The sequence below is a fragment of the Anguilla anguilla genome, chromosome 17 (genome assembly GCF_013347855.1).
Source record: "Anguilla anguilla isolate fAngAng1 chromosome 17, fAngAng1.pri, whole genome shotgun sequence".
Taxonomy (NCBI): domain Eukaryota; kingdom Metazoa; phylum Chordata; class Actinopteri; order Anguilliformes; family Anguillidae; genus Anguilla; species Anguilla anguilla.
Genome location: NC_049217.1, coordinates 14,628,473 through 14,700,561, shown reverse-complemented (window position 1 = coordinate 14,700,561; position 72,089 = coordinate 14,628,473). Strand labels below are relative to the sequence as shown.

The window sequence follows — 72,089 nt, the reverse complement described above, 5'->3', positions numbered from 1 at the left end:
GTGCATTATGACTCAAATTGAGTAGTGCTAAAATACTATGTTAGCTATGTTAGACCCACTCAATGATCAACATTCATAGCTTTCCACGTAGAAGATCAGTATACTTACTTTGGTGTCAAAAGGACACAGAACATTAAGTATGCATACGTACAAACTTAAAACCAGTCTTATACTTGCAGTACTGGTGAAGAATAATGATTTGAAAACATCAGTTACTTTATTCTGAATTTATTCTGCATTCTAAAATATGAAAGAGTAAGATTAAACCCTGTAGAAAAATGCATGCACATTTTTCTCTTGCGTACTGGAATACTTGCTGAAACAATGTAAAATTTTTCACATATTTTTTCAATGAACTGTAAACTGCGCAACTTTATTAACACACAACAATCCATGTGCAGCATGTAACAACAAAGGATTTTACATTTTGTACACAGCTGCTTAAAGTTACAACATTTTCTATTTTCCAATAATTTGACACCAGTACTGATGTCAGCCGACATTCAATAAACAAGAAACACAGCATGTCATTTTTTCCCTACATATCAGTGCTTACAATATTTTGCTATTTTTTGGAACACAAAACACAGATAAGAAAATAAATTACATCTCAGTTAAAAGGAAGCTGAAGAACATCAAACATCAAGGAGGAAAATCACAATGAAATTCATATATGACCATCAAGAACACTACATAATAAACAGTGAACAAGTATAGCAATAAAGAAACAAGTGAATAGCACTTTTAAGGTCTTTTAGGTCACGAGTGGACAATTCAATTCCCATCCATTAATGTGCTTAAAATGGCTAATCAGCTAAAATAATGCTGATTCACTCACAGATTAGGCCACAGTAAAATGTTCCCTTCAGGGACACAAAGACAGTTATTTTTAATAAAATCAATAAATTTAATATCAGCTCTTGCATATGATTGTGGTGAAGGAATAATTAAGATCAGAAGTTGGTGTTTTATCCAGAAACAGACAAGGTCCTCCTTGCCCACCCTTGGTTTAGGCAATGGCACAAATCAGAGAGTCTGTACAGTTCTATTGCAGATGGAAAGAGGAGTGTAAGAATTCTGTCTCAGGAGTAGGACTGCAGGTAGAAGATGAACAAGTATAGGGATAATTAAACTAAGGAGAAGAACCTTGACAGCTTTCACATTTTTATGTTTAAGAAGACCTATAGTGCAAGGCTTAGTGCAGAAACAGCTACTGTAATCAAGGCTTTGGGCATGAAAAGGTTAAATAACCCGAGATTAATCAAGTGCATTTAGTGAATGATCTTTTTGGATACATTTCAGTCTTCAAGAATTCACTTTGTAAGTAATGTTTATGATTTCGAAAAATAAACATGCTGAGCAATTCAACCAGACTTACGCATAGCATACAGTAAATCCGATCAATAATGGACAGCATGTGTCCAAAACGTTTCATTCATTTGAACATCATCCTACTGTGGCTTCTGCCAGAAGAGCATTTTCTCTCTCTTTAAAAGCAGAGTCAATTATGCAGTCACAGCAGAAAACGAGCAAGCCATACTGCCCGTTTGTTGGCAGACGGATACCGGCAAAAGAAAAGAGAGTCCCCGCAGCGATCCTCTTACGGGCGCTTCTGGAAAGGCGAGGCTTCCGTCGCCAGGGCGTCCTGCGGGGCCGCGAGGGGCCGGTTCCCCATCTCGCAGTCGTTCTGGGGCCCGTTGTTCTCCTCGTTCACGTGGGACACCTCCGTGGACCCGGCCTCGAACCCGGGCACGGTGTTGGCCACGTGCACCACGTGGACCTTGTTCCGGCCCTTCTTGCTGAGGATGCAGCTGAAGACCTTCTTGAAACCCTTGCGGAAGTGCTTGGACACCAGGGCGTAGACGATGGGGTTGAGGCAGGAGTTGGCGTAGGCCATGCAGTGGGAGAGCAGCCGGAAGGCGTAGGTGGTCTGGTTGAAGGGGAAGTCCCCGTACAGGTAGCAGAGGATCACCACGTGGTAGGGCAGCCAGCAGATGCAGAAGAGCACGGTGACGATGATGATCATCTTGGTCACCTTCCGCTTGGCCCGTTTGGACTCGGACATGCCGTCCAGGGGGTCCACGGCGGTCCACAGGTACTTTATGGTCCTGGTGTAGGACAGGCTGACGATGAGCACCGGTATCACGTACCCGAACACGAAGGTGCAGGTGTCCAGAACCTTCCGGTTGTACTCCTCCCACCCCGGCACGCACACGTTGCCATTGTCGAAGTCGATGAGGTCATAATAGCTCAGGTAGGGCCCCGCAAAGATCAACGACAGGCCCCAGATGATCACCATGGCGACCACCGCATTGCACGGAGTTCTCAGCTCTCTGGAGCGCAGGGGGTAACGGATGGCCAGGTACCTGCGCCAGAGGAGCGGACATTCATTTCAAAATATTAACACCACCCATTTGCTGCAACACTTGCATTTACTGTCTACACAGTAAAATGGTCAGTGTTAATTTAACTCTGGCAGAATTAATGTGAGTTCAAGAGTCCATTGTAAATCAGTGTAAAATTGATGGAAGAGTGCAGGTGAAATGATGGAAGAGTGCAGGTGAAATGATGGAAGAGGTGAGGTGTCCTGCTGGACGGCACTAAAACAAGCTGTTAATTACTGATTCGCCGAGAAATTAAAATTATTCTCTTTCTACAAAATGATTGGTTCAGTATATGATGAGTGCTAGGCTTTTAGGGTTCACAAAACCACAGTCTCCCATCACTGGTAAAATTTTCTACGGTTGACCTAACGCTGAACGTGCTGGAATTTTACTCAGTAAAAATATAGCACATTACACTTCAAATCATCGCTTCAGGAATTAGACCTGTCCAAGTTAAGAGGACGATGAAAATATTGGAAGCATAAAGCAAGACTTCACGTGTTAAAAAAAGAAGAAGTTTTAATCCACTGGAGGGGTTAATCCACAACTCCTGTCACTGCTGCATGCATTTTTAATCAAGAGGAAATGAATGTCTGCGTTCCTTCCTGCCTGGCTACAAATTAAGGGTGGCTGGGGACTGTCAAGCTAAACTGCATTTTTCCAAGGTGGAAGAATTTTCCAGAGTAAGCAAGTTACCCTGACACATTAATATAAAGAGCTTCATATCACAAGGGTCAGGGGAGGTTTAATGTCACCGTAATTCAGGGTTGTCGGTTGTTATCTGAGAAGGGCCAGCACGGGTGCAGGCTTTGGTTCTAGCGCGGCACTAAAAACACCCAGTTCAACAATTGAGGTCTTGATTGAAGAACATGATTCGCTGATTAGTTTAATCAAGTTTTTCTCTCGCCAGGCTAGAACAAAATTCTGCACCCACAACTGCCACTCTCGTGTAACATGGTCACCCCCTGCTCCAAAAGCTGTCATGCTCTGATTCGCTAAAAGCCCCCCAGACGTGCGGGAGCTATGTTTCTGCGTCCCATGGATCCCCTTGTCTTAGATTCATGGCCCTTTTCTCCTCAGTTGACCACACAGGCAGCTAATTGGAAATAACCTGGGTCCTAATGTAACCTTTTTCTGCTGAAATGTCATTCATTAATGGATGCATTAGCCATGATTGGTAATAATTGTAGGGAAATCCTTGTATCGGGTCTAAACTGGCGACTAATGGATTCAGCATTTGTGCTTGAGGTGCCCCCAAAATGAACGGGGTTATTGGCAATTTACTTATGCAGGAAGTGCAATACTGTGCATCACTCTCCTGTTCAGGCAATATATTCACCAATTCCGTTCAAATGGGGCTTTCATTCGTTAAGTGTTGTGAACAGAAACCGAAAATGTGACTACCTTTTCTGTCACCGCTTTGAAATTTCTGAAACATTATAAGTGCTGTGTGTTTGACTGTCAGACCCCCTGAGTTCATTTGAGTTCCAAGAAGTTTGCATGGAGTGACTGACTCACCACTGACAGCAGTATTTAAAAGCAAAAACTGCCTAAAATAGACAGAAATGTTGGCACTATTTTTCTTACCAGTAATCCTCACTTAATGCTTTCAACTGACTCAATTCAGTTGCAAGATTGAAGTTAAGTATAGATGACGTACAACTTATCGACGAGTGCAATTTTGAAACCATGCATTTGACAGTCAGCATACTCAGGTCAAAAAGAGAAATGCTTCTTTTGCCACTTTGGTTGATAAAAGCAGTGTTTTTCAAGTGAATCGATGTTCCAGTGAATGGAAGTTTTATTGCTGTGCCAATTATTCATTTTTAAATGTTTTTTATTACAATTTTGTTTATAATCAGTGGGTCTCTGCCTTTTCTCCCGACCCTTCTACCCCTACATATGAATCACATCTTGCCACATGTTACTTTACATCCACATCCATTTATCCAGAATGACTCACAATGTCTGAAAAATAGAAATACATTCACCTGGTTAAGATAGTAGCACCTGGTTAAGATAGTGCCTGTCTCTTATCAAATTTCCCAGAACACTGAATATTGATAGAACGCCACAAAAGCACTAATGCAAGGGAACTGTACTATCCAAAAACCAAAGTACTAATTCTGGACACAAACAGATTACATACTGACCATTATCCCACTAACACCAATCACTGTTGAAATATATTTCTGTACGTTATTCAATACATTTCTCAGTACAAATGAATTTATGGTGTATTTCAAATGAGCTTCTTATTTCACAACTAAGTGTCTTTGTCACTGATTAGTGTAGATACAAGCAGAAAATATTTTTGGAATAGCCTCTATTGCAGAAAAAAGAAAAACCAAGAATGCTAATATTTGCAACCTCCTAACTAAAACAATGAATTGCCTTTGTTACCTGTATATGTTGTAGGTAACACAAATACAATAGTATATGTATTCACTGTTGCATATTTCTAGAATAAAGATAAGATGCAAATGTTAGATATGTTGTTAGAGAACCAATGATTATTTCTCTGAGCTAACGTTAGCTCCCAACTCTGCAGTGGCTGCAGTTATGCATACCAATCTATGCCTTTTTTCAGTTTAGTGAAGAACCACAGTCGTGCTTCATGAGTCACCACTGTGCCTCATGAAATAAAAAAATCAAAAAATCAAATACGCAATCCCTTAAAGCACTTATCTTTGCACAGCAGCAGTAGTACTGATCAAAGGAGAGACTTATCTGTCACTGACGACAACTGGGGGCCCGGGGGTCACCGCCCCAGTACACACTATGGAATAACTAATTCAGTGGTGCTCCAAGTAACTTAGTAGAAAAAAAGAATTACCTTTGATCATAAAATACCAGCAAGTGTTACCTTTCATCATAAAATACCAACTGAGACATCAGTACTATCCTTTTGGGATAGGCCCATCAATATTGGAGTGTCAGATGTCACTTCAAGCCAAAGCAGTCTTTCTCAGTGCTGTGATGTTCCTCGCAGTCTCAAAATAAATCGAGCTTATCCAGACACATTTACACAGCTTACATTTTTATTAGTTTTAAATGTACAATCCATTTATGCAGCTATATATTTACTGAAGCAATTTGGATTAAATACCTTGCTCAGGGATTAAACGGCAGGGACAGACCCAAACCTGCTGCCTCTTACTGTAGGTACAAGCTTGGTTTCCCTGGCATTATACTACACTGCCTTTACCCTCCATCTGGCAAGAGCAACTGCTCTGGTAGATCTGGCAACTGCAGCTTGCCTGCAGCACCTGCCTACATAACCGACGCCATGACTATGCAGCTGAGCTCACGGACGGCCAAGTGAAAATAACGGTTTTTAAGACCATGCGGAAGCGTATTTCTATGAAGAGCAGTCACATATGAATTGCATCGCATGCTCAGGAAATGTGCTTTAGCAATCTTAAAGTATCCAAAAGAGAGAAAAAAAAAACTCCTTCGGCTTTCATCTGCTGTAGAAGAGATCTAAAGGAAGCTCTGCTTGATGCAGGAGAGTGCCCGGAGTTTAATAAATATATAAGTTGGTGAGAGCCTATTGTGAAACAAAAAAATTGAGAACAAGGAAAAATGCAGACCGAAGTCATCCTGCATTTATATATATATATATATATATATATATATATATGGCACCTCATGAGTAATCATAAACAAGGCATTGTCAATATGTTTTGATCAAACTGCATTATGACTACACACGATGACGTGGTAGGAATAATTTAGAGGCATTATAATAAAATGCACACCATAATCAGCAGTGAAGACTGAGGATTGCAATAGGCTATCATCATTTTCTTGTCATCCTGCAGTGATAAAAGGAAATGACTAATAAATTATGGTTGTGATAATGGGCGTGCGAATCCATCTCTTCCACAACAGAGACCCCAAGCCTACCCCGTGTAACCTCCAATTATAACAGCGGTAAGAGGTCTGATTTGACCTTTACTCCCTGTTCTCTTGCACCGGCATAATTGGTGTGTCTTGACAGAATAACAGAGCAATAACACATCAAGGTGCATCAACTCTCCAAATAATCTGAATCATTACGGGAAAAAAACAAAGCTCTTTTTGAAACCCCTCCTCCCCCCCCCGCCCCCTTTTTCAGAGCATTTTTGGTTCTGTGATGTACGCCCTCTGTTTTTGAAAATTGTCCTCAAAAAAGAAAAAAGAAAAAAGACTCCGGCACTCAGTTCCTCTGAGTGAATGCAGATGTGCGACATGCAGCGATTCGGGTTAGCCCGGAGGCAGCACTGATATCACAGCAGGTCAGAAACCCTGGGCTTGGGGCCTGATTGATTTTGGGGCCTGAGCCGATTTTTGTTTTCATCTGAAATCAGCACCCCATTCAGTCCCAAGAAATCAGGCGAGGTTAAAACCTGCAACTCCCCCCCGGATGAAGGTTGCGCTCCTGCAGAAATGAACCCGCGCTACAGCGTCTTAGGGTCTTAGTGCGCTCTAACACCGCGCGACGTTACCGTGAAACCTGCCTAACGGTCGAGCGCCCTCTGGATCGCCATCGGCGCGCCAGCGTTTGGCGTCAATGCGACAGCGAACCACGAGCAGCCGATCGTCCACCGACTAATCTGCCTTCTCTGAACGGGTGAGGGGTGGCACAGCGGTGCAGTGGGTGGCACTCTCGCCGCACAGCAAGAAGGTTGTGGGTTGGAATCTCAGCTTGGGGCCTTTCTGTGTGGAGTTTGCATGTTCTCTTCGTGTCTGCGTGGGTTTCCTCCCACATGCAGGTAGGCTAATTGGAAATGCTAAATTGCCCATAGGTATGAGTGTGTGAGTGAATGGTGTGTGTGCCCTGCGATAGATTGGCAGCCTGTCCAGGGTGTAATCCTGCCTCTCACCCAATGCATGCTGTGATAGGCTCCGGCACCGCCCATGACCCTGACCAGGAAAAGCGGGTATAGATAATGGATGGCTGGATGAATGGGTGATCCTCATCAGGATTTCCTGCCTTGTGCTCTGAGGTAGGGGAAATCGGGAATGGTGGGGCGGTGGAAGAGACTGACCTGTCGACGGACACGGCGGCCAGCGTGAAGCTGCTGGCGTACATGGTGAGGTTGATGAAGAAGTGCACCACCTTGCACATGAAGGAGCCGAACACCCAGCCCTCCAGGGAGTAGATGGTGGCCTGGAAGGGCACGCAGAAGATGATGAAGAAGAAGTCGGCCACACTCAGGTTGAGGATGAACAGGTTGGTGGTGTTGTAGCCCATCTGCCCGTTCCGGAGGAGCACTGCCAGGACCAGGCTGTTCCCCACCGTGCCCAGCAGGAAGATGAGCGAGAAGACCACCGACACGATCACGCTGGCCGGGTTCAGCTGGTAGTCCGACGACGCGTTCCAGTGGCCCGCCATTTTGTTGAGGTCTTCCTGGTCCGACATGGCTGCCTGAGGGGATCCTAAGCACAGTTTGGGGAGGGGGGGGTGGGGTTGGGGAGGGGCGAAGCTGTTAGCCTGCATCTCACCTATCATGCAGTGTACTTGACTGGAACTTAACAGCTATCAATACTCAAAAAAGCATTTCGACCACCACCGCCCACATTTAAATTGCTCTGAATACTCAGGGAAAAGGAATACTGAAAATATATCTAACTTTTATACATTATGTATAAAATACGTAAGAAAGATTTTGTGAGACTTGTGAAAAATATGGGCAAAGATGCAAGTTATTTCTGCTTATTGCAATATATGCATATTTTTTAAATGTATATTTCAAATAATATTTTAAGAAACTCTACATATTTATGATAAGTTAAAATGGGGGAACTGTTTAGATAAAAATCCTGCACCCAAAGACTAAACAAAATATAAACAAATAAATAATCACAGCAACCACAGACTTAACATCCCCAAAACATTCACACTTTTTACAATGCTGATAACAATGTAGGCATTGTATAAATTCTAATATAATACATTATATGACCAAAAGTATCTGGACACCCCTTGGTTTGGGGCTGTTTTTAGTTCCAGTGAATCCAAATCTTAATGCTACAGCATACAATCACATTATAGATGATTCTGTGCTTCCCCAATGGGTTGGGGAAGATCCTTTCCTGATTCAGCATGACAATGCACCCAGGCACACAGCAAGGTCTATATAGAAATGGCTTTGTCGAGAACGGTGTGGATGAACTTGACTGGCCTATACAGAGCCTTGACCTCAACCCCATCCAAGACCTTTGGGATCAATTAGAAAACCAACTGCAAGCCAGGCCTAATCTCCAAACCTCACTAATACACTTCTGGCTGAATGGAAGCAAATCCCTGCAGCGATGCACCAACACATCTAGTATAAAGCCTTCCCAGAAGAGTGGAGGTTGTTATAGTAGCAAAGGGTGGACCAACTCCATAATTTATATGCCCATGATTTTGGATGAGATGTTGAATGTCAGGTGTCCACATACTTTTGGCCATGTAATGTATACTATACTTACACACACATACTGAATATGTATACAGGTATATACATACTGTACATATAATACTGATGATCGTATGAAAATGTGAAACAGTAATGGGATTAATTGACTCAGTCTGTACATTCTGCTCTTATCAGCCTGAAGTTGGCACTATATTTTTATCTTGAAATAAGAGTTTCAAGGAGTTGAGATGTACCATTTGGCCATGTTGAATTGAGTGAGTCATACAAATTCTATTACATTTCCATCAAAAAAAGAAGATCCTGTGCTTTGGTCTTTTCACTCTTGCAATTGGGACATAAGCCACTTGTGGGTTATCTTGAAAGGACAATAGAATCAATCAATAGGATCAAAGCCAAATACAGTGCATCCCCTTCTGTTAGTGGGAGTGGAATACTGGAAGACATTGGTTTTTAATTTTTACAGGTTTGAAGACGACTTGTCAAACGTACCCCTGACACTAAGTCAGTAGATGATTGCATACAAAATTGATTAGGCTGCAAAAAAAAAAAAAGAAAAAAGAAAAATTCCAAATTAAAAAAGAAAATAGTCAAATTTCAATCACCACTCCACCCCACCCCTCCTCAGGCTCGATTCCATCAGCAGATGTACTGTAAGACTTCTGCCAGCTTTTATCTAATTGCAAAGCAGTTTGCCAAGTAAAGATTCAGATACCAGCTCATATTTGCATTTCAACAAATTCCATTGGAGATATCAAACCAGCATATATAGTAAGAACGTTTTATTGAAACAAGGTTTTTGTGCTGTTTGTCCCTGTGTTAAATGCTTATGGTAAAATATTCTGAAAGGTGTTTCAGAACATTGGAGGGGAACCACAAGGAGTTAACAATTAATTCCAATTCACTTTATGCTTGTGCTAATTGACAATGCACAGCAGAATGAGTAAACACTTCTGTCCCCCTGTAATCCTACATCCTAAAATATACCTAGTCTAGCATGTGTTCATATGATCGTGTGACAGAATATGTATAACAGTAGCCTTGAATCCATGACTGGATATAATTTGGACATCTATGTGGGTCAACAGGCTTTGTTTCTTAATGTTATCCTCATACACTGGTTAACAAATTGCTTGAAGGTACAGATAAATTTATGCAGCCTATGCAGCTTTATGCATCAGTGCGATCCAACAGTGAAGTGGGCCTGGAGGGAACAGAAAGAAATGCTCTATACTTGGTCACACCACAATACTGAGTGGGAAGATGTGGTGACTAATGTTAAACGCAATGGAAGCAAGCCAGTAACCAAGCACTCCCTGAGAAAGTGATAAGTCTAAGGACCAGTTCTGGGCAGTTTGAGCTGTCTGTCCAATTCTGAGCAATTTTTGGAACAAAGCTGGAGGGAATAAAAAAACAATTAACATGAAAGGAAAGGGTTGTAGAACACAAACGTGTAGAAATCATTTACATTACATGTTCAAAGGGAATAAAAGATGCGTTCTGAGGCTAGGCGATTACCATAAACTGACAAAAATAAATAAATGCTGCATAGACTAATGCTGAGTGGCAAAAATAACACAAAACATAATGATGCCTAAAATTACATTATGAACTCTTGAAATTTGAGTGCTCTCTTCTTCTTGGCTGAAGTGGAATCATGCAATATTAAAAGGGCAACAGTGTGGATACTCGAACGTGTATTAGATTCAGACGCGTTCCAGGAGTGGATCCGTTTGGGCCGTAGTTACAGTAGTAGCACATATCCGTGCAAATGACTTTAAACTTGATCTCTGGCACGATGGGTGTGAATTACCGAGCTGTGTGTGCAGGCGTTGTTGGGCAGAAGTGCTACACGAAAGAAACCTACACAGCTCTATCTGACAAGAAAAAAAAAAACACCAGGATTTAATTCCTTTGATGATTATATGTATTGCAGAATACAACTTTGCGAGATTTTCTTGTTGTGCTGAATTATTGGACTCAAAGCAGAACGGTGCTTACAGAAAATAACTAAGCGCTGATAAAAATCAATTATTTTCGCACCAGTGCATATCGAATGTTTTTTTTTCTTTTAATGGAATTTTTATGGTTGTTTCTATCTGACATATTTGGCACAGTATTCTGCAATGTCAAGCAGGGAGGCCAAATTAAATTATGACAGAAAGGTCAAATTAAATGTAGTCGTGATTCACGTCCATCTCCCCCAGTAACAGCCCTCTGTCTAAAAAAAAACCTCATATTTCCCATGATCCATAGCTGTGATGGCACTCAATAGCTGAGCTCCTTTTCACAGTAACCGTCATGATGGTCACGTATTCCCCCTTGACTCAGTTTGTGTGCTCAAAATTAACAGAAATAAGCCATTTGTGAGCTTTTTCGGGAAATTAACCTGCTACATTCATTACCACTGAGAAGCCAGCATCGCTGTAAGAAGAATTTGTCGGGAAGGGTTCAAATTGACAGGAGAAGAACTCAGAGACTGATGCCACCATTACGCAGAGGTTTTGAAGAATCACATTCATTAGAGAGCTGCTACATCATAGCAATCAGAGGGAGCTCTCAGTCATTATGGTCCCAGGCTCATTTTCCATGGCGAGTTTAATCAATTATTGGAATGAAAAAAATGCAGTCTGTATTTGACTTTGTCATATATATATATATATATATATATATATATATTTTTTTTTTTTTTACTGTATACCATTGACAGTTTTCACTGTGGTATGACCTGGGATATGTGATCATTTATCTTTTGGTATGACTTTGGGCATACCAAAAGGGGCTTTTTCCCCTTTATGATTACCTTCTGGCCAGACATAAGGGTTTATTGTGCTGCTGAGATATGAAAACGAAAGAAAACGCTCTGATGCTCCTTTTGATGTGAAAGATGGCGCGCTAACCCTCGTTTGGGCTGAATGAAAACAAAGATGAACTTCACATTTCAGTCCCCGGATGAGAGTAAATTTCTGTAAATGGACTTTGAGGCTATGATCATTTGTTAGCCGTATGTTACTTACGCTTATTGTAGTAGTAACTTAACCAAATGTAGTCTTGTTTTCTTACAAATCGTGCAGGGCTGTTATTGAACCAGAAAACACTCAGACCGGGGAAAAAAAGCAATAAAAATGAAAAACCAAGAATGCAGAAATATCTCCTGGGGTCTGGGTATGACAAACAGAGTGAGAAAAAAAACCCTCTCACAAAAGCAGCAAGAAAACCACTATTTTGAGCGCTAAGAGGCTTGCTGTGCACAACTGCTACAGTTTCTGTGTTACACATGGTCTCCTCCTAAGGGGACACAGGAGACCGTGCCTTTTATAACTGGCCTAATAAAGACAATGGGCAACACCTCAGCTGATTGCTGATTGATCAGCCACAGGTGAGCATATCGTTGCTGTTAAAGTTCCTATAGGCCCTCCCCAGCCGTGAGAGGGAACAGGTGTGGTTGTCTGCAGCTAGCGAAGAGGAGTACCCTGCCCTTCCATCCCAATGACACAGTAACTTATTACAACCGTTGTGCTCGGCAAAACTGTTCTTCTCATTCGATACTGCAGTACAAGCATTCCACCAGCATCTGCTGGATACCATGAGTCATGATTTCTGTTGCCTTAAAACTCGAGGCAAAGACTCGAAACATGGCTGCTCCCACTCTCTGTCAAATTTAGGTTTATCAGGAAAATGTTATTGATACGCACCAAACCGTGCAATTGACAGAAGGTACTTACTGCACCTGTATTATATAGATAATGGTTTGACATGCACTTCCATTCATTTTGCCAAAAATGATCAATGTCCATCTCTTGTATTCCACCACCGATGTTTATTTTTTCTTTTTTTCTTTCAAGGGAACAACAGTTCTTTCACAAATCCTTGCAATTTCATGAAAATCCATCACAGCAGTTTCCATTGAAAAGGAAATGTGTTTTTTGTACATTGAATTTATTTTGCATTCCTGTATGCCTCCTTTTCATGTTAAACAGTTTCTTAATGAATAACAACAAACCCTACTTTCAAACACACTAGTGCACTGATGATAAAATGATTTTTTCAGTTAGTGAAATGTAATTTTCTGGATCAACACTCCTCTCAAAGGCCATGTTCAGACTGCAGAAGTGGCCCAAATCCAAATTTTTTTGCCTATGTGTGATTCAGATTTTTTCTGAGCTGTGTGAACACAAAAATGTGATCTTTTCATATCAGATTTGGGTCACTTCCATATGTATCAAGCACATCCAATCTGTGGCTATGTGATCGCTGTGAGAATGGTCATATATTGGAATATATATGAATATAATATAATATAATATTGGAATTTGAGTGGTTTTAACGTCACACTTCACTGTACAGGTGCAGATCACTATCGTCATAACTTTGCATTGGCAGTGGCTCAATAAAAAAAAAAACAAAATGGAGAAGAGTGACGGCAGTCAGTGGCAAGACATTGAAGTCACCCACTCATCTCTCAGCACAGAAGTGCCAGCAATAGCTGCTAATACAGCTAAAGCTATTCCTTAGGCCTTCCTCCTCCTTCTTGGCCTACTCCTCAACAGCACAGATTGACACTTGCAACGCTATTTTGCCAGTAGCTATGATGAACTGTCTAAAAAATATAACCTTTTTTGTTGTTAATGTGCGTATGTGGTGTCTTTCCACTGGGGGACCAAATCCATATTAATGCCCATGATTTTGGATGAGATGTTGATGTCAGGTGTCTACATTCTTTTGGCCATGTAGTGTATTTCCTTCACTTCTTCCCTCCACTTAGCAAACCCTCCAGTGACATTACACTTTCTGAGCGAGGGGGACTGATCAAGAGTGAGAGGCCAGGACTGTTTTAATTGGAACAACCTGACACTGCTTCCGCTCTTCGACATTTGGAAACAATGGCTCACTGCGAAAGCAGGTTGTTAGTGACCATGGCGACAGCTGAAATCACGGCGTGCGCGTTGTAAGCACATATTTCAGGGCTCCCTTCCTCATATTTACAGGAAACAGATGAAGGTTATGACAATTATGACTTTACATTATGATCCAGAATTTATTTTGTGCGGAAAATATTTTACGGCCTTATAGGCTACCTTCATTACAGGCATTTAGCAGACGCTCTTATCCAGCATAGCAACATAGCATTTTTTTTTTACATTGTATCCATTTATATATATATACTGAAGCAATGCAGGTTAAATACTTTGCTCAAGAGTACAACAACAGTGCCCTACCCAGGAATTGAACCTACAACCTTTCGGTTACAAGCCCAGTTCCTTACCCACTGTGCTACACTACCGCCTCACATAATAGTTACCTTCATAATAGTTTCATGAAATCAACAGCCACATAGGCCCACACCATCTCTCTGCTTCCAGCATGCGTAACAGATGAAGCAGTATGCCAAGGGTCCAGAGCAGTCTCTCGTTTTCCACACTTTCACTTTTCAATCACTCTGATAACGGTTTATCTTAGTCTTATCCACCCAAAAGACTTATTTTCAAAACTCATCAGGCTCATGTTTGTATTTTTGTCATATTTAATGTCACCTTTCTGTTCATGGTGCTGATAAGAGGTTTACATTTAGGAGTGCAGCCTCCGTAATTCACCTCTCTTCAGTCTTCTGTTTCCTGTGATACTTTCACCTCTCAATGTATGGAGTAATTGCTAAATGATGCTGACTTGGACTTTACTCACTGAATGGCATTGTTCAATGTCTGTTAAAAAAAAAAAACATGAAATAAATAGAGATATCATGAATTTTGGTTCATAATCATTTGATTCAAAAGTAAATTTGGAGCTAGGGTGGAGAAGCTCTGTGGTAGGAACGAGTGAGAACCATTCACTCAGATGGCAGGGAGTGCAAGCCTCCCTGCTGCAGCAAAGCAGAGTAGTCGAGCCGGCATATAGGGTTGAATTATGTCCTGTAGGCAGGCAGACAGAACCTGATCCTGGCAGTGATTGGTGGTCAGTGGAGTGACCTCAGCAGAGGAGTGACCTGTTATATCATGAAAGGAAGTAGCGAGAACCTTGGAACTGAGAACTGAGGGTGCATCGCCATGACTTGTGAACAATCTCGCTATTTGAAAGGATGATATTTGCTGACTCTGTTGGATGTGGGAAAACCAAAGGCTTGAAGACAGTGGATACCTGTGCTTGCTTAAATTACAATGGAAAGACCCTTCCGCTGGCAGACATCTTACTTCTGGGGCATTTTGGGGATTCCCCTCTTCAATCAAGGGTGACTGAGCACGAAGAAGCAGGCATTATTTTAGGATTAGGATGGGCCCATTTTTTTTCCTCTCACAACACTGTTAATTCTTTTTGTTTTAAAATGGGAACTCAACTTGTGGTTGAGCATCTCCAATTCCCATCCCAATTTGAATGGCCAATCATCTGCAGCTGCAGCTGCATTCATGCTGCAAACTTCACCGCCTATTCTGGCATGTACAGACATCCACAGATCTCTGAAACATATTGCATTGCCAGCTATCAAAATTCGTTCAACTGTGTAGGGTGCTTGTTGCTCATTTGTGCAAATTTCTCTCAAGTGCACCTGTTTTATCATCAAATAATGCCATCTGCCATCAACCATCATCAATGTGTAGTTCCAACAAAGCGTGTACTGTAACCATGGGAAAAAACAATTTGTTCCAGATCCAAAGCAACAGTTTATTTATCAGCAATAATATTCAATGCTGTGGATAAAAGTAGGGGAACACAACATAGATTCAAAAATATTATATTCTTTTACATGTCAGCTGCATCTGTGCTTGCTGAGGTTAATTGCCTTTTTTTTTTTTTTTTTTACCTATTTCCCTCATTCTATTTATGAATTTATTCATTTTTTAAATTAATGAATATTTATTCACAAGTATCCACGGTTAATCACCCAAAAGTACCTCAAACTCTACATCACACTTCGAAGTGCTGCTTGTGTAAATAAATAACGTGTTTGTCTATTGTCACACATTGTCCGTGTCATGGAATAAACCCTTTTCGAGGGAGGGACGAAACGGTTGATGACGAGGTTGCAGCGCATGTCCTGCAAATTATCTTTCGTTCAGCAGTTTCCAAACAAAACCGAGCAAAGTACAAACCAAAGGCCTTTGGTTTGTATTCCCAGCTATCACTGTCACATACGACCTCCCCAGAATCTACAAAGCATGCACACGTTTAGCTGGTTAGTAACAGCTAAGACAATTGAATGCTTTAGTTTGTGTCTTTTTAAACTGACTGAGATTGGTATTACTTTTTGGTTTGCTCTAGTAGTGCCTGTGATAATGGTCATTATGGTGTTACAGCTTGGACAGCTTCCCTGGGATTAACCACGATTGGTTATGCTTTGCACGTCCCTCAGCGCACACACGGAGACAGTCACTAGCGCCGAATCCTGTATGCGCATTACGGTGTGTGCGCGCACTGTAGCTCTAGCCCACATTTAGTGCAACATGTAGTGCTTACATCAACCGCCATTATTAATTCCCTTCCCTTCCCCTGGTTAATAATTTATTCATTCAATAAAACAATGACACTTTTACAATCAGGACCGTAATATGAACCTCTGCCCAACAGTGTTGTCCTGATGGGTTTCCATGTTTACGAACGCTGACCTGCATAGAAAGTAACAGCAAGCCATCTTACAGTTTTGCTGTAATTTGCGCAGTCACAGGAAGTTAACAAGCTTACAATTAGCTGCTGGGAAATCGTTTAACGGCTTTTAAAAAGGTGATCATCTTTACACAGAGGTGTTTTATGAAATACCATAGCCTATTGAATATAGAAATTCCAATTAATCCAGCGGTCAAGGACATTTTTATCTTAAGCCCAATTTTATTATTTAAATAAAGAATGAAACTATTTGCAAGACCATCATACCTGTAGGATAAATAATACAGCTAAATGTCATTGCACACTGCAGTTGTGTGTGTGGTGGTGGTGGTGGTGGTGGGGGGGGGGGGGGGGGGGGGAGGGGGGAATGTTCCTGTAAAATTTCATACAAGTTGGCCTTATGGAGCTTATGCAAATGATTATAACTATAGCACCACAAGCCTGGGCATCCTTGTCCACACTGGGTATATTTCATCCACTGAAGTATTGCTGTTATCCTTGTAAATTTGTGGCCATGTGCATATTTTGGGCGTGGTCAGCCATTTTTGCTGAATTGAAAGTGTAATCCTGCAGCCATCTTTGTACATAAAGATTTCCCTTCGCCATTTAACACAGGAAAATGCTGTAGATCATGTATAATCGGGCAAACGTTGTAGGAGAAGTGCAAAAATAAGTTTTCCAAAAAAATTCAAAATGGCAGAACATCCAGTATGGCAGACACTGCGGGTTCTATTTAATTATTTGTTCAGCTTCAGGAGGTAGAGGTATGGAAGAAATTAGGTGCATGTACGAGAAAAGGGATGGCCATAATAATATGTTGCAATTTTGCAGGTGGCTCTGCAGTGCCACCTAGAGTGTCAGCAACATGGGCGTCATGCTTAAATAAAAATTGGCAGCCACACTGGACATGCCTGCCAAGTTTCATGAGTTTTTGAGCAGGGGAAAGGAGTGAAATTTTAGCAAGAGGCAGAAGAAAAATAAGAAGTAGAAGAAGAAGAATCTAGCAAAAACAATAGCGGTCTTACACACCCTTGGTGCCCCCTCATAATAATAATAATAATAATAATAATAATAATAATAATAATAATAATAATAATACATTTGCATCACACTTTCCACACTTTCTCACCAGTTAATTTCGGATCTTAAATATCTGATGTACAGTATTATTCTTGCGAAGTTAATTGAACCTACCCACCGTTACATTTCTTCTGAGGTAATTATGAAACTTTGATGCCATCAGCTTTTTGAAGACTATCCTTGATTTCGCTACGCTATTTAGGTATTTCTGAACCATTCAGAGGAGCTGCAGTGTGATTTGCCCTCAATTTTCAGCAGTCGATTCACCCAGGTTTACAATTACACTGCGATTATCTTGAATAGGGACCCAAAATCCATATTCCTTTTAGCTGTGTCCTTTTATGTGTCCACCATGTCCATGGTATTTCTCAATTAGGGTTGACATTTCGCAAGGTAGCGCTTTTAAGATTTCACAAGTTTTAATGCCTCAAATTCTTTAAAACTCAAATGACTAACCAGCTGAGAAAACCCATGCAAGGCCCATTTGTGACAGCTCTGAATCTAAAGCAGATCATTCAAACAGTGAGCACATTTGAAAGAATCGCAGACTCTGTGTTCTGAACATGTCCACAAAAAATGAATGTTTTTTGCGGTCATGCGGAAACAATTCCAATATCACCTTTCAGACAGAAACCCCACGCTGAAATCATCTTGTTCCTTATTCAGCCACCAATACAAAAGAGTGTTCCATGTGACTCATGCTTGGTTTTCATATAATGGCTGTATCTCAATCGCAAGGGGTCTGCCTATGAAGATAGCATTAGCCCTGCTGTGCTTTTAAGGCGCATCCCAAACCCAAAGTCATCACCAAACGCGTCCTTTTGAGGTGCCTTATTTTTGGCCTGAGTGAGCAGGAGGGATAGCGGTGCTCCGAGTTGACCTATTTTACATAAATTGTAGCGTAGACCCTTGATTATAGCACCCAAAGTCTTTGTGTTGTCACTATCAACTGAGACAGAGCACAAACTTGAATACAGCATGGCAGGGCTTCCAGAATGACTCGTTATTCACCAGGAAGGACATCCCGCAAATCTTTGTGACAACCTCGGAAATGTTCAATTGCATTAAAAGTGTTGGCAGCTGGTGTCACTGGCAGTAAACGGGCACTGAACGTGTAGTGAATCAACCATCTGATGTAGTTACATCTACATGTCTATGGAAAATAACCAATCTTTATGTCCATAGAAAATAACATATTTTAATTGCGTTACACAATTCATGTGAGTAGTATGTTGAATGTTTACAGAATTACAGGCTTGCTGCTAGCAATGAGCATACTGGCTCATAGAGTTAGCCAACACAGGCAAGCGAGTGAACTGTGAAATTTTGTGGGTTAAAATAAACAGGAAAACAATCAGTTTTACCAAAGGAATTACATAATTTAGTTTAACATTTTTAATATATGTATATGCATAAAAAGATGAAAGTGCGTATGAAAAATAAAAACTACTTTGGCGTATTTCAATTTGGGAGACACTGCATATCTTATATATATTGAAAGTTTACAATTCTCAGTTTTATTCAAATACATACTCATACTACTTTTATAACCCTGGATGCGTTCCCAACTGTTTCTCCTGCTGTTCTCTCTCTCCTCCTGGTAACACTTAATGAATTCAAGTCACCATAGAATTCTTCTCAAGTCAGTCATCATAAATATTTCAAAGGATCTAAAGGTAAGATTTTGTGGGTGCTTTTAGAGAACGGAGAACTGGCAGCGCTTTTGTGACTCAACTGGCAACCAACTATTCCCACTTTCTGATCCCCTGCATCCCCTGCATCCATCACAAGCAGAAAGCAGGAGGATTCTGGGAGCTTGCCATCCCACCCCCCTTTTTTCACTCAGAGGCTCCCTCGGGGGAACGCGCACGCAAAGCCTCCTAACTCCCCTTCCACGGGGGGGGGGGGGGGGGGGGGGGGGGGCGGGGGCCGGCTGACATCCAGTCAGACAGTGTGGAGGGTTCCTTTACGAAGTGACTAAGAGTCCGGGGCGGGCGAGCGGGGGTTTGGGTGGGGGGTGGGGGGGGTGGCGTGCGGGTTTGGCTCGCGTTCCGCACCGCCTGCCGCCTGCCGCCGGCGCACGCGGCGGTAAAGGGAGAAGGCTGCGTGGGCGAGAGCGGACGGCGCCGCCGGAGCGGTTTCGGGGTTGAAGGTAGCGCGAGTGTCCCTGAGCCCGCGCTCCTGCGCTGATCAAAACTGACATCTCCCTACAACCCGGGCGGCTCCGTTGCCGTCTGTCACAAAGCAGTGCTTTCAGACCGGTCCCTGCCATCGTACCATCGCTTATAAATAGCAATCAGCTTATTCCGAGTCCCGTTTGTTTTAGAGCTAATAGCCCACGATACAGTGCAGTCCATAAGTATTTTGACAGTGACACAATTTCTGCTGTTTTGGTGCTGTACTCCAGTATATCTTTACCATCATTTAATACATTTATGGAACATATTGTCTTAAGCTAGGGACTTGAGGAAAACACATTTACATTTATCACTGGTACTAGATAGACCCGAGTGCATCAATATCAGACCCGATAAAGACCAGAACAGTAGAGACGGGAGACCTGATGGAGCAACTTCAGTATGCAGGTCCGCATGTGCTTTTATGCACACTCTCCGAAACCCATTTAGTGACTCTTACTCAAGGGCATGCAGATTTTTTTCAAACACAATCACTAAATACTGATATTATCCTAACTGCAGTAATATTGATGCTACTGTACATTCCCCCAGGTGTTTGCTGCAAAACACATTTCATGGAAAATTCAGTTTTTCAGGTAAAGAGTAATTTATGCTGGCTATACAAAACGTGCATGCTATGGGAAGCTTTATAAATGAAATGAGCATCTGTTCTGTTCAAAACTGGAATTCTAACTAGAAAGCAGAGTCTCTTGCCTGATCGTTTCCACCAGAGGAGACGGAAGCTTTGCTCACCAGGTTTAGCGCCACTCCTGAGCTACGACGATCAAATGATTCAGCCTGGAGGTAATGAGGCTGCTTTAATTCCCCCCGATCTGTCCGCTGCAAACACTGTAGCCCTTCTCTCCTCTTCAACAATCTCTGCTTCTCTCACTCTGTCCTCACTCACTATCTCACACTGCCCTGTCTCTGTTGCTCTCTTACTCTACTCTCTTTCTCTCTCTCATTTTCTCTCTCTCGCTCTCCATCTCCCCACCTCTCTCTCTCTCTCTCTCTCTCTGTCTCACACACACACACACACACACACACACACATCCCTGCAATTGAAAGCTCCACCTCCACTTTTACTCTATGTAATGTTGGCATTCACTGCAGAAAGATTAAACATCACAGTCGTGCTTTTTAATGATATTGCAACAAACAATGTTTTATCGGTTTTATCCTGCATCTTTGTATCTTTGGATCCTGTTGCTGATATTTCAGTCACGTTACATCCATAACCTTGGCACTGGCAAAATATATATTTGTGTTAATTAAATTGCATTCACACAGTAGCAGACTGTGCGGTCAGAGACAGGGCTTTCAATAACACCACAGCATTTACAGTCTTTATGTGGAAAAATTGATTAACAATATAACAATTGATTCACTAAATACTCATATAACCAGTTTTCCTCATTTTTATTTACATCGCAAAAAATTGTGCACATTTCATAAATAGTATTTGGAATTGCAGACATACTGGATGAACTCTTCACTGTCCACGTCGACACTCATAGCTTATTCATGGAACATGCACAGATTTGTAAGTTTTAAGGGTAAAGCACAAGTTTTGTTTGATAGCCTTTATTGCAGGTTTAAACTGAAAGCTAATGCAGTAGTTAACAGAGAGGTGTGTCATTTTTTGTGACATTTTTATAAATCAAATTTATCTGTGTGTGTTTATCTGTGAGTTTGTCAATGGATTATTCAGATCATTGGTACACTTGTTAATCAAGTCAAATGAACAAAACCAGGTTGAGACCACTGATCTTTTTAATGGAACGTTATCTGCCCCATTTATTTTCAGCTGTTCAACCACCTCTGGAGCTAACCCCCAATCTCCTTACGTAGAGGCGGCAGAAACACACAGCACTGGGGTCCTTCTGGGGCTCTGACTCCACTGGAGTGGGATGAGATCCCACTCGCTGCCTGGTATTCTGTGCTGGTTTGTAGGTCTGTGGATTGATGAGTGAAGATCACAGCTCAGCGCTAACGGGGGTTGGGTCGACAGGAAAGCTGAGGAGAGAGTAGTAACCCCTGCTGTCAGGCATGTGAACATGCAGGGAGGGAGGGAGGGAGGGAGGGAGAGGGAGAGAGAGAGAGGGAGAGAGAGAGAGAGAGAGAGAGAGAGAGAGAGAGAGAGAGAGAGAGAGAGAGAGAGAGAGAGAGAGAGAGAGATGCGGTATTTGAACATGAATTGAACATCTACTTCCACTGCTGAATAAGAAGTGGTTTTTCCACTGACAATCCAGAGGGCTTTTGCCTTTGTTCCAGAACAGCTATATCTTATGGCTATATCTTATTCATTTATTCACTGCTGGTTGAAAGACATCTATGAAACTTCTTTGAATAGTTGTTTACCACTGCTATGGAAAAATCCTTCCATATTGGTTTATTTGAACTCCATTAATATACTGAGCACCATGTTCATATTCACAGTTTTCAAAAAGACTTTTCAGACTGTCCTGTGAGAAAAACAGTTATGATATCCATTCTCCCCTTGTGCTGTTTTTTTCTGTTTAGGTTTACTTTGGCCACAAGAAAAACTGTGAAGAATGGCAAACAAGGTATTCCCAACTGCCTTGGGGACTACGAACTGTTTTACCTCGAAGCTAAGTACTGACTGATAAATCAGTTAGAGATAAATCTGTCTTTAAATGGTAAATATGTGGGTCTGATACTTACATAGAAAACACCACATGGATATATTTGTTAACAATATTAAATAAGATGATCATGAAACAGACAGATAACATAATATAAAATTAAAACATCATGGAGATCCGTGATTACAGCGACTCAGGGTCGCCTTAAATTTATCCATTGTTAACAGTTCGTGATAGGTCGATCATATGCAATTATGCTCATCTAAGCGGATTATACATTTTGTAAACAAGAATTATAGCCTGCCTTCTTGAAACCTCTGCTTACCACTTGAGATACAATTTCAATGGTGTGCAAAGCATACAAATGCAGTTAATTATCCTCTGTACACTGATCATTCTATTATCAGTGCTTTTAGTGCAGTCTCACGCCCTGAGGCAAATACCAGAAGTGAATCAAAGGAAAGTTCTTGGAAATGTTTGTCGCCGATGGAGGGAGAAGAGATGCTTTCAGTCTCTGTGTTCATGTTTCAAGAGGAACCTGACCCTGTCCCCCATGGGGGATGAGCGGTGTGGGGAGAATTCGTCCCTGCCGCCCATCCCGGCACAAATAGCTCCCAAACGCGGCTATATAACAAGTCTTGTCAGCACCATCTGTCTCAGGAGCTTCGCTTGTGTACCCGCGCTCGCTTCGGTTATGAATATTCATGAAGGTGCCCTTTCAATGTTACGGGGAAAGACATAAAAGTGGATACAATTACAATCTTATTAAGAATAATTCGGATAAATTTGAAAGCACGCCAGCATATGAAACCACTCCAAATTAAGTCATTTCAAAATATTTTTGTTCCAGAGCACCAAGCTTAAATATTCAATTATTTCAAAAGAGAAGATGCTGCCATCCATTTTTTTTTTAAATGGCAGATGTCGGTGTCTCAATACCATCTGATGGGAAAATGGACTTCCTGTTTTCATTCAGATTGAGTCATGCTTTACCGTGCTACATTGGCTCCCTAGTTTTGCAAAGAATAACAATTTTCTTAATTTCTTCATTTAGAGATTCGAAACCGGGAACTTAAGGCATTCCTGGTGCTAGAGCGACTGACATCAAAGCAAATTTGAAAGTTCTAGCTGAGTGTAAATGTCAATTTTACCAAATTGTCATTCACTAATGACGTTTGATTGAGGCAATCAGAGGTCACAAAGAGTCATTCTGAGTTGGTGTGCCTGATGACTAAGTCGATGTCTTGGTCACTAATGTGCTCTGGTCTCTGCCCTATTCGGCGCAGCAACACAATCTACCGCAGATTGGTTAACCAGGTTGTGAGGGGGCATGGTCCCGGCTACAGGCTGAAAGAAGGAGGAGTGATTTAGCCAGCCTGCAGCCACAGTTGCGGTCAATTAAATGACTGCAGTGAGACCGGGGAACACACCAGGAGATGCACACAACCCGAAACAGGTACAGATACAGCCACAGCAGCAGCAGCAGCAGCAGCAGCCACAGAACTGGCCCCAGCAACAGCAAGAGTAATAGCAGTAGAGGGCAACAGTTCATAAAACCTGTGCATGTCTCTCTTTACCTGGTGTGGGTATTTTGGCACCATCTTGTTACAGTGGTGGCTCGCATGGGGGGGCTTTTCGTTGGAGTGACAAACTTGCATGGAAGGACAACTTAGCGTGACAGTGATGGACTCTCCACTGTGGTAAGTGTTAAGACACCTCACAGGACTTGCATGAGAGACAGACAGCAGCCTTATTTTAGTTGGCCCAAGGGTAGGGAGAAGACTGGGTTCTCCTGCAGAGTCTGCAGTGTCCAGACCCAGCTGGTCATCTGCCCACATTTGCTTCAGCAGGCAGGTACACAGGGGTACGAATGCCCTGGATGGGTGTGTTGAAGGAAGTGGAGGCATACCTGGCCACATTCGAAAGCATGGTGGCTGCTTGCAGGTGGTCAACAGAAGAGTGGGCTGTGTGCTTGCCTTCTCGCCAGGGAAGCACAGCAGGCTTCGCACGGCCTACTGGTGTCAGCGAGAACCAATCATGAGGACCTGAACTGGGTGATTCTCGACCAAGTCGGATTCACATCGATAGACCACCGGTGTCTTTTCAGGTGACTCTGATATGAGGACACAGGACGTCCCTTCACTCTGGCACAGCAACTCCAAGACGCAGCGAATAGGTGGCTCCAGCCAGCAGTGTGGTCTGTGGCACAGGTGGTCGAGCCAGTGACACTCAAGCAGTTCATGCTAAGCCTGCCACTTGCTGAAAGCTGCCAGAGCCCTAGAGGAGGTATTCGCTCCCTGCTCCTGCCCCATTCTCTTCCGCTGCTCCGAGGGAATTCTGGTTTTCGCGACCAGTCCCCACACCAAGAAGAAGACAACCAGTCAGCTGTCTTTTTGGTTTTGAACTTTGATTTTGGATTTCCTGGGAGAAATAAGTTGTGGCTTGATATTTTACGTCATCAATTTGTGACCGGAATCTGGCCATGTGGGTAACATTTGTTATTTGTTTTAGGTAGCTGACCTTCGTCTTTAGATTAAACTTCTGTATTGGATCTTAATACATTTCTTAATTTTATTCTGGTTGTGAGTTGAACATTTTAATAAAGTTTGATGCAACAGGTTGCTCTGCCTATCAACAAATTCGGAGATTGAACAGATCATTATTATCTTTAATGATAATTACCAGTGCTGGATGTTAAAACAAGGGTGTTAATTGGTTGAAACCACTGGATTGTGAACATAAACATTTTACTCAATCTTCACTGAGCTGACTGCAAGGTCTTCTTACTTTTCAAAGCTTGCATAAATAAGAATAATTCCTAGTTTCTATACAAAACAGTTGCTGAATTCACTAATAATGATGCAGCGACTAATTATCCAATTCCAGCTTCTTGTAGCAGTAATGATTTCTTGACTTTCTTGAACTGTATGCTAATAGGAATTAAATATTTGCCTCCATACCAGTCAGGGACAGCTTTATCGACAACATAGAACTGCCTCCTAGACACACATAATGGCTTGAATTTCTTACTCCTAAATGTTTCTAATTAGTTTCTTCTTCTAAAGCGTCCACCTGTCCTCTGGACCCCATACCAACAAAGCTATTGAATGACCTATTACTTGTACTTGGCAAGCTAATTCTTCACATAATTAATTCTTCACTGTTATCAGGCTATGTTCCCATATTGATGGTGGCAGATGGCAGAACTCAAGCCACAACTGAAGAAAACAATTTGGATCCCACTGTCCTGGCTAATTATAAACTTAGTTCAAACTTCCCATTTCTATCAAAGTTTCTTGAGAAATGTGCAACTCAATAACTTTCTTCTTTCTTGAAGGCTAACACTGTGTATGACAGGCTTCAGTCTGGGTTTAGGAATCACCATAGCTCGAAGACAACCCTTGCCTTAGTAATGAATGATTTGGTTCTTTCCCTGGACTGTGGCTGTATCTCTATTCTTGTTCTACTTGACCTACAGTAATTGCTGCCTTCAATACCATAAACCACCATATTCTCCACCAGGCTGGACAAATTAGTTGGTATCACTGAAAAGCTCTTGTGTGGTTTACAGGCATACTATTTTTACCTTGAAAATATTATAAAATAACCACGCTAAGGTATATCTTTGAGGCACTGGCAATCTCTGTCTTTACACACTTTTGGCAAATTCATGGCCCTTTACCTGTATTAGTTATTCTAAAATCTGTTTGGGATGTTTCTGGGCGTTGCACTCTTTTCTTTATGGGAAGCGTGGGTGTGGCTACAGAGCCTGTGGTTTGGGTTCAGATTTTAGCGGAATGTTTGTGTCTAACTATCAGTGAAGCAAAAAGATAAGTCAACTGGGCTCATTCAAGAACCACAGGTAACCTTGGAATAGCTTTTCCTCGGTGGTGTCAGCTGAAGTTTGCCAAGGGGATGAAAAGTGATGTGGAGTTGGCTTGTTTTATGTTGGACCCGTAAGAAATATTACCTGCAGTGTGAAGCTAGTGACAAAAACTTGTAATAAAAGTTGTAACAATAAAACCATATTCAACATAATGAAATTAATTAAGCTATACGTCCAACATAATGGAATTAAGCTATAATCAAATGTGCGTTCTTACTGTCGCTTATGGTCACTCATTTCACGGTGCTATCGTTACCTTTATCTATCCAGCTAGCTACGTTGTGGGGTATTTGGGATGAGTGGGCAGGGTTGAAGACGGCGGAGGAAACTTATTTGATTCTAAACACAGGACCACAGCAAGGCTAGAAAATCCTGCATAGTATGCCTTTAAACCAGGTGAAGCCCTTAGGTTGTGTACCGCTGAAGCCATGTCCCTCCCCTGGTTCATGCCCATGTCTGGATGCGGCCTGTAGGTCCAGATGCATCAACCTGTCCCTCTAAACTGCACACTATACTTTTCCTCATTTGGATTTTCTACATTTCCAACTGTAACCACAACTGTAACCTGCTGAACCCCTTTGTTTGATGTGATAGATCTCTTATTACATTTCTGTTACATCCATTCTACCTTTACTTTACACCAGGCCGGCCTCAGAAAATGGGCATCTCTTCTATAACCAGGTTCCTCCCAATATTTATTGCCATCTGGGAGTTATTTCTCACCACTGTTTCTGGGTTTTTCCCTGCTAGGGAGTTTTTATTTATTTATTATTATTATTATTATTATCTCATATGCTTACTATTTGGGGTTCAGCCCTGTTTTTGCTATTTTTTCCCCTTCCATTGCTCTGTAAAGCATCTTTATGGACATTTTTGTAGAAAGCACTATACAAATAAAATCAATTTGATTTGATTTGAAAATGGGCAAGTCAAATGTCAAGTAAATGCCGATTTTTCATCTTGGAAAGTGTTTACAATTGTTTACAACTTAAACTATTCTGTTTAGACAAGCCACATTTTATTGCTGCACTGCATGCTGGTATATTAAATAATGCATTAGGTAATACCTGTGTAAAATAAACAGAAAATAACCGGAGGCAAGCAAAATCGATGATCTAACAGAACAATAAGCATCATGAATGGAAATTGATTCAACTGGTTTTGTCAACCATTATTTTCCTGGCTTATAAATATTCAAGTATTTTGTCTCAATAAGGCTTGCATTGTATTTCTTCAGTGTACAGAGCAGGAACACACTGTGTGCAGTATCAACAGTATTAATTGTCATTTTCAATAGAAATGTTTGTATGGTGTGCTCCTACTATGCTGCTATGTAGTTCTGCTGTTCTACACCATCTTTTATCCATCCATCCATCCATCCATCTATCCATTATCTATACCCGCTTATCCTAGTCAGGGTTGCGAGGGGTGCTGGAGCCTATCCCAGCGTGCATTGGGCGAGAGGCAGGAATACGCCCTGGACAGTCTGCCAATCTATCGCAGGGCATACACAGCATTAACTCACACACTCATACCTATGGGCAATTTTAGTGTCTCCAATCGGCCTACCTGCATGTCTTTGGACTGTGGGAGGAAACCAGAGTACCCGGAGGAAACCCACGTGGACACGGGGAGAACATGCAAACTCCACACAGAAAGGCCCCAAGCCGAGATTCGAACCCACAACCTTCTTGCTGTGAGGCGACAGTGCTCCCCACTGCACCACCGTGCCGCCCATCAATCTTTTATGTTGCATTTTATTTTTTAGGTTGCCACTATCAATATGTGGTTGGTGACTAACCCTTCATTGTGATTAGCAGTGGTGGGAAAAAGGCTAGCAGCAAATTCCATTACATCTATGTCTCTCAACGGCTCCATGGTGATGAAACCACATCTAGGGATCGAGAACAGGCTCAGAGATTAATGACAGGGGCGACAACTTTTATTACTTACAGTAATGGCTGACCAACATCACACCTGTCTGCATGGGGGGGCCTCAGGAGGAGCATGTGTCAAAAGATTCATGCTGAGGTCTTCCACTCCGTTAGGTCTCAAAACTGTTCTTACGCGTACATATTTTTTTGTAGGTTTTATGCCTAATTTATGAAGTAAAAGAAAATTTGACGGTCGTAGGGCGCATAATTAAAGCCGGCCGGGTGAGATTGATGGTCTTAATAGCTTCGGCTCACGGCGGGTTCTCTCCGGGGGATTCCAGAGCATCAACCATCCGGGGTGGATTTCATCGACTATCCCCTTTCTGCCACCGAATGACAGATGACGGTGATTTAAGCCACGGCCTCCGTGCCTCTGTCCCACAGCACCGCGGCGGCGCGGGGGTAATACGTTCTGCGCCGTCTTGCTCGCGGAGCTAAAGAGGCGAAGGAGCACAGCGTGAACGGCGGCGGTCGGTCGTCGTTTGGGAGCTAATGGCTCCGTTTCTCCGGCTCCGGCTCCCAACTTTTGATCTCACTCGCCTCGCTGACCCCTCTTTGTCAGTCCCGGCCACGCAACACCGCTCGCTCGAGCGTGTGTGGAGCACTCCAGACAAACATTAAATTTGCCTGTCTGGCTCTGTTATCTCCGACAATTGAAACCGTTTAAAAGGTCAGTTAAGTAGTCATAAATGTCCCCAGCTGCTTAAACGCTGGAGGGAGGGCCGGCAGCCAGCAACCGGTTCGGAAACGGTGGCAACCCGACACTGTCCGTCGGTTACGGTGCTTGAAGTGGGCCGGAATCGACGAGTATGCCGTACCAGGACTTGTCGATTTTTGCAAAACATACACCTTTTGTCCATACGCTGCCCCCCAGCCCCCCCCCCCACACTAGTTCATGATCGCAAACCCAACCCCCACCCCCCCCCCCCCCCCCCCCCCCCCCCAGCCTGCAATCGTAATCTCTGTGAGAGAATAGCCCTCTTCAGATGAAGCGGTGCATAGCATTGTGGATATATGCATTTGTCAGTTATGTTTAATTTGCCTGTTTGAGTTTTATGGTGGCACTTTTGTCATACTGCTGAAATGCAAAGAATGACGTGTCCTTGTACATAGCAGAAAGCATCTTTGATTTCCAGGTATCGTTTGCCTAAGCAGGCACAAGTGTTATTGCCAAGGCTTTTAAAAACTTGGACTCGGGCATGATATCCATATGTATAAGCAGGTGCATGGGTTGGGTGCACACAACTTAGGTAGTGCACTTAAATATTCTTAGAAAGGACAGAAAAGTGATGTGAAACTCCTCGCAATAATTTTATCAAAGCCTGCAAATCAAAGGGATACAATTTATCATAACCAACTCATCAGCATTGCAGTTTTGTTTAGAACAGACTGAAATTATTTTCTTATACACCACACACATTTTCTTATACCTTACATGTACATTTATTTTACCCTTGAATGTGAAATTTGCCTGGGTCTATCTTGGGCCCATCAGTGGGTTGCTCATGGGGGGAAGCATGGTGAAAGGAGAACATCATGTCCATCTACACGCTTGTATACTAACAGCGAGCTGGAATGGGAAAAGTAGGATGGAGGTAACTCCCATTTCGTATATACTGTAGGGGGGTTGTACTGTGTTTTATTTTGATCACCGTGACTATCATGGGAATAACTGTTGGGTTTCATGTAAATACACGTGTAAATAAATTGACGTGTAAATACAATATATTTTGTATGTGTTTGGAATTATAAACAACTATTAAAAAGGTTATGTATCATTATGAAAGATGATATGTATGGATAGTTCCCCAGTCGGTAATGGGTTCATCCATTGTAGGGGTGGGCACTAGGGGTTATATATGGGCACTGTATTTCTACAGCTCAGTGTGTGGAGGAAACTTGGAAGATGCTGGTATGCTTTATTTCATTCTAATAGTAGGATAACTCACAAAGTTATTTAGTGGGCGTTGCTCCTCTTGTGTGGTTTTTGTTTGTTTCGGTTGCGTTTTTCATGTTTTTGAAGATGAATTAATTTGGGTGTAGTATGGATTTTAGCTTTTATGTTCCACTGACCTCATTGTGAATAAAAGCTCTCTGTCTTTTTCACCAACTTTATTCTGTGGACACTGGATTTCTGCAATTGTGAGGTACATTGACCCTTATGATGAGCAGCTTTAGCCGGGGAGAACACCCTCACACTATAATGGCTGTGTTACACACTCCCCCTCCCTCCCTCCCTCCCACTACCCATCCACAATCGCATTCTCCTCCGTCAGCAATTAAATTCTCCCACCCCATAGCCTGGTTGTCAGCATTTTATTCCCTTATCATCTGGTAACCCTAGTTCCTACACCTATTTTTTCCACTTCAAGCTCTGATTGACAACGATGGAGATTTGCCGATGGAGATAATAACATAGAAACGCTTCAGGCCACACTTCTCAACTGTCACAGGAATGTATCACTTCAGTTGAACTGACAAAAGGAAATACAATTGGTGTCTAGCACATACTGTACTACTCTCGGCTTAGCCAATCAGAAGGAAACCATAACGCCACATTTGTGTGGAAGTATTAAATGTCAAGAGCATGACAGATAAACTTGAACGTTTCGACTGTTTCCTGCAATTGTATCACATGTAGTGGTGAGAGAATGAGGTATTATGACGACTGACAGGTTGACTGCTAATTGCAACTCCCCTTTCTCCCCTAAGTAAGAGAAAGCCAGAGAGAGAGAGAGACACAGGGATGTAACAATGGACAATCAGATATGGATAAGTGCATTAGCCAAAAAGACAAAATAAGATAAAGATTTTCCTTCTTTCAAAAAGTGGGTTTTATGGAGGTTTCCCGTAATATCCCAGTACAATTTGAAAACATTTAAAGCTGAAAGATGGCTACACAGGAGACGTTTCACAAATGATTTATATGAACCGATGAACAAGTACAAGACAAACATAAAAGTTTGATGGCAGCACTTAAATTCAATGATCTGTATGACTCACAGTGATTGTGAGATTCATGATTCCCATGAAAAGTGGACTTTTGGTTTTGTTACTTATTTATTTCATTAAGTGTGTGCATTTCATTACTGTGTGTGTGTATATGTTTGTTTGTTCACACACACACACACACACAGTGCATTTCGTAAGAACACAAGAACAAGGTCACACACATAAAACAGCAGTTTATATAAGTCAAGTAAGACCACATGTGCTTTATTAAAGTACTCGATCAGAGTTTATTAGGAGTTTATTAAGGTTCTCGGTCAGATTGATTTTGCACAAAACATTGGTCTATGTATTGGTAATGACATAAGTCTGTGGTTCTTAAAATTATCAAATGGTTGATCTTTACAACAAAATGTTCAATGTAAAATAAACTCTGATAGATGAACACCTGCAGCTCCTATTAGATCTAACACTGAGATTTTTTTCTCAGCTGCAGTTAGAGTTGTCCTGTGCTTCATCTTGCCCTGTGGGGTCCTACCTATGGCCCGAGACTAGCTGAGCCACACTGACAGTATTACACTTTACTCGTAAAATTTACTCCTAAATGTTGCAGTGACTGGTTCAGATTGGCTAGAGACAGTGAGTGAAAGATGTTTATCACCAGATTTTTATCACCTTCCTCGGAGATAAAAATCTAGCCTTGAAGGGTGGAGAGTGCACACATTTAGCTCTTTCAGCCGTGAGCTGCTTGTCAGTCAGCACACCATCTTTATGTTCCAGTTAAAAGGGAGACTGCATGAATGCAGAACATTTTTACAGTGCCTTCACCACCGATGTCTTACTCAAACTGATCGAATTTTTTAAAAGCAAAAAGAATGACATATTAGGAAACAACAACAACAGCAGCAGAAGCGACAATAACAAAAAGTAATTATGCGTCCCATCCACGGCCTGAATAGCATGCGGGTCCAAAGCCGTAGACTGTAAATGTATTTTTTATAAGCCTCTCTACGTCTAGACTGGCACAAATTGCCTTGAAACAGTACCCAGTAATTGCCCATTATGGGCCGAGCTATTAGGGGACTCGGAGGGCTGCTTATGAGTGAAAAATATTTAGTCAAAAACCATGGCAAAGTAAGTTGGCATAGCTTTATGGAAAAAAAATAAAAATAATAGTGACATGGTGTGATTTTTTTTTTCTTAAAAGAGAGAGACTGCCCAGGAATTAAAACATACAGGACCAGTTTTTTTTTTTTTCTTTTTGGCCATTGTACTTGACACAATGCAAAATTTTGGTGTGGAGTTTGCGTAGCACACTCATAGTGGTACCCTGGAATCAAGTGAGCCTAGCTTGAGAGCTTTTTTTTGCTATATGTTTTCCTAGTGGTGGGGGAGGGGTAGTACATTTCTCTCACAGGACTCTAATGCTTATGCTACTACGAGATGGTCAAAGGTGTTGACTGAAGGCACTTGAGCTGCATTTCATCTCTGGAGAGGTGGACCCTCAGCGTTCATTATGAATGTCAATCAACGCAGAACAAACCCGCGGACTGTGCAAGAACGCTAATGGTGTCTGCATAGATGACGCTGACCCATAACATTAATACTGGGGGGAAAAAAAGTCATCGGTTTTCCTGGGCTTTTGGTTAAAAAAGAAATTACATTACATTACATTATAGGCATTTAGCTGACGCTCTTATCCAGAGCGACTTACAACAGTGTAACCAAACTCAGGATCAAGTCCACTTAAGTCCATTGAATAAAATGCAGAAAAAAAGCCTTTACTATAGTAGCATACAGTAAGGAGAAACAAGATAGTCTGAACCAAAAAATTTTTTTTTTTTTTTTTTTTTTTTTTAATAGTTATGGGAGAGGGTTTAGGGAAGAGGAGAGAGGTATACAGAGAAGAGGTGCGTCTTGAGTTTCCGTTTGAAGGTGCTCAGACTCTGCTGTTCTGACCTCCACTGGAAGATCGTTCCACCATCGTGGGGCCAGAACTGCAAAGAGTCGAGACCTTGTTGCTGCTCGTGTAGGGGGAGGAATCAGCCGCCCTGTAGTAGCCGATCGGAGCGATCTGGCCGGCTTGTAGGGTCTGATCATCTTCTGCAGATAACCAGGAGCTGACCCCTTGACTGCTTGGAAAGCAAGCACCAGTGTCTTAAACCGGATGCGAGCTTGCACTGGTAGCCAGTGGAGGGAGATGAGGAGGGGAGTGACGTGGGAGTCACAAGGGAGGTTGTAAACCAGACGTGCTGCTGCATTCTGGATGAGCTGAAGGGGTCTGGTGGCTGATGCTGGGAGGCCAGCCAGGAGGGAGTTGCAGTAGTCCAGACGTGACAGTATCATGGCCTGGACCAGGAGCTGTGTGGAATAATTGGTGAGGAGTGGTCTTATTCTGCGGATATTGTACAGGATGAACCTGCACGACCGGGTGGTTGCCGCGATATTCTCAGAGAGTGCCAGCCTGTTGTCCAGCACAACTCCAAGATTTCGGGCACTCTGCGAAGGGTGTAGGGGAGTGACTCCTAAAGAAATGGGCAGATGAGAAGTGGGAGAGGTAAGAGAAGGAATATGGAGAAGTTCCGTTTTGCTTGTGTTGAGCTTGAGCTGGTGTTTGGTCATCCAGCTCTGGATGTCACTCAGGCAGGCGGATATGCGATCGGAGACCTGAGTGTCTGTGGGAGAGAAAGAGTAGAAAAGTTGAATATCATCTGCATAGAGATGATATGACATGCCATGGGCGGCAATAACAGGGCCAAGGGACCTAGTATACAGAGAAAAGAGGAGGGGACCAAGGACAGAGCCCTGAGGGACCCCAGTTGTGAGGGGACGAGGAGCCGATACTGCACCGGCCCAGGCAACCTGGAAGGAGCGGCCGGAGAGATAGGACGCAATCCAGTTGAGGGCTGGTCCGCAAATTCCCAATTCTGTCAGGGAAGACAGAAGTGTAGGATGGTCAACGGTGTCGAAGGCAGCTGAGAGGTCAAGAAGAATTAGGACAGATGAACGGGATGCTGCGTGTGCTGCGTGGAGAGACTCAGTGACGGAGAGCAGGGCAGTCTCCGTCGAGTGACCGGGTCTGAAACCAGACTGCTGAGGGTCTTGGAGGTTATGTTTAGAAAGAAAAGAGGAAAGTTGGTTGGACGCAGCACGTTCGAGAGTTTTAGATAGGAATGGAAGAAGGGATACCGGTCTGTAGTTCTGGGTGAGGCAGGGGTCCAGTGTTGGTTTCTTCAGAATGGGGGTGATGTGGGCTCTTTTGAAAGATGACGGGAAGGTGCCAGAAGTCAGGGAGGAGTTAATCAGGTGGGCGATGAAGGGGATGATCTCTGGTGAGATCAGCTGGAGGAGGGTAGAGGGGAGGGGATCAAGGGCACAGGTGGTGGGACGGTGGGAGAGCAAGAGTTGGGAGACATCAGGGAGAGAGAGTGGGGAGAAGGTGGAGAATGTGGGGAGGGTCGTAGAGGGGATGGGGGGAGGGAAGGGTGGGGAGTCGGGAGGGTCAAGGGAGCTGCGGATGAGTGTGACCTTTGCTTCGAAGAAGGCTGCGAAGTCTTCAGCAGTAAGGGAGGTCTGAGTTGGAGGTGAGGGTTTACTGAGGAGAGAGGAGAAAATTGAAAACAGTTGCCTGGGGTTAGCAATAGATTTGTGTATCTTAGAGTGGTAGTATGTTGCCTTGGCAGTGGCAACTGCTGAGGAGAAGGAGTTCAGTAGGGACTGGTAGGCAGAGAGGTCCGTTGGCATTCTAGACTTCTTCCAGTTCCGCTCTGCTGCACGCAGGGCAGTCCTGGAAGATCGCAGAACGTCAGTCAGCCACGGGCATGGAGGAGATGGGCGTGTGGGCCTGGAGACAAGAGGACAGAGGGTATTAATGGCAGTGGAGAGTGATGATAGCAGGGTGTCAGAGGCCGAGTCAGAGGGAAGGGCAGAGAAGACATCAAGAAATGCAAGGAGGAAACCCATTATGGAGTCCGTTTACACACACACACACGCACACATAAGTGGGACATATCGTTGTCATGCTTGAACAAAAAGCATGTTATCCCCTTCATTTAGACGATTTATTTATTTATTTTCTTTGAAAAAAATAGAGCAACCCTGACAACTGCCTCAACCCTCAACATTTTCTCTGTTCAACGGCTCTTCGTGCTTGAGTTCTACAGGCGGACGTGCAAGGCCTTGGCTCCAGAGGTTTTTTTTTTTTTTCCTCTTTCTTTTCAACCACCCAGCATTCCACTAAACCCCTAGAGTCATGCGAAATACACTCTCGATAGTCCTCAAAATGTACAAGGCCAAAGGAAAATAATTGAATCACTTCCTTCATACCGCAGTTCTGCAGTTCAAACACCATTATATTCCCTCAGTTTTCATTTGAAGAAGAATCACAGAACGAGCCTGACTGCTACGCGCCACGAATTGTGCCTTAAGTGTAGCGACCATCATTTCCAATGACCAATTTCAGTGGAGAGCCATCGTATTTTAAATAAGCTTACAGCTTCATTCATCCCACGGTTTAATCCGAACGCACGTCTCCTGCTGAGCACGCATTAATAAACCTGCACTGTGACCGCGCTTTGGCCTGCTCTGAAACTGTGTGAACTGTACTCTCTTAAAGAAAGGTGACTTTCCCCCCTCTACTTCCTGTCATGCCTGTCCTCTGCTTCAGCTCCAAAAGAAACAACATGGAGGGAAAAAAAAAAAAAACTTGCACACTGCAGCCAATTAAAATGACCCATACCCTTAGCTGTCACACTGGCAGCCTAATAATGGTCTCTTACACAACACGGAACAAGTCAGCCGTGATGACAGCAACAGTTTAAGTTAAAGGGCGCAGAATTACTCTACATTTGGCGATGAGTCACACTGCTCTACCTACTATTACATGCAATTCTCTGGAGTAGAGCGTATCCGGAGCTTTGTAGTCACCACAGTGAGCTGTTGATCCAACATGATCATACACCAGGGTGCAAAGGTGAGTGAAGCCAGAAGAGTAAACAGCAGCTGTCGCGATGACATCACAGATATCAGCCAATCGGGAACCGAGACGGAAATCTGACGGAGTATAACAGGGCCGATTTGATATCCTGGGTTCCGGTATACCTGTGCAAACAGAGGGCTCTGTGATCTGTGCTCAGCCTAAAGAAGTTGGAAAGTTAATGTGGAATGTGTGTACAAATATGCAGATGAGTATCAAAATGAAACAGCCAGATGTCTGTCCCCCACGTGTACTTGAAGAAGGAACGAAGTGAAAATTAAATCAACTAGTCGTGCCTGTCTCGTCACACCTCCTGTCTGCGGCATGCCATCAGGGTTTTCACAGGCACCGCCTCGTCAGATTCATTTGGCCAGATTTGATGTTTTAGGAAGAACAATCTTTTTCAACCTGTACTGAAATGAACTTAAGTTCATTTGGCAGTTGATGCGCACAAATTGCGTTCTAATTAACTTCTTATCCATGGCTACCTGAAGTCTAATTAGAAATGGCATGGTGACACTGCCTTTGCTTGCAAGCGTGAACTGGTCCATTCGTGGACCACTGTTGTCAAAGGCTCTACAGCAGGTGCTAGTGGACAGCCTAGATGATCAGCTGTCAAGAGAAGGCAAATTAACTGGTAACTGGTGAGTGATAGATCACTTTAGTATTGAATTAACTAATTCTCTCTTTTTTGGATTGACTGATTAGACTAATCTCCCTATATATCAGACTCATTATAATATTTAAAAAGTCTGGCATAATTTATTTGCAACTACCATGTTTCTTCTTCCCTGAATGATGCAGGTTAACAGACCACAGCAGGATTCCTGCTCATGACCCACCCCATCCTAAATCTGACATGTCTATGCAGATGGCAAATGTCCACATAATGTACAATACATTACAGAGCTAATAATACATAGCTACCAGCAGTTATTAATTATAAAAGCACAAATAGAAAAATAAAGCAATAAGCATTGTCACATATACAGCTATGTTTTTCATGCAGTGTAATTTGGGGCCATAATGGAACAAACCAGATGCATGCTTAGTGTAGAATTGTATCCAAATCTCCTTTTGGATGAAATACAGATATGGTTGTATCGTAAAATAGAAGTTAAGTAAAAAAAAAAAGAGAAAATGTCTGTTTTATAGGCATTGCAACTGTTGTGCATTCAAAGCACCAAACCCATGATTTGACGCAGACATATTATTAATCATGAAGCATAATAACAATTTTAAAGCTACATTTTTACAAAAATACTAACCTCGATTTTCTAGGTTCTGCAGTGTGTGTGTGTGTGTGTTTAGAAATAAATGATTTTAGATGGACCCACACCATGTTACAAAGCAATACACGTATATCTATTTTTATCATTAGAAACAGGGACTGTTTTCCCTTTCAGACTTGTTTCCATTTCAAGTTCTTTTCTGCAGAAACATGGGCTGTCCAATGAATGAAAAGAGACTATTGATCAGCTTTGTGAAGAAAAAAAAAATAACAGCATGCAATGCATTATCTGTTTCTGGCTATTTGGTTTCAGATGCCTTTGCATTTAGCATACGGAATTAGCATCGCCAACCCCTTGCCTAAGTCATAAATATATTTGGAAATGATTTAATCAAAGTGCCACTGGCTGCCAAGGAGTAAAAAGATCTTTCTATTACCCTTCAGCAGGTATCAGCTGCAGCTCGAGTGGAATAATTTCATTTTCTGCTCACTTTCCTCTTTCGCTTTCCAGCAGAACTGGTAATATTTTATTTTAGATGAAGGTCAATTTTTTTTCTCAAACACCATTCATCAACACTGGAGAATTTGAAGGCTGTGATGTCAAACCATGCTCACAAGAGCCATTTCCATTATTCTGTTTCCAAAGAATGCCTAGGTTCCGTTGTTTCCTTTATGTACAGTGTTGTCACTTACTAACACTATTACTGGGATAGCACATTTTTCAAACGTAGCAGTCGGTATACCCAGAACAATTGGTCATATCGTTCTCAAGGCTGACTAGATGAATGACTGGCATTTGTAAACGTGGATCTTATTCACAGCACTTCTTTGTGGAAAGGAAAGTAAAGCAGCACATTTCAAATTCCAATGCTAATGAGCAATGTCTTTTTTAATATTCAACACAAAGCAACATGGTTAGATCAAATATGATGGAGAAAATTTTACACTGATAGAGTAGCTACATATTCTTCCCTTGTGGACACACTGTATGAACAGGGTTAGCTTTTATGGAGAACTTTATTTTGTCTAGGGAAGAATTGTGTACCGGGATGTAATCCTCTGATGAAATCGAAACAATGACCAACTGTCAAGTCATGTTATCAAATTAACTCAATAATGTTCACCTCCTCTTCACTGGTTACCATGGGAACATCCAACTCTTCACTAACTGCATGTCCATCAATGCCTGTTTTGGTGGAGAGCAACATTGACTGAATAATTACTAGCATGAACGGCACAAGGCAAATACGCGTTGTGGAGGAGGAAATTAAACAGAGGGCACCATTGGCTGGTCCTCATGAAAATTCAATACCTGATCCAATTCGAATTCCATTTCTACTAGTAAATTCAGTCCTTACTGTATCTGTGGTTTAGCACATAATTATGTTTACATTATGGTCAAGTTTCCCAATGTTAAAAAAATGTAACATTGTAACAAATGTTACATTTAGTTAAACAGTTAAAAAAAAATAGAAATTCTCATTGTCTATCAGAAGAACTGGCAATGAAAGTGTTAAAAAAACAGCCACATTTTTTTATACAGATAACTCAGGGCATCGATTCAGTGTTTCTATTAATGTTTACATTGTAGATAACTAAGAAGACACAAATAATAAGAGCAATATTGACAGATGTTAAAACATGTTAAGAATCTCATGGAGCAAAACCACATCGACATTTTAAAAAGATAATCAGAACAATAGCGTATAATGCAAAGAACACGAAATGCTAATGTTAATTTCATAAAAGATGACCCTCTTGCCTGTGTGAAATTGATTGCGAGTGAAGTGGTCATACATGTGTGACTGCCAATGCTGATGTTTCCATGGTGTTGCGAAATTATGAACACCTCATGGGGATAGCGGATATGTTTCATCTGGGATCACAGAAAATCATATCATAAACATTAATCTCACTACTGTTCACAATCAATAATAATAATAGGATGATGTTCTGAATGGAAACAATGTTATGTTGCATAATCTTCATAGACAAAACACAAAGTAGCATCACAATTATATTAACCCATTCTGTAGTGCCTCCCTTTTTTAACACAAGCACTGAAAATGAAATACCTGAAATAAAATGGATGCTATTTTTGAACCCCTTTGACTACATAATCCTGGTCTCTTCTGAAAGGTATCCCTTTCAGAGTTTGTTTTCCAAGAGTCAGAATTACTCAAAATATTATTGAAACAATGTAACAGAAGCTCAAACACAGCGGAAGTGGACGTTATGTTCTCACATAATATAAATATTTTTTTGTGTGGCTGTGCCCGGTGGGCCTAGAAACACATTGAAGCCACAGCCACAATGCTGGACAAATCCAATAGTTCAAATGTGACGATGATACACCAAAATGAGTATTCTGCATTGCTTTTTTTTTTATGTCAAAGCAGGTTTCCAAAAAGTCCAAAAGAACACTTGGTAACCTAATGATATTAAGGGTCTTTAGAAGAGTAAAATACTATATATTGTATGCTACATGCTCCTGGAAGAAGTATGCAGAAATTAGCCCCCTTTTGCCCTGCCTGTCACCTTCCCCATCCCTCTCCCCATCCCACTCCACCTTCCTCTCCTTGCTGTCTCCTTGTCTTGCAAATTCGTTTTGTCTCTGGATTTTTAAAAGGCATGGAATGTGAGGACCCCCAGGCCTGCTTTGCCTCCCCACGTTACAAAATAAGGGGCTGTTGTTGCCATAACACATTTGCATCGTAAAATAGTTTATAGCAATGGAACTGTGAGTCTTAACACTTTCAAATGGTATATTGTGTGACCAGATTGATTGAAAAATTCATTCACAGAATGAATGCAAATCAACTAAAGGTTAAGTACTCCCCAAACCTTTCATTTAACTTACACTAACCGCAGCAGACATCCTCTTGGAATGTTGTTCATTAAAACCATGCGGTTATTAAAACACCGTGGTGGTGCAGCGACATCAACATAGTAATGTACAGAGCAACAACACAGGGACACAGTTTCGTGCCTTCCACTAGCTCACATTCAATCTCATATTTTTTAAGGGAGCACTGAACTCAATAAACCAATGTAAGCTAGCCTACAGCACAGGCCGCGGTAATGCTTCCCATTTTTTTTTTAATTTGCGTGTTAATGAGTCTCATTAACATTTGTCACCATTTTTATTGACTCACCCCAGCTAACATTAGTCATCTATTACTTGGCTACCAAAAAAAAAAAAATCGCTCTAGTCAACTAACAAGTTGGTACAGGTGGCAACATTGAACACAAACAAAACATACACATTCAACATATTGTCATCGTGAGCTTGGTGTGGGCAAAGAAAGCTTTGCGTGCTTTCATGCCATATTATAGTTTGAGGTGTACTGACTGGGGCGTGTGGTGTTTTATGAACACGCCACACATTACCATAAGTGGTATGAAAATTTGCCCTCATCCATGTTATCACATGAAAATTTGTGCGTGTGGAGACATACGGCACGTGCCGAAATTGCGTGCGATATTGGTTATGGTACTTCAGCACTGGAAAATGAGCACCATGAAAATGAGCTGTTGGTGTGCAGAGGAACGAGCCAGAAGACAGGTAATGCAAAACAGAAATAAGCTTTGGGGATGCAGGGAAGGTGCAGCGCGTGCTCTCTGAACTCTCCCCAGAATCCCTTATCACATAGATTTTGTACCCAGCAGGCTTCGGCAACATTTTGTTTGGACATTTTTTTAAGATGATCAATTTCAAAACACTCTCCCATTCTAACTATCTGGCAGTGATGTCTCCTTGTGTGCCGTGTGCCATGTCAACCAAAGGGATCACCGGCATTCCACCGACATGACAGAAAAAATGACAGCAAAAACGTACATTCTCTTTCCCACAGTTGTCACCTGCCTTGGTAAATCATAGTTGCGGGTTCACACAAATCTGTATGCATGATATTCCCCCTACTTTATTTGTGGTGTCACTCAAAAAACGCTAAAGCATAAAATCCTGCAGTTTCACTCTTCACAAGCATTTTGTACTAGAGTGGCAGTTTAGTAAATATAGAAACAGGTGCTGCATTAGATGTTCCACCCACATTCAGCAAATGTTGAGTCAATCTGTCTCTGAACAGTTTAATTACCATTTCATCTCTTGAATACACAGGCAATTTCATTTTGCATTGTTTTTTTCAGAAGCCTTACATAACATGACAAGACAGGGCATGCCTATAGCCATCACGTTGAACACATTAAACACAATATCGACACTCACATCTATGTAACACATCCTCACATTGAATACACATCCACACACAACACTTACTCGCTCAACCCCTAAAGGGAAAAGGGGGAAAATATATAGTTTCTGTTTGTGTTGTGTAAGCTGTTTGAAATGTGTGTTTTATAAAACCGCCACAAGCTGCGGTTTCTCCTGCATTGTCAAAATAAATAATTTAGCTCGTCCTTTCTGCCATTGCCTGAAGCCTTGACTCTACTACGGCCTCGTGCACTGTGCTGACAGGATAGGGGGAGAATGTTTGCGCTTTCCTGAAGAACAGTGCAGTCTGCATTCTCGACAGAACGCATTTTCACGCTTTCACATTTTCTTTGTCACGGCCTTGCACGGGCTGAAGTTCACACTTTCTGGAGTTCTGAGAACGGGGGATTCTATGAACAGGTCACAGTGGACTAAAAAGGCGGGCTGGAAGTTAATGTGACCGAGGAAGTCAGCCCGAAGCTCGCTCAATAACACTCTAGCAGCTGTTAGTTTAAGGGTCACGGTAGGCTTTCGTGAAGCTGAACAGAATTGATAGCTCTCTTTGCTATTTTAAATGTCACAAATTGTTCCATTTGCATAATATTTCAGTATATTCAATTTCCAGTGAGGGATATGCTTGTGTTGACTGTCAATGGGGAGAGGCAGGGGCATGGTTATTAGAGGTTGTTAAATCTCATTCAACATCTGTCCAAAGATAAAACCTTAAGCCTGATTCAGAACACCATATCATGTTATACTATTATAAATTTGAAAATTCTATTGTCTTTAAATTGATTTTCAGCAAAACAAAAAAACAAAACTTCCATTGTAGCCCAATCACATCACCCAGCCTCCCCCACCTCCTCTCGTATGACATCATTCACGCACGAGCAGAGCTCAGAAGAGGATCTGAGCCTTCAACTTCGACTGTGAGCTAGTGACACTTTTAAGTCGGGAAACAAATACGATTGGTCCCTTTTCCTGGAGAACAAGCTTTTTAGCAAATCCCATCTCTTCTGAGAGCTTCGCTGCATGCTCAGCCCCCCGCTCAGGATCACACGGGGGCACACTCGCTGCAAGCCGAGCAGGAAAGAAGCACGGCTTGTGCCACACTGTACCGTTCAGGAGCAGGAGCGTCGGGAGAGACGCAAAAGCCTTTCACGCAAATACATCTCGGAATGTGAGCTACGATCGAAACGAGGGCAGCAGACCAACCATTCGACGAAGAGCACAGTCGCGCGTCCTGAATCACAGCCCAAATCACGGTTCGTTTCAATGACGCCGCTTCTGGCGTCACGACAGGAAGGCATTGCGTGTCCGGGCGTGAGCCCCGTCCCCCGAATTATGCGTGCGTCAGCTCGGAGAGCCGCCAGCCCGCTCGGACGGCGGCGGGCTTCCGTTTCGTTTTCAGATAATAGCTTTCCGCCACTTCTGCTAATCAGCCGCGGATCAGGAGCGCCGGTCTTCTGATGACAGTAAGTGACGTAAAATGAGGGTTTCGCTTCGAGGGGGCCAGATCCCAGGCTGCGAAAAACAACGACCCACTCGTGCTACTACAGTGTGACAATGATTGGGCAGCAGCAAGGTACGACACCCCCACCCCCCAACATTTTTAGCAAGTAGCTTCCTTTTTTATTTTGATTTACCAGACTGGATAGAAGAGAACAGGGCTTGTACTAATAGTGTTTCAAAGTAAGAGTGCCATCCACAGGGCACGAGGGGGGGTCACTGAATGGTTTGATGAGTATGAAAATGATGTAACTGTTATGCTATGGCCTTCGCAGTCACCAGATCTCAACCCAACTGGACGCCTACGGGAGATTTTGGACCGATGTGTAAGACAGTGCTTTCCACCACCTTCATTATTAAAACACCAAATGAGGGAATATCTTTTGGAAGAACAGTGTTCCATCCATCCAGTAGAGTTCCGGAGACTTGTAGAATCTATGCCAAGATGCATTGAAGCTGTTCTGGTGGCTCATGGTGGCCAAAAACCTTTATATTGGTTTTTCCTTTAATTTGTCAGCATTCTGTAGTGCAGTGTGTTTTGAGAACTAGCAGCTGGTATGAAGTTTTGCAGCTCAGGATTTAAAATTAATTGGTCTTTTCCCCCTGAAAGATGCTGTGCAAAACTTTTTCATCTGATCGCTATTTGGCCATGCTCCAGGACCCAAGAGAGCTCACTTTTGATTGGTTGGATTTTCTATTTCAGTTGGATCCTCCGCATAATTGTGGGCCATTTCCAGCGGGTGAACAATTCGATTAGAATGTGGAGAACATCAGGACGCTAATAAACTAAAGTGATTCATTCAGGCACCCAGACATGCCTAACATGCTAATGAATTGTAATTAGTCCACGAAGTGTTGAATCTGAGCTTAATAAGTTTAGTTTGGTTCATTAAAATGAGGTATGGTCTATATTAGTGCCATTAGCTATCACACAAAGAGCACTTGCATTGAAGAGCTCCAAGAAATAGTAGTCCAGCCCTTATCCATCAGATCAAAGTGGGCCTTTGAAAGTACTGTGGGGTGTGAGTGCTAAACACACATGAAGTGGTCTTAATAAAAGCAATATTTTTTATCTCACTGTGCTGGATACTGTAGCCTTTGCCTCTCTGCTGTGCTTTCACTCCGTGCGCCATTTTAGAAATGAAATCCTTTTCTGCCCAGGCGCTCATGCCTTGAGGGAAGAATCTTCAACCGTACGGTAGGATTGAAGATCTCAAGGGAATTAATCAGTGCCTCTGGGGAAACAAGCCTATCGCTGGTCACTCTCTCCCCTCAGGTCTTTTCTGCATGCACTGTATGTGTGGATGCATATTAATGCACCACGCTCCACTGAGCACTGCCATGAGAAATAGGCGTTACTGGTTTAGTGAATTACTGAAACATTCACATCAAACAATATGCAGCACATATATGAACCTCTCTCTTAGGAATATAAACAATCCATACATACTCCAAATCACTATATATGCCGCAGTGCAGTTTCCCCAGTGACCTGTCAGCCATCAATCATTAATGTGCCAGTGTTCATTTATGGTATAATGAGCACTTTCATGCATACTCTCCATAAATATGCTGACACATTAAAGAGGTTTGGCTGTTTCTTGACTAATCTGCTTTTTCACCCCTGTTCTAGATTCTCAGGATTCAGTCCTTGGAATAGCAATGAGGTTAAGATACCACCTCCATGTGAGTTCACTAGTCCCCGCACTGCTCTGTGCAGCCACCTCGGTCTTGCGATTTCAGACAGAAAAATGGCCTACAGCAAACCGCATCAGTAACAGGGTCCGGCTATTAAATAATGCACAGCGCTGTGAGAGACCATAGATCGACTCAAAGACTCTGAATAAAGCTAATTACGTTCTAGGGAAAGAGGGTGATCTTTGTACACCACATCTACGGTTTTAGGGATGTTGGTATAGCACTTTTGAGACACCACATACACGGTCAGCATCAAAATTACTGGCACCTTTGAAAAAGATGAGCAAAAAAAGCTGTGTGAAGTATAACCAAGACAGGCAGTGAGCTACGTGCTATGCTCAAAATACTAGAAAGTATACTCTTTCATTCTAGTAAAAAAAATCTCAGGGAAAAAGCCTCAAGTAATTTCCAATAAAGGTCCTTTTGACAGCACCACTTTCAGTCATTTGTGCACCATTCCCTTGGCAAAGATAATACCGCCGAGCGTTTTATCAGAGTGCCGTGTAATGTCAAGGGAACGGCAAACGAAGAGGCCCCCAGACAAGGCAAAAAGCAGCCGAATTTAGCCGTGCCGAGTATTTACTGATAAAATCGAAGAGGAGTCAGAGAGGGAAAACTCAACAGGCAGGAGGCCGGTATTGACAGCTGCAAAAGGCAGTGTCCCGCTGGTGAAAAGCGAGCGGAAGGTAAGCTCGGGGTCAGATCGCAAGTGCAGAATCTTCAGATCATCCAGACAGACTCTCTTCGCTTGTGGGTGGTCCTCTGAAAAGCCACATATTTTCAGTGAGGTTCAAGTGTGGAGACTGACACAGGTATTTCAATGCAGTAATTTTGTGGTCGGTCCTTGGTCGATCTTTGTGGCCATTTCCTGGTCAATTTTGCGGTATAGTTGGGATCGTTGTCTTGCTTAATGATCCATTTGCAGCAAAGATTGAACTTCATGCTGGGAGAACTAAGCTGGAGACAAAAATATCTTGGTAATTGTTGGAGTTCTTGATTTCACAGACCTTAACCCATTAATTACAAAACTACCGCATAACAAATATCCACAAATATATTACAATATAGCACTGCTGGCTCATTAATCAAATTTGAACCTGCATTGTACTGCTTGGCTCTGCTTGGACAAGGTTGTTCATAAAATCTCTGACTAAACAAGGAAATGGGTAATGGATACCACTATGAGGCCAACAAGTTTAACACATCAGAATGCTCAGGCTAAAATTTGGCAAAAGGTTGTTGCAAACGAGAATAAAATAAGGATTTTTGGACTAAATGCAAAGTAGTTACATCTGGCGTAACCCAACACTGCACGTCCTCAAAAACACTTTTCCTACAGTGAAGTCTGATGGTAGCAGCATTAGACTTGTAAGAGCGCTTTTCTTCCCTTCAGCAGGGACTAGGAAACTGATCAGAAATTTTCTGATGAATAATGAATTACTCCTTCAAAATTCAATTTAATTATGCAGGCTTTTAAAGGAAATATTAAATGGATCTAAAACGTGAATGCCGTTGTGCAGGATGGTGATTGAGCACAAAGCTGAGCACTGAGCAATGCCTTCAGGCATTTTTTCCTCCAAGAAACCAAAATAAGTAATACAGGTAATCAAAAGAAACATCCAGAGTCTGGGAACCCAGAAAAAAAAAAAAGAAAACTTTCTGCCAAAGTAGAAGTCTAGAGAGAACTGAGGCAAAACAACAGCTCTTTCTGCCAAAGCTGAAGTTTCGAGAATTGAGGCAAAATCAAAACTCTCTCCCACACTGCAGATGTGCCTTTATAACCGGCCTAATGAAGGCAATGGGCAACACCTGAGCTGATTACTGATCAGCCTCAGGTAAGCATGCATGCGTGTGAGCCTGCTCCAATTCAGAACCAAGTCAGCAAGTGAAGGGAGTTAACTTTGTAATCAACTGTTCTAATTGATCAATTAAGTGCAGTTTGTGCTCATTGCTTTTCTGGTTTTTTCCACCCCACACAGCCTATAACATTAGCATTAGCATGTCTAGCAGTAGCATTCCTCATTGAAAATTCCTGGCAAGGATGATGGAATGATGGAATCGAAAAGGATAAACATTTTTCACGTTGTTTTGGCAGCCTCAGGATGATTGCTCTGGGTCCACATGTTCAGTTTGCCGAAGCGAGTCAGTTAAAATAACAATAAAAAATCATTTTGTCAAAGACAATGGAAAATACAGTAGATTCAGACATTGTGAAAATTGACAAGTAAGGGAAGATGTAAACAAAAGTGAGAAAATAAAACAGAACATATGACCAAAGATTGCAGGAGGACATACAGCAGTGGTGTCAAACTCGTTGCCATGGAGGGCCGTGTGTATGCAGGTTTTCATTCCAACCAATTAATGCTGCCTTAATTGAGTCCAATTACTCATTCAGCCATATGCGTTTAACTGCATTGAAGCACAGAATATAAGAAAATTTTTATTTAGACAATGCGGGTCACCATAGACGTCGGGTCACCATTGTGCACAAACCTGCATCCCTAATTCAGCAAATAATTTAACTAATTATATAATCAAGATCTGAGGCTGGAATGAAAACCTGCATACACACAGCCCTCCATGGCAACGAGTTTGACACCACTGACATACAGCAACAGACCTTGGCAAAAGTCTATAGAAAATGTATACCGGTCTCTTTCTTATGTTAATAAAAGCAGAGCAACAAAAAACCATGCGTGTGGTGGCATATACAATCGCAGGTTAGAACGTCCCCTGACCCCAGCTTAATTATCAGAAGCCAATGCTGTTGAATCTATTGTTTGCAATCAATGGGGTCCTTGGAAGTAAACACTAAGCTCGCTGTACATACAGTCCAGTGGCCACAAATTGTTGCTGTTGTCCTCCACACAGTTCAAATCCCCCCTGACGATAATACTCTCGGACAAAGGAGGGAGAGAAAAATGCACTACTCTCACACAGTTGTCAATAGCTACTGTGCACACCTCCATGCATATGACCTTGGCAAGTCCATTCAAGCCTGGAACCATCTAAGCTGCAAAAAACCTAATCATAGACCTGCAAAACTTGGCAGGAACTGTATGTTCCTATGCCCACCCACTACTCAAATTATTTCAGTGATGCCTAGAGGCCAAATAGTGGCACTGTAACACAACCATTCATGTTTTGGCCCATAACTCCTGAACTGTGTGGTCAAAAATCTAAATTTTCCTCCAATTTGAATTTTTTTCAAAACCTACTTTTGTGAACTAGTCTTTGGCCCATCATCACTACATAAAACTATAAAGAATCTCTCGTGTCTGATCCTGAATAATTATCAAAAAATGTTGACTTTTTTTAAAACGAATGGCTGGCATACTTGTGGGCGTGGCCATTTTTTTTTACCAAAACAGCTGTAACTCATGAACACTATGTCCGAGCCTTATGAAATTTGGCGTGCAAGTATAGTACATGGATCAGGTTGAAATTTTGTATCCCACATCTCTGTGAAAGACCCCATCTGTGGTTTCAATGACCAAAACTGGTCTTTAAATAACATGGCTGCCATCAGCAAATCAGATATCAGCACCCATTTGACAGGCTCAGCAATGGCCAATCATCACAAAATTTGGTGAATATATTGACAATGCAAAATTTGGGATTCGTTGGCCATTAGGCGTTGCTATAGCAAATATGCAGGTTATAAAATAGGCTTTGGTTTTTTCTTTGGCTGTGGTTAATGGAGAATCCTGTAACTTGCATCAGTAGATTATACTCCTTCAGATTAAAAATGTTGCCTCAAGAAACAACATCGGGAACCATTTTGACTTTCCCCCATTCTGAGGCAGCATGCTAATTTAGGTGGCCTTTCGTCAATAGGTGGCACTCTAAGTGGAAAACAAATAAAAATGGCTCCTCAATTGCTTTATCAATCAAATAGAATATTTGTGTCAGTCTGCCATTGGATGTACAATGATGGTCATTTCTGAAGAAAAAACCACAAAAAAAAAAACTGTCACCATCAGCCAATCAGTGGTCAGTGGGCATGTGACCGGCTTAGCAATGGCTGATCATCATGAAACAAGTATGTATGCTGACCTTACTTTCATCCAGTATGCGTCCTTAGGGCTTAAAACGTTACGGCATGCTGCTTGGACCCCATTAATTACAACTTGTGGCTAGATTTTCTCATGTCTGTTTCTCATCACAAAGCATTCATTCACCCTTTGTAACGGCCTTAGATGTTCTCTTCACTTGAACACATTTAAATTATTATAACAATGTTGCGACTGTAGGATACTGTTATGTCTGCAATGTTGCGTCATCATTTTTACTGGGAGTGCATTGTGTTGGACAGATTTTTTGTGAACTGCCAGCAAATCAATTTTTTTCCCATTTAAACAGAGGGAATGTAATCAGACCTGGTTGTAATGCTGCACTGCCAAAAACGAGGATGTCAATGATTTCATTGCCCATTAGACTTACTTTGAAGAATGGATCATTAGATTTATAGAGTCCACACAAGGACACAAATGGGTGCAGTAACTGACTAAGCTAAGAGTGTGTGTGTGTGTGTGTGTAAACAGACTACATAATGGGTGTGTTGAACATAAAAGGCTTCAAGGCCAATGTGTTCTTGAATTTTCACTAAAAAAGGCTGACAATTTCGCATTTATTGCCAGCTTGACTGCAAGGCTTTGCTGACACCTGGCATACAAAGGAACAGTTGATGATGTTACCAAACAGTTATACAAGGATTCAAAATACTGCACTATTCAACTGGCAGCACAGGGTTCACATACATTCATCCACAGAAATACTCATGGGCAGTTAAAATATATAGTCTGTGTGCTTCTTTATAAAGAAGGCTACCAGGAAGAAATAGTTGAGGAAGACATTTTTCAACAGCACTGTACAACATCTCTGACATCTGGTGGTATGACGGCGTTATTACAGTCTCCTCTTTCAGCCAATCATGGCCTCCTCAGAAAACAGAACCAAATCTTGTGAATGAGTTACAGTTTTTCTGAGTTTTTTGGTGCATTGAAAAGGGCCTTGCGTATTAACAAATGTGTGGCTGGAGGAATGATTCTGTTCAAATTAAGGTTCCTCAATGCTAATATCTGCCCTTTAAAGAGCTCCAGGCCATTCCTTCATTAATTTTCAGCTGGTTTTCCTTTTTTTTCCCCTACCTTTCAGGTAATCTTGATTCTCAATTTTTTCCCCATCAATTTCTAATGCAGTTATACTGTTAGGGCATGCTACTGCATTGAGAACAAACACTTTAAATGGATGCACCCCTGGCAACATATATTTATTGGTTTGTTGAAGATGGCACCGAAGAATGAAAAGAAACTGAATAAATAAAATCTTTTTATGCAAATAAAACATTTTCACTTCATTATTTACAAATAATGTCTTTCTGAAGCAATTCAAGTCATGACTAACATGGTAAATATCAAATATAGTATGTATTTATGAATATATGTCACTGTCAATCAATAAAACAATGTTAAGTTGCAGGGTTTGTTGTGATTAATCATGATTCATCTCAATTTTAAAACATGCTTAAATGAAGCACTAATTAAAGAGCTTTCAATTTTAAAAGAAAGTATTTTAAAGGACAAGTACAATTTAAATGCAACAGCATTCCCCTAGACTCAATAAAATGCACTTAGCCAGTTTAAAAACATACTATGCAGGAATTTTAGCCTTGTTGTGGTCCTGTTCATGATCAAAGACGTATCCTCCTCCATCCTCAACCCCACCCACTCACTTCCAAAAAATGCCGCTTGAGCGCAGCAGGCGTAGCTACAGAGATAGCTAGAGGTAACGTTACCAATTCACATCCCCTTGGTGAACTTCAGTTGTCACCATCCGAGGAAAAGGAATTCCAAGGCTGAGTACGGTTTCTGAACGAGCTCCGGCAGCTTGTTGTTTGGCCTCCTTGTGCTTGTGCTTCTTCGCCTCCGGCACTACAGTAGCTAGCCAGCTTCAAACGCTCCGCAGAAACCTGCTCCCCCCCCCCCCCCCCCCCCCACAGGCTCTGCAGCCAGCGCCACCCCTCCCCTCCCCACACACAGGAAAGAGCGTCACGCTCAGAGGGGCAAGGATTCAGCAAATGTGCGCAAAGACTGTGCATGGTTGACTTGACTGAGCATGGCAATTTTCCAATATTTTCGAAGTAAAAATCCTGCATAGTATGCCTTCAAGGGCACATGCAAATTTAATGGAACCAGACTTAAACTTTCGTGATTAAGACTGAAAAAAACCAAGAAAAGTAAAAGGTGGCATATGACCAAGAAAAGGAAAAGGCGAGAACTGAAAATGGCAGTGCCCAGGCTGGAGACAGGAGCTTTTTCTTTTTTTAAAGAGTAAACTTGCATCTGCAAATAATCTGTTTGTCCGTTTGGCCTGTTTGCCTACACACATACACACACACACACACACACACACACACACACACACACACACAAGCACACACACAGCCATTGGTTATAATAAAAGAGCACGCAGCAATGTAGCTGTACGACACAAGAACAAATTGGACACGATGCATCTCTCAGTTGTGCTGAGGCGATAACAAGAACCCTGACGTTCGACTTTCCTGAAGTGGGAAGACAGACATTGGCTGGCTGAGTACTAGCAGGCTTCGCTAGACACCAGGTGGTCTGAGCTCAGAGAGAGGTCAGAGGTCAAGACAAGCAGCAGGTGGACGGTTTGGATCCCCTTCCCCGTGACCCCTGCAGGAAAGCAAAAAAAAAACGGCAGCGTAAAATATGACATCACAATGGGAATGCAAATAACACTCCTAATGCTGACTGCTTTGAGCCACTCCAGGATTTACTACATACCACCTGTAGGTGGTATAATTATCTGCTTTTGGAAAGACCTAGGAGGCCATGTCCGAATCAGTGCACTTGCCTACTATTGAGCATGTAGGTTGCATACAAATTGTATACTCAACAGTAGGCAAGTGTGCTGCTTTGGACACGGCCCTAGACTGGCTCAACTTGCTATGCATTTAGAGTGTTAGTTCAGACAGGGGACCCCAATCTTTTGTTCTGGAGAGCAACAGGGTCTGCTTTTGTACTGTACTTTTACTCAGTGGCTAACTCATTTTATAAATTAAAGTAGCTGATAACACAGTATCCTCAACTCAACTTGTTTCTTGCATTTTTACTGGTTGCTCATTTTAAGGCAACAATTTTTAGCTCGCTGGCATGCTGACCATGTAGTCATTTACAGACTCATTAACCAGGAGAAGGCTGTCTTTTAAGATTAAAAGAGATTAAATTCAGACCTTGCCGTGTGTAAACACTGGCTGTATTTGAGCATTATTAGAGTGAGAATCATATATAAATTTGAATAAAGGCAAGCATCCTCAGTTTTACAACGCTCAAAGATGAGTATTATTTTCATTATTATTATTATTGTATAATAATAATAATTATAATAATAAAAGCTGTGCAATAAAAAGAACAGCTTGTTGCCATGTCACTTACAGTCATTAGGGGAGAATCCTGACGTTAACCCTCCTATTATGTTTGGGGTCAATTTGACCCCATTCAATGTTTACTGTCTCTAAAAATATGGTTACCATACTTTTTTCAGTTAGATATTTCATGACTTTTCCTAACTTTATGGGGAACACATGGCAAACATGAAATTAACTGAAAAAAGTTATTGTCAATGTCCTGTACACATGTTGTACGCATCGGTGTTGTTGGGGCCAAGCTCTAACGTTATATAAAACCATCATTTCATCTTGTTTTTGTTGTGCTGGCTGAGGGCACTTTCACATTCATTTGTGTGTGTGTGTGTGTGTGTGTGAGAGAGAGAGAGAGAGAGCATGCGTGTGTGTGTGTGTGTGTGAGGAGAAAACATAGTTCCCACAAGATCTCTGATCATTCTCGCAACATGGGGACGGGGGCAAACTTACAATAAGGGCTGCACACACAGCCCTCTAAACCATTTCTCTTTGCATTTGTGCCTCAACTAAAGATTTTGAAAATGACCACCAGACAGAGGCGTATATTTTCTGCCACTGAGGTTCTGTCACAGATCTTGGAGGGTGAAAGTGATTTAGAAAGAGGATATGTCTGAGACTGAGGATAATGAGGATAATACAAGCTTTGGCAATACAAATGTACAAATTTGTCATGCCAATAAAGCAAATTTAATTGCATTGAATTGAATTGAAAATGTTGAGGAGGACCCTGATTATGCGGCATCCTCCTCTGATGATGAAAATGAAGCCTTTGCGATACCACATTCTGACCCTCCTGTTGTTTCTCAACCACCAATAAACCGTCCTGTCATCTCTCAACCACCAAGAAACCCTCCTGTCATCTCTCAACCACCAAGAAACCCTCCTGTCATCTCTCAAACCCCAAGAAACCCCCCTGTCATCTCTCAACCACCAAGAAACCTTCCTGTCGCCTCTCAACCACCAATAAACCCTCCTGTCATCTCTCAACCCCCAAGAAACCCCCCTGTCATCTCTCAACCACCAAAATGGTCCGGATCCCCAGTTGAAAGACAGGGTAGACTTAGTGCTGCTAATGTCATCAAAATGGTTCCAGGCCCCACCAGATATGCTATCAGTCATGTACAAGACATAAAGTCTGCATTTCAACTCTTCATAACACCATCATGCAAAAGAATATTCTTGAGATGACAAACTTAGAGGGGAGGCATGTGCATGGTGACAATTGGAAAGAGCTGGATGTGACCCACTAGCAATCCTATATTGGGTTGCTTATTTTGGCAGGAGTGTACAAGTCAAAAGGTGAAGCAACAGCAAGCCTTTGGAATGCTGACAATGGTAGGGCAATTTTTCCAGCCACAATGTCTCTGGAGACATTTCATGTTTTCTCCCACATTATACGCTTTGATGACAGGGAAACAAGGCAGGGTCGACAGGAGCGTGACAAACTTGCACCTATCTCGTCTGAATGAAGAATTGATACCCACGGGTACCTAGCTGAGCTGTTATGTTCATTTTTTATCAAAACTCAATTCTGGTGACTAATTTACTTTTTATTGGTGTTTCTTCATTACTGAATAACTGTCATGTGTTACTTATTGATGTTCAGAAGTGTTTAAACATTTGAAATGTGTGATATTTTTAATATTTCTTCCTGGGGTCAAATTGACCCTGAACATAAAATGTTACTATGCTTGATAATAAAAGGTGTGTTTCTTTCCAAAAGTTATTTTTCTTTTTTAATGAGCACTTAATACCAACATAAAGCCCTGCAAACACCAAAACATACTTTGTTTTCCATTTCAGTTCAATGAATGAGATTGTACAGTCATTTGCATATTTCGCAATAGTCATATAAAATCAATACTTGATTTGTAAGGGGAGGATGGGGGGAGTCATGTTTTATTTACTTGGCTATTAAGATGGTCAGTAGAAAGGCCTAAAGTAGCTGAGAGAGAAACTTGGGTAACACTTTCAGTTACAATTATTTTCTACAGGTTTATATTGCTGGGGTCAAACTGACCCCAAACATAAAAGTTGTTAGTTAATTTGAACATAATACGAGGGTTAATATCAGTCACTGAATCTTTACTGAAGCAAATTAATTAAGTGGGAGCTCAAGGCTTTTCAGTGATTCTGTAAAACCAGTCACTGGTCTATTTGCAGGTTACATATAACAGGTTAGCACGCTGCTAAGTGCCCTTGGATTCGTTCACAGTCGTTAAACGGTAGTCTTGCGAGGTCCTGTTAGCGTGTCAGTATGACACATGCTAGTGAAATCAGAGCGCTAATGGTTTTGGCAGAGCTAGCATCCTGTGCCTCAGGCAGATCCTGTTAGCATGTCAGCACATAGCTGAGCGCTGCTGGGTGTGGATACCTGCTGTCTCAGCTGCTGCTGTCTGTACTCCTCCTCACTGGCAGCGATAGCCTGAGCCAGGGCCAGATCCTCCTGCTCCTGAGGACTGAGTCACACACGCAATCAGTGTGCGCATAAACAAACAAACAAACACATGCACACGCATACACACATATACCACACATACATGCACACACATACACACACATACATGCGCACACAGAGACACGCATACACACATACAGACACACACGCACATGTACACACATACTCACACAAAAACAATCACACGTACACACACAAAGACAAACACACACACACCCACATACATACAAACACACACACACTCACACAGAAACAGAAACAGAAACACACACAGACACACACACACATACGCAGTCACAGCCACAAACACACACACACACACACACACACACACACACACGCGTCTCTGAGCTGCCTGGTGTTAGAGTAATGGTGCCTATGACAGCCGCCCTGCAGTGGGCGATCACAGTAGGATTAAAGCGTCTTAATGAGGATTGGTTACCTTAGCGATGGCGGGGACCTGTGAGACGACTCCGCCAAGGACATCTCCAGGGCTCGCTGCAGAGCCTGCTCCTCAGTCTGCACAAACCACAGACACAAATGCACAGGATCAGCTGGCCATTAAATCTACCTACCAACCAATCAGTCAATCCATAAATCAACCAACCAATCAAATCGTCAATCAACCAATACAATTTGTGAAAATGGCATAAGCTAAAAATATAATTATACAATGCATCAATGTTAGTAAGTATTTGTCCTTGAAATACATTCTAAATAAAAACAAATTCATTATTCAGTTCTTCTATTAACCAACCAATCATTCAATGCATTAATTTACCAATACATTTTTCAATTTACCCATCCTTCAATCAATCATTTAAGTGTATCAGACATCAGTGTATCAGTCGATGCATAAATCAAGTGCATCAGTTGTTGCATAAATCAAGTGCATCAGTTGTTGCATAAATCAGTGAATCAATCCATCCACTCATCGATCAATCAACCATTAGTCATCAAATCATCATCCAAGTCACCGATCAATTCCTGCAGAAATGCATGAAGCCCACACAATCAATGCTTTAAAAACCAATAACCACTGTGATCACTTAAAAATCATTAAACTATGAAAGCGCGCTGACTGGGTCGACAGCCCTGATTGGTCCAGCGTGATCCAGTTCAAAGCGGGGACGCAAGAAACTGCATAAATTCCAGCGAGCAGAACTGCATGAATGAATAACGCATGAGGTTGCATAACTCACCCTATAAGGGACCGAAGTGTCAGCTAGACACATGAATAAAATATCAACCGTATGCTGGCTGAATTCTGAGAGCAACTCGTTCCCCCCCGGATTTGCATTGATCACACTTGTTTCAAAGAGGGGTCAGCAAGTCCCCTGTATCACAGCAGCACAGTCTTATGGGCGAAAAGAAAAACTTTGATCGGTGAAATCGGGAGGCGGGGCTTTGGCGCGGCCATTTCCGGGCGCGGAGCCCGGCGCGCGGGGAACGACGGCTGCGGGCCCATCGCCGCGGTAACGGCGCACGAGGAACGCACCAGCCCGGCCTGGAAGGAGGCGGAGGGGTGGACGGCGCTCTGCGCTGGGGAGGGCACCAGGGCGGGGCTCGCTGCCTGCGCATGGCTCTGCACACTGAAAACAGGAGAGAGAGAGACGGGTACGTCAAGGCAAGCTCAGAGTTCTATCCAATGGAACAGCTCTGTTTGGCTGATTGACAGGCTGACTATCCAATTAGAGCAGAGCTTGCTAAAAGACCCAAGATCATCTGCCAAGACCCAACAAAAACATGTTATTAAAACATACTGTACTGATACTAATTGCCTAGGGTGATGTTACTTAGGAAAGCACGGTAGCAGGATACTGCACCTGCCTCAGTAGTACTGTGTTTTGGAGGTCGGGTAATGTTGCTGTGTTGCGAGTTAAAAACCGGGGTTCGATTCTCAAATCCGGTGAGGTCTCGGCAAATAAGGCCCACCCACACAATCCCAGGCAGAAGAAGAAGCTAATCTGAGCCACAGAGATACGGCAACTTCCTGTGCGATTCCACCAATTCCGGAAGGTTCTAACGCACATACGAACGCTGACAGATGCTACGTACCTGCTGGACTGGACTCTGACATTCCCATTCAGACCAGCGGGAACAGGCTGGCAGCTGCCAGCGGAGACTGTAGTATTGCTGGAGCCGGATTCTCTGAACCTCTCGAAACCAGCATGTCTGAAAATAACACACCCTGCCAGTCAATATGGATGCAACTGGTAATGTGCACAATACATTCTTTCATCTTGATTCATTTCACACCGCGTGTGTCAATACATGCGCAAGTAAAATGTGGACTCAGGTTAAACAAAAACGCATCTAATGCAGAGTCAAGAGCAAGACAGTGATTTAATGGCACTGTGCCCAATCATCGCTGACTCCTCCTGTTCTCTGGTTGATGCTAATGACGACAGTCGGCATCGGTACGGTCTGGATTCCATACCAAACTGCGGGGCCCATCCGCACACCAGATCAGTGCCTGACCAGGATGAGCCAAGCCCTGTCATATCCCCTTTAATGCTAGATGCTCAGCCGAATGTTCACTCCCCTAATACTCTTGAACCACAAACAGTGAAACTTTGGTGTAGCCAGCGCTGCATTGGCCTGAGAAGCTGAGGTTTAAGCGTGCTTGGAGGTGTGGCCTACCCTGATTTGGAGACAGGTTGACCGCCTGTCTTACAGTCATGGTCCAATGGGTGTCGATGCTTCAAACAGAAGTTCAGATGGCACTGGTCACACGTCACTCTGATCATTTCTTTCTGCTTGCAGCCCCCCTTGGAACATTTATTTGTGAAGATCTATGGCAAGAATATAAATAATTGTGCAACAATGAATGAGATGAGGAAAAATCTTATTCCAATAAAGAAACAAACAGCAACTGTGAACACAACATTATGGGATTTCAAATGCGCTTCTATTTTTTTTGCTGCTTCAGTTGCTGGCTACATGTAACTATAATTAAAATGACCCATGAAATGTCTATCTGTAAGTTGGCAGAGGAGCAAGAGAAAGAAGAAAAACATCTCACAGTAGGCAACATAAATTCCAGACGAGCTTTCTCCCTCTGAGCCTGAAATCTACTGCAAATATATATTGCAAGCTGCAGTAAAATCAACTCTGTATAGGCTAATCAATTCTAAAATTTCAATAATAATTACTAATGTACCAACATTCCTTATAGGCTCTAACTGTGGCTAGTAGTAGAAGGTTCTACAATAGTAATAAGGTAGTTTCAGTTCACAGAGCCGACAGTACCTTCCTCTTCCTCTGCGCTGGATCAGACCGGCAGTCTCGGTCTATGTGCTCCCCGACCTTGATGTCCGGCATCTCCCCTCTCTTGATGGGGATGGGGGTGTTACACAGGGGACAGACAGGAACCTGAACATCCTGAGCAAGCAGAAAACAGACAGGATGTCGATATTCATCTGCTATCACCACCTCACAACCTGCACCCAAGCTAAGGCCGCAGACAGGGTGCAAGGCAGGCAGAAACAGCGGTCAGGTGAACCACACTGTGACTCTGAAGGTTGCATTCCATTACATTACATTACATTACAGGCACTTAGCAGATGCTCTTATCCAGAGCGACTTACATTGCATCCATTTATACAGCTGGATATGTACTGGAGCAATGCAGGTTGAGTACCTTGCTCAAGGGTACAACGGCAGTGTCCCACTGGGGAATCAAACGTATCTAGTACATGTTAACCGCAGCTGTTATAGCCTTAGTCAGAGAGCTTTAGCTGAAATACAGGAATGAATAAAAAGTAGTCTAAACGTATACTCTGTAAATATAAATACGGACTGCTTTATATAAGGACACCTGTGGAAAAATACATAAAGAAAATGGCTTATTGCTCTTAAATTACAGTAAATGTTATATCATACTGTTTTATTACTCATTCCTTTTAAACGGCGAAGACCAAATTAAACCAATTTTCAATCTCAGTGTATTCTTTTCTCCTAGTTTGGCATGTTCAATTGTATCTGTAAGCCTGTCTCATCACTGAAATGCCTCCCGTCAATTCGAGAGAGGACAGGCCTTTGGGTCAGCCGCTACCTTTCATTACACAGTCCACAAGGTGAGCTGCATGCAAATCATCTCGTCCATTTGTCAAAATGCAGTTTTAATGCCCATGTTTTACTGCAGCTATTTTATTGACTCCTGTCTTCCATTCCTCTGGTGATTTTTATGATATTCACAAGCACTCAAGAGGAGTGCGCTTCCTACACAGCTGGTGCAGGTCCACTTCAGGAGACCAGAGGAGTCACTCTTTCTCAATGAGACAAGACCAGTCCTGCCAGCTTAAATCCTCTCTCTGTGGCCAAAGCTATTTCCAGTTATACACTGCCCCCTGTGGGTGAGGGGCACAGTCGGCCCCAGCAACATAAGGATCCAGATATGACACCATTCAGCCCAGCGCACAATGGAACCCAGCGTCATAGCAACATGGGCTACCCAGGAAGCCCGTTCAAGCTCAGGAGTATAGAGATTTTGATCAAGACAAGGAAAAGCTCACCTTCTTATAAGACGAAGTGCACCTGTGGTTTGCGTAAGTGATGTGGTCTTTGCAGAATATTTCTTCACAGGCGTCGCATTTCATCGGAAGAAAATCTGTCAGGTGACAGGAAAGGTAACAGTGCAATGAGAAACCAGTATGGTAACCAAACAAGCTAGCATTTTAGCATTTCACAGAAAGGAATTACTGCAAGTTCCTGCACACATTACGATTTTGTATGTATTCATCAGGTTTGAGCAGCTTTAAATGATTCTTAACCTTCCTACGAACAGTGATTTCACATAATCTGGTCAAATCTCTTTTAGAACATTTTACCCTTGTTGGCCCTTAACAGGCTCAATTATAAATGACTGGTCCAAACCAGAAACTTTGTCTGGGCTTTATTTATTTAAAAGGAAAACCCTACGTGCTCTTGAAAAATAAATGTATAACACACACTGCCATCAACAGAGCCAATATATCCATTTTTTTCCATCAATATTCATACCAAGACAGATAAAAGTTACAGAACAGATATACTTAAGTTTATAAGACAAGCCAATGAAAAGAAACAAGAATAGTGCAATATTTAAGTTGTGTGTGAGGTGTCGAACCAGACAGCGGCCTTTCAGTCTCTCACCCAGGTGCTTGCAGGACTTCTCCGAGCAGTGCTCTCCAAGTTCTGGGAACTCCATGGCGCAGTGGGGCTCGCCCAATCCCGGGAACCGATCAGGACTACAAGGCCTGACATCAGCAGTGCATATATTCATCATGCGCAACACTAGCAGGCTACTGCAAACTGCCGCACATGAACTAGCATAAACTTCAATTAAATCACTTTTCCAGCGGGGTTATACGTTGCATTTCCCTGTCTTCTGTTCTATTTATAAAAAATGGTGAAAGTACTAATTACAGTAGAATAATTACTGTAAATATAGAAATGCTCTCTCTCTCTCTCTCTCTCTCTCTCTCTCTCTGACACACACACACACACTTACACACACTTGGCTGCAGGCAGTCAAATCTACACAGTTAATTATTTTTAAAGAAACAGTTCACTTTCTGGAGTTCTGATATTATTACAGGTATAGTGAATGTTTCTGATTGGTGTATGTTTCTGATTGGCACAGATGGTTTTTGTGTGCACTGAAGGATATTTTGGATACTTGCAAACATTTCTGAGAAGTTATACTTAAAGTAACTTCAAAACAGCTTGTTCAGCGATGTTAGATAGTAGTCACATAATGGGTCACTTATGCTCATATGCGAACTGCCCCTTTAATGTCGCACGTTAAACGCTGCTGGCACTGTCGTTGCCCTCTGTCCAAGATTGGAAATGCGGAATCATACAATGTAGTTACATTATTGTTACATTTAACACGGTTTTCTTTCACGGCACGGAAAAACATATTACCATGTTATGCTACCCAGTAAACGTTAGCCAGCTATAAATAACAGGCTAAATCCAGCATAAGCAGGAAGGGACTAAGCAAGACCAAAGGTTGCACAAAAGTGATCTCATTCCATTTCAGCTACATTGGTAGAGGTGTCTCCAACAACCGATCAAACATCAGACCTATTCTCTCAATACAAAACCATACTCGGGATATAAATCTGAAGTCGTATGTGCAACGTTACATTTTAATATTTTCAACAGAAGAGCAGCACGAAAGAAATATATGGGAGCAGCCTGTGCATTTATGCTATAGTTAACAAATAATATTACAGTTAACTTTACGGAATAAACTTCAAGATTAGCCACTGTAAATTGATATTATTAGCTACAAATCCCGAAAAGAGATTCCCCGTTATGTTTATGACAGCAAGCTACAAAATCAAGCCAGCGAGTTTTCAATAAGATAGCTGTTACGGGAAGATGTAACGCAACATTTTTGTTGCAGCCCACTTACCTATGTTAAAGCGTGGATTTCAGCTTGAATATATTTAGAAAGTACCTATTCAATATCAGGTAGGTTCAAAAAACACAAGAGAAACAGAGCAGTAGCAAAGTGTCACCGTAAATACCCCGATTCTCCTTCTCCCCTCCTCCCGCACGCACACGGATGACTGGAGATGATGTCATCACGCAATTAGCAGAAAGTTCTACAATTTCCCACACGAGGCAGTATTACACCACGCAGAACATCGGTCTCCGGGTTTTTGTAGTTCAAGTAGCATTTGTTTTAGTAGTAGCACTACGTTAATATTAGTAGTAGTGTTACTGATGCTAATATTATTTATACTAATACTTCTAATCTAACTAAGACAAAGAAGAATACTCTTGGTCTTTAGCCAGCAGTGTGGATGGATTATAAGATCAGAGAGGTTTTAAACGAATGAATACAAAGATCCGTCATGATTATTTTATCTTTATGAGCCAAGGCACTCTTCTTAGAGGACATATATGTTGGAAAATCTTTTTTTCCGAATGTAAACCTATGAAGGATAATTAATCAGTTTAAAAGCATCAATATGGGCCCTTGTGTTGAAGTACTATCCAGTCAAATCTAGTGACCACACATAACAGCTAAACAGGCATCTGGATCCTTCTCCATTTTCAAACCAAATAATTTAACTCACCAAGACCCCCTACGGTGATGCCAATGATCATAATTCCTTTCTCAATATCATTGTTGTTGTCAGCAACATTAGCTTAAATCCCCGAAGTCTGAGAGTAGGTAAAGGAGATGTCTCGAATTCGCCTATGTTCACCATTGATTACCATTAAATCAGTCTCTGTCAGATGCTGGAATTGTAGTTCTGATTACTGTTGATATAACAGATGCCAATTCAAAACTGCTCTCCAAAAATAAACACATGAGAAGACTTCTAAGTGCAAGATGTGTTTATACTGTGAGGACAATGCTGCCTACTGTGCAAAATTAAGATTTCCAGCACCATGGACAGCTCTTCAGTCTATCAGAGAGAAACTCCATATAATATCCGATATGATAATTTTCTTTGCGTTAAGAAGATTTCCCTGTCCTTTGGCCATTATTTATTTATTTATTTATTTATTTATTATTTTTGTGGTTTCATTTTCATCTTGATGTGATGTCAGCCCCTCAAGTCTTTATTTTGACATGTTTCCCCTCATTTAAAATAATAGTTTCTTATGGATCTGAAAGGACGTGTAGCAGTGAAAAAGCCATGACTGAGAAAGGAAATAAATAAAAGGGAAGAAAATTTGCAATAGTGCATTGAAACTGGACACATGAGAGTAAGGTTTTATGGACTGATGAGAATAAATTGAAGATGTTCAGAACTAAGAGAAGGCAGTATGTATACAACCTAAAGCACTGAAAGACTCTTGGAACCAGAAGTCAAATGGCGGAGGATCAGTTGAAGTTTGCGGTTGTATAACAACATCTGAGTTGGTGATTTGGTTTTGATTGAAGGAGTCATGAATGCTGATAAATACAAGCAAATTTTAACATATCATGCAATACCCTCTGGACAATGTTTGATTGGGAGCAAATTCATTCTACAGCAAGATATTGACTCAAAGCACACTGCTAAGTAAAATTAAGCAGTTGGTGTTTTCAAAACAATGGATTGGCCACCCCAGAGTCCAGACCTCAACATCATTGAATGTGTTTAAAATTATATTGGATCAAGAGAAGCAGAAAATGCAACCGAATTTGGAGGTGTATACAAAAAGCATAGAAAAATATCCAGGCAATTCCTTAGAAAAACTCAAAGCAAGTCTCTCGAAAAGAATGGAAGACATAATAAAGGCAAAGGGTGGACACACTAAATGCTGAAAGATTTGATATTGTACATAGTTGTGGAGGTCTTTGTGTACTTTTGTTTTAAATGTGTTTTCTGCATCATTATTTTCTGACACTGAAAAAATAAATAACTTGCACTGGAAAATAAATAAAAGAGAGGGTGGCCTCTGACTTGCACAGTACTGTGCGTATATTCATATGTTTCAAAAATTACTTATAGTTTAATGAAGAAACATACTGTCATTATGGTATGAGCTCAGACTTGCTGGAAATGAAATGGAAATGCTTACAGAAATGCACCAGGAGATGGCAGCACAGCTTCTCGGTAGTTCATGCGGCAGCATCTGCACATCTGTAGCAGTGGATGTAAATCCATTTTCAGTGCTGAGCAATAATAAAATTCTCATCTGTGACAAAACCAGAATTCAGGTAATTACAGATTTTCAGTTTGTGACAAATGTGCTTATTTCACGCTGTGTAAAACTGTAGCTTGCAGAAAACCAAATGTCATGTTTAACAGGTACTTGCTGCCTTCCGCATAGTGTGCATGGTAAAAACTGCTGTGACATTTGTGACAGAATGTGACAGGAAATTTAAATTACTCGTGTGGATTTAATTCCAAAGTGGGAGCTTTAGGAAAGACTACAAATCCCACCATTTCATCCTAGTCACTTTTAAGATTAAGGCATCAGTCAAGTATCAGCATTTGTAGTTCAGGCCTGTAGTGCATCTGTGCCACTCATCAGATAAGCAGCCATGTTTAGTGTATATGGAGCTAAACCCATGAGATTATTATGAGTTTGACAATTATTTATAGTTCTTTTCATCATAATGTCATCGCTCAGACTAATGCGCAATTAATGCAAATGCGGTATTAGCAAAGGAGCTTTTTCTCTCTTTTAATTGCATTAAGAAGTCAGAACTGGAGTTCCTGTAAATTTCAGAAATTAACTGAAGTCAGACAGGGTTGCAGGTCCTGTCTTGAGACATACTTAGCACTTTGACTGGTAATCAGGCAGAAATGAAAAGCTCTCCATAATAAGTAAAATTACAGCATTCCTCATTTTACAAAGCAACACATTCTGCACTGCCATTTTGTTTTCATTATTTTAGAAAAATCAATGAAGAATGTTTATTTGCAAATTGCATTACTTATGCATTGTTATATTTTCCTTGCTCAGCTGGTGCAGGCTGGCTCATACAACATTTAAACAATGCTATTATCTATTTATTATCATTTCAACAATTTACAGCAGCAATTCAGACCTGAATGAAATTTCCAGAACCTACCCATTTTAAAATTAGCAACCCTAATAAGAAGCTGTCACTTTAAATTAGTTTTTCGTGAGACACCACGTTTAGAGAGCTTCGCTCTTTTTTAACAGCTTTTTAATCCCCTGGTGCCTCACAGCCAATCAGAGTTACAGGCCCTGACCCATCGCTGCAATGTCCTCTATCAGTTCAGAAGGGCGCAACCTCCCAAACGCGCGCAACCAGCTGGAACTCATTTTCACACTGCGCGTCCTCAAGCTGAGCTTAGCCGTTAGCGAGGCGGAGGTTGCATGCAGTCAGGTGACCTCAGGTGTCCTTACCGAGGGAAGAGGCAAGCAACAGCGTCCCAAATGGAACCTCCCTTCCTGGGTCACGCGGTGACACTACAGCAGATCGCGCATCATCACACGGGTCTCCCAGCCACAGCCCAAACATATTCCAGAATACAGAGCATGTTGTTGTTCTTACCATAGATATGCTGGGGCTATGTATATTTTACCATAAATATGCTAGTGCTATGCATATCTTACTCTAGATATGCTATAGTACTCTTTCTTTTTTATGACATGCTACACAGAATTGTGTTCAGCATTAAATCCAGTCAGATGAGAAATTGCATTTACTCTAACAGAGGAAGAGCAGAGTGAAATATAACTTATCGTATTTTACAATCATGTGTGTTACACTTACATCAGCTCTGCAGTGTGATATAGTGGCTTAATATCTGGTCTCATGACCAGAAGACTGTGGGTTGAAACTCAGGATGGGTTAATGTTGTTGCACCCTTGAGCAGGGTCACCTCAATTTGAAATGCTTCTGTGTCTATACGCCACTTTGCAATATGGATGATACAGGCGAAAATCAAGTTAAGGATGGCTGTTAAGCAAATATTGAGTTGTCTTGTTTATTTACCTGTTTTCGTGCATTGGGATGAATCGCCTTGCTGGAGCAGGAAGCAATTACCATCACACACCAAAGTGAGTGGAAGAGACCAATCCTGTGATGCTCATCCTTATGTTGTCTTCTTCCTCATTAAGTATTCATTGTACGCTTGATTGCGATTTGATAGGCTGCATGCATGATAACTGAACTTAATAAAGCATTGCATTTAAAAGGCCGAGGGCCTTCTTTTGTTCTTGTTTCTATTCATTCCCTCGGAGACAAACATAAACATCATTACTGCTTGAGCAAATAGTCGCAGTGTTGCCATCGTCATTATTAGCATCGCAAAAAAACGGAAGGGCACCTTCAGTTTGAGCAAGGGGAAAAAGTTCTGCTTATTTTTGTCCTAAAATGGTTTAAGTAGGCTATACTATAATTCAGATTAAAATGCCATCTAGATTAAACATGTAAACAATGAACTTCAACCTTTTTTTTTTACTTTAAATTACATGCAAATTGTTATGAGACTTATTTATAAGCACTGCATACCAAACAGAAACTTTTGATTTCTTTTTAGAATCTCAATAACTAAACATAAATCTGTTGCTAGATTTATTTGAAATGTATGCTTTATAGTAGAGCGATATGATATTTATCTGCCTTCATAGATTAAGCATCATTCTACCACAAACTTATTCAAATTTGATATTGCACAAATATGTGTTATAAATTATATATAAATTGCTAATTAATTTCACAGTGTTTTTTATAGCTAATAAAATGCAGCCGGACCAGTCTGCCAACAAACTGCAAGCGTGGGGATTGTTTGCTTCATTAACATGCAAAGGATCAGATTTCAGCCTATTGTGCGAGAAGACTCCATTTTGATGGCTTAATGGGCCAGAAGATATCTGTGAACTGATATTCCACAGTCGGGAGAGAGGGATGGACAGAGCCCTGGAATCAGAGAGGTGTCGATAAATGTGTGAAATACGATGACATAAAGCAGACACAGACAAAGGGACGGAGACGGACAGATGGGAGGAGGGGTCACGAGCAGGCCTTGTCGAGCAAGGGTGAGGACAGAGAATTCAGCCTAGCGCAAGTTCATAATTGAAAATGACTGGGGGAGGCATGACCCTCAAAATTGGATAATTTACTCTTGAAATAATTTAATAAAAAGTGTCCTGGTATCAGTAAGCCAATTCTAGCCCAACCAACTCCCACCCCCCACCCCACCTCCCCTTCTCAAGAAACAAGAAACATGAACTCAATTTTTGTCAAAGTTTCAGAGTTCTTCTGTTTTATTTTGGGCTTCTGCATAGTGTGGATAAACCAACAAGAATACCAAATAACATGTGTAGGGAAATACATAAGTCAAGCACTCAGCCTGTGGTTTGTTTAAGATAATAGGTAGTAAATTCTGCCACTAGACAGCACTAGAGTCTGTGTAATTCCATAAAATCATTTGCTTAATTTAATTGGGTTTAATAGGGTAAATTTATTGACTGTAATTAGCCATGAATTCTATAAAGATGACAGAATATGTAATTGATAACAAATTACCTTGATTAAAAAACAGTGCTGAATATTTACCTTTTTTACTGATATATATATTTTACTAAGGAAACAACGTCTGTCTGTCTGTCTGTCTGTCTGTCTGTCTGCGCATGTGTGTAACACTAATGTCTTCAGGATGGCTAGAGAATAGCAAGAATATACACTCACGTCATCACCAGATCTACTTACGCAGTATTATAAAGTTGCAATGGAAATTCGAATTTTGATAATGGCGTATTGGGAAATTGTATTCTACCTTGTTTATGAATGCAATTTCAAACGACAATTACAATTAATCACGGTTGCAGCTTACTATTTTGATTAGCCATTGTCTGAATTAAGCAGGGCATAAATCCTCGCGCTGTTTTTTTTTTTTTTTTTTTTTTTTTTTAAGAAGCAGCGGAGCAGACAACTCATTATGCAGGCGGCTTGTAAATTAGAGCTAAGTTAACCTGATTTCCCTTAATTAAAACATCTTTTCTCATTTACGATGTGGATATAAGTAGACCTCCTGGGCTTTGGATCTCCGACAACAGCAGATGGTCAGGCCACAAATGACTGTTAAAGCTTTCTTCGGACCAGATATGAGCAACGTGAGCTATCAGCCAAATAAAGGATTAAACTATAGGATAACAAAGGGAAAATCAACCATTCAAGACCAGTGTGGGCGTGGTTGGTCAAGGTTCACATTGCCAAAAGAACTTAAATCAAACCAGGAAATGTCGTTCAAGGGTCTGGACTGAGAGCGGTTGGTTAATTCGGAACAACCTGTCTTTTTCTTTAATGCTAATCTGTAATAAATAAAGAAATAAGTAAACTCACTTAAATACTCCCAAGCCAATGTTAACAGTTCTGTATACCAAACAAAACGACCAATAACCTTCTAACAGAGAAGACTTTTTTTTCCTTTAAAAAAAAAAAAAGAGACTATAAAAAAGAAAGGCGTAGCCTAGATTATTATGTACAGTGGTAATGATAATTTACATGGGTGACCATTCGATAATCATTAAAAACTGTGTCATGTTTTCATAAGGCTGCAGCTGTCATAGTTGACATGTAGGCCCAAGCATAGAGACTCTTCGGGAGATGTCAATAAAGAGTATATTTGCTAATTATTACAAAGCACAAATAAATAAATGTAACTCATTGCAAGTAATTCGAAGGTTATTTAAATGCCGTACAATGCCCCTATTTCTCTATAATGCATCTCTAATAAGTTATCAGTAATTCAGTTTAAGGGATTTTAAAAAATTCAAGCTGCTAAAGCTTGCAGGACACAAGTTAGAGGAAACAACCTCATGCATTAAAATATATACTGTACGGAGTTTACTTGGTTGAGTGAACAATATTTATATTTACATTTATACTTATTTACAATAAGTGTGGCATAAACAATGACGATTACTTGTAAAGTTCAAATAGTTTAATTCCTGGATCCCTTGTTTTTAAGAAACACAAGTAAGTTAGACACTGTATTAAAAATGAGGCGGAGGGGGACAAAACTAGGAGCTCTACTAAACCGTAAATGTGGCATCATACCAACCTTTAATTTGCGTGATCAGAAGCAGGTGGCTTGTCTGCCAAATACGGAACTAAGGGCGCTTAATAAGTACACCAATCAATGCTGAGAAAAGGGAAAACCTGTGTAAGTGAAATCCCAAGTTCTGTCATTTCTGGAAACGTGGGAAACAACTTTCGTCTAAATTTGAAAAGGGTACAGATTCGGTTTTTACAAGGCGGCGTTTTGGACATTTATTTTTAGTCGAACATTTATGGTTAATATGGTTTAAGTAAAGAGTAACAAACATGTTACATGCAAATACATCTTCAACATTGTGCGTTACTGTGACGTAAAGGAACTAGCTGGCATGCTGACGCCCGCCCGCCCGCGCACGCTCACGCGCACTCATGAACGGCTACATACGAAAATGTATGATTTTAATGACATTCGGTTTATACCAAGTACTAAGCTTAGATATACATTTAACTAGCGGAAAAAATTCAGCAATTGCCCATTCAAATCTATGCATAGCGCTTCTGAAGGAAGTAAGGAAAGAAATAGATTTGTTGAAGATTTGGTTATGTGTTCTCTTGTTGTGCAAAATAACTGGTTTGAAGTTGTCGCTAAAATAAGGACCAAGTCAAGACGCACCTCCTTCATCAGTGGGGTTGTGATTAAGTGAGGAAAAAATGCAGGCGGTGAAAAATGCAAATTATTCCGCACAAAGGCCTCTCACAAATTGGCGTCACCATTTCTCAAATGATATCATTACTATATTTTGAAAATGTTAATCTGTTGAGTGGATTTCCCGGGGGAGTCGAGGAAATTAGTTCTATTTCCGAACTGCCTCTCCGCATAGGCACGAGAACGACAAGCACCTCTGATTTGCAGATTACAATTAGACTCTCTGATTTGAGCTCCTTCAAGCATTGATAATTTTCGGCATATTAAGCACGTTTTAGCAAAGGTGATAAGTCAGTTTTAATTGAAATGAAATTATTATTCTAATGGAAGTTTGGTTATTACTACTTAAAAGGCCGGAGCCATTCTAGACCCCCTTTTTAATATAGAAATAAGGTTGGAAAAAATGATTTTTGAAGGGCATTAGGACTTCAGGATTGAAGAAGGTAATTTGCAGGGAATTACTTTCGCTTTCAGTGAGAAACAGAGTGAATTAAAACTCCAAATCAATCGCTTTCATAGCGACCCTCTACTTTGGCAGCTGCACAATTACAGATAATTGGATGGAGGAAAGTTTTAATTGTGGGGATTAAGAAGCAAAGAGAATTTTCAGGATCAGAGGGAATTCGGAGGAAGAGGTTCGCCATATAAAATGGAATCAAAGGCGGCGTTAAAATAAGAACACAAATCTCCTCCTCTTAAATTGGACTCGCATCTAGGTCCGCGATTAAATCACCTATGCACAGTAAAATGTCCAGTGTTAATTCAACTCTAACAGAGTACATATGGTCCTACTCTGGGCCAGAACTGGACTAGGCTATATGTGCTCTGTAAGAGTTGATTTAACACTGAACATTTTACAATGTATCAATAAATGTAAGTTTAATTTAGCAATTTTAACTTTTTAAATTTACATAGGGAAAATAACTTGCATGAGGTTGAGTAATTAAACCACCTCGCTTGTCACCTATTAATTTGCCAATAAAAATAAAATTGGATTCAAAGCAATATTGAGAGCAGTGTTGCATGGGTGGTATCGTTACTTTTTGGGCTGGGGTGCTGAAGCTGCATACGTTGACGTCCTAGTCGGACCTGAAAACTTAAGAAAAGTTTGCACCAAAAAGTCGGTTTCTGTTCCACACCGTGCGGATTGATCAAGTGATCGCCGAATTGACTGCAACGAGCATGCGCAAAACGACAATCAGGTTCTATGGTTCCTTTCCTGTCTCACTGTGCCACCAACAACCAATAAGACACCCAACAACCAATGAGAAAAGCCCATGTTTGAGAGCCCAGTACTAGGCAAACGTCTTACTGAAGACAAGAGCTGGAGATACCACTGGTTACCATTAATCTCCTCAAATGCTTAATGACTATTTAATTTCTTCAAACATTAGTTTAAAAAATGCAGTTGTGTATATTGAAGAAACTCTGCACATTATTATTAATTTAGGTCCAGTAAACCTTTGGGATTTTGCAACTCTTTCAGTAAATTCTTCATTCCAATCACAGGCCACAGTCAATGCCCGTCAATATAGTTTAAAAAATCTATTCTTTAAATGAATTACTTGGGCCGACAAGCAATATCTAGGCTTTGCTCTGGCACGTGAATGGTAAATATGAGAAAATGAAATCATTTTCCAGGTGTAGTTGTCAAGTAATTAGTAAAGAAATGTAAGAAATTGACTCAGGGGTTACTGGGAAAAATCATATGGCAACATACAGCTTAATGAAAATGAGTAAAAAGACTTATCTGGAAATAATATGGTAAATAATGTGGCTCTGTGTACACCGTCCAGATCACCTGTGAATAAGTTTATCATTCAAACTGTTTACTCTGTTAGTGAGTACATCAATGTGATCCGTGTTTACCTACTGAACTTATATGAACTTATTCATATACGCTTATAAAGTGTATGAAAGTATATCAAGTATAAGTATATGAAAACTGACCATTTTACTCGTTATGCCATGCAAGGACAGGTCTAATCCACTTTGATCAGCCTGTGTGAAGGCTAAGCATGATCAGATGTAGGCCTACAGGTACAATAGCTCTCTCTCTCTCTCTCTCTCTCTCTCTCATGCTTATTTGCTTTTTTATAATTTATATTGAACAGATTTCCATTTCTAGTTGAAAAGCAAGGCAAATAGGAAGTTAGGTTAAAAGGGCGAAACGAGACGTGACGAACTTTGACCTCGAATAGCGGTCTTATATGTCTTATTGTCAAGTTAATTAAAGCTAGCATCTGACAGTATCACTGTTGTATAAAAATCGGATTTATGAGCACTGTTTCCCAAGGCCGTATCAAGGACCGATTTTCATTGTTGCGCGAAAGAATTTGTTTGGAACAGCGATCCTAACCAGTTTTTCCTTTCATAACTAAATGGCATTGAGGTCATTACTGAATTTTAATGTTGAAAACTGAATAAAAAAAGATTTCCATAATTTCATATCAAAATGCGGAATAAAAGGTGCCATTAGCCTCGAAAAAAGACGGGAATTCCGAAATATGTAAGAGGAGATTTAAATGAAGGCCTCACGGAAAATACTGACTGCTCTGCGGGCTTGGGGTCAAGAGACGAACGGATTATATGCTTCTTCATAATAATATTAATTAAACGATTTGCATGCTAATAAGGTAACAATTATCGTGGTTTCTGTAGAAAGATTCGGGTTATTACAACACGCCAACCCGGGAGCCAGGGGTCAAACAGTGAGGAGCGATAAAATGTTCAGTTCAAATTAGCATTATATGTCAGCTCCAGACACGGGATAAATAAAGACGTACAACCGCCCAGTAAAGGGGGAGAAGGGGAGTTTACTTTAACATGCGGGATTTATTATAATTCTGTATTCGGCGACAAGTTAGCTCTCTTTAGTTTCCAACAAAGAATTGTAACGTGAAAGGACTGTCGCTTCAGGCTAAATCTGGCCCAGTTTACGTTCTAAAGATGCGGAGAGAAATTGAATTATGGTGCGAAGCAGATCCCTTAGCCTACCTGACCCGGGAGTTATTATGACTCTCCAAATACTGTACATATTTCTTGCTATTACTCTGCATTTTGATTTTATTTAAACTGAACCTAAAAGTTTCGACTAATGGTTTACGTATGCCACGTCATTAGTTGATATCAATTTATTCATTACTGAGAGTGTTTGCAGCGTTTTAATGTTGTTGGCATGGAGCCATTTCAATCAGAGGTTTTCGGGGCGTCACAAAGGTCAAACATATTTTCTTTGGATTTTGTCACAATGATTTTTTCAATGAAATTTTTTTGTATAGGTATTACAACAAGCTTATAGGGGAGAGTCGCCATAAATGTATTTTGCTTATTTACTCTTACTTAAGATATTAGCCTAGCACTATGAAATTTGACTTCAAACAGTTCTGACATGTCAGTAGTCATTAGCC

The 72,089-nt window shown here is 41.5% G+C and overlaps 2 protein-coding genes across 5 annotated transcripts; both read right to left on the bottom strand.

Moving 5' to 3' along the window:
* Positions 1–212: 212 nt before the first annotated feature.
* LOC118216232 (galanin receptor 2b) lies at positions 213–20,629 on the bottom strand. 2 transcript variants are annotated; one of them, XM_035397307.1, is made up of 3 exons: positions 20,359–20,629; positions 7,418–7,808; positions 213–2,366 (listed from the first exon to the last, which is right to left on the bottom strand). In XM_035397307.1, exons 2-3 carry the CDS (start codon positions 7,789–7,791, stop codon positions 1,601–1,603), a joined length of 1,140 nt encoding a protein of 379 aa, XP_035253198.1. In that variant the 5' UTR covers positions 7,792–7,808; positions 20,359–20,629; the 3' UTR covers positions 213–1,600. The 2 variants fall into 2 exon arrangements, with proteins under 2 accessions (XP_035253198.1, XP_035253197.1); XM_035397306.1 differs by having other exon boundaries at positions 20,398–20,629.
* A 30,336-nt stretch (positions 20,630–50,965) lies between these two features.
* On the bottom strand, positions 50,966–61,106 carry zfand2a (zinc finger, AN1-type domain 2A). 3 transcript variants are annotated; one of them, XM_035397128.1, is made up of 10 exons: positions 60,960–61,106; positions 59,690–59,793; positions 59,071–59,165; positions 57,806–57,937; positions 57,197–57,348; positions 56,612–56,728; positions 56,052–56,145; positions 54,996–55,072; positions 54,470–54,554; positions 50,966–51,346 (listed from the first exon to the last, which is right to left on the bottom strand). In XM_035397128.1, the coding sequence occupies exons 2-10, from the start codon at positions 59,742–59,744 to the stop codon at positions 51,299–51,301; spliced, it is 855 nt and encodes a 284-aa protein (XP_035253019.1). In that variant the 5' UTR covers positions 59,745–59,793; positions 60,960–61,106; the 3' UTR covers positions 50,966–51,298. The 3 variants fall into 3 exon arrangements, with proteins under 3 accessions (XP_035253019.1, XP_035253020.1, XP_035253021.1); XM_035397129.1 differs by having other exon boundaries at positions 59,690–59,784; XM_035397130.1 differs by lacking the exons at positions 50,966–51,346; positions 54,470–54,554; positions 54,996–55,072; positions 56,052–56,145; positions 56,612–56,728 and having other exon boundaries at positions 57,193–57,348.
* Positions 61,107–72,089: the final 10,983 nt, after the last annotated feature.

Bases quoted from the DNA above. Each gene is read 5' to 3' on its own strand.
- LOC118216232 (XM_035397307.1), bottom strand. From the start codon at position 7,791: ATGTCGGACCAGGAAGACCTCAACAAAATGGCGGGCCACTGGAACGCG. The intron at 2,367-7,417 runs GTCAGTCTCTTC...CCTCTGGCGCAG, and splicing joins GCCGCCGTGTCCGTCGACAG to GTACCTGGCCATCCGTTACC.
- zfand2a (XM_035397128.1), bottom strand. From the start codon at position 59,744: ATGGAGTTCCCAGAACTTGGAGAGCACTGCTCGGAGAAGTCCTGCAAG. The intron at 54,555-54,995 runs GTAACCAATCCT...TGTGTGACTCAG, and splicing joins AGGTCCCCGCCATCGCTAAG to TCCTCAGGAGCAGGAGGATC. The intron at 51,347-54,469 runs GTATCCACACCC...GCTTTCCTGCAG, and splicing joins AGCAGCAGCTGAGACAGCAG to GGGTCACGGGGAAGGGGATC.